Source organism: Manacus candei, unplaced genomic scaffold (genome assembly GCF_025592945.1).
Source record: "Manacus candei isolate 608988 ecotype Guabito, Panama unplaced genomic scaffold, ASM2559294v1 h1tg000148l, whole genome shotgun sequence".
In the NCBI taxonomy this organism is placed as follows: Eukaryota; Metazoa; Chordata; class Aves; order Passeriformes; family Pipridae; genus Manacus; species Manacus candei.
In genome coordinates this window covers 782,767-844,421 of record NW_026138196.1, presented here as the reverse complement: position 1 = coordinate 844,421, position 61,655 = coordinate 782,767, and the positions used below count along the sequence as shown (strand labels likewise).

Genomic DNA, 61,655 nt, shown 5'->3' with positions numbered 1-61,655 from the left:
TTCCCTTCCCTTCCCTTCCCTTCCCTTCCCTTCCCTTCCCTTCCCTTCCCTTCCCTTCCCTTCCCTTCCCTTCCCTTCCCTTCCCTTCCTTTCCCTTCCCAAACCTTCCCTTCCCTTCCCAAACCTTCCCTTCCCTTCCCTTCCCTTCCCTTCCCTTCCCTTCCCTTCCCTTCCCTTCCCTTCCCTTCCCTTCCCTTCCCTTCCCTTCCCTTCCCTTCCCTTCCCTTCCCTTCCCTTCCCTTCCCTTCCCTTCCCTTCCCTTCCCTTCCCTTCCCTTCCCTTCCCTTCCCTTCCCTTCCCAAACCTTCCCTTCCCAAACCTTCCCTTCCCAAACCTTCCCTTCCCAAACCTTCCCTTCCCTTCCCAAACCTTCCCTTCCCAAACCTTCCCTTCCCTTCCCTTCCCAAACCTTCCCTTCCCAAACCTTCCCTTCCCAAACCTTCCCTTCCCAAACCTTCCTGGGAATGCAAGACACTTTCCAGGTGCAAAGGCACTGGTTTTCCTGAGAGAATGATCTCCCAGAAAGCTTGACTGGGAATATTGTTGCAGTTTTTCCACCCCAAAATCAAGGTCTTCCTTGATCAGTCTTCCCTCCCCTCACACCCCAGAGTCATTCCAGAAATGGGTGGCTGGTTGAAGCAGCAGTTGGATTTTATCCCAAAAAAGAGGACACCAGTGGGACTCTCATCTGTGTTTTTCTATTAAATGAGGATTCATGAATTGCCTTTATAAAGGGGTAATATTATAGCTCAGAGATTGAATAAAACATCTCTCAGCTCCTTTGTCCAACTCACCTGTGCCCCAGGAGACTCTGAAACAACAGATCCTCTAAGGACCCTTCTTGTGATGTTCTTCTAACTCATGAGACCTTGGCCACAGCTTGGATTGCTCAAGGGGACAGTCACAATTAATAATAATAATAATAATAAATATTGTGCTTGGAGAGCTGATCTTTCAAGAGCAGCTCAGTATGTCCACGCCCATGGAAATCTCATCCAGGAGCAGGGAGAAGCAAGAACAGCAATTTATTATTTATGGATTTCTGCCCATCACAGTGAAGGTCTGGGACAGCCTCTCACCAGCAGAGCCACAAAGATGCACAGACTTCAGGTGAATTTTTTTTCTTCCAATACGTGATAAGAAGAATTGAGGGTAAGGGTTGAGTTTTCTAAGCTGAGGAGACACTTTGCACATGGTCATTGAGTTTGGTAGTAAAAGCCCCTTGAGATTCCTCAAGTGGCTTCCTGTGCTGGAGGAATCCTGTGGCATCTTTGCAAAAAGAAGCTTTCAGAAAACCCTGCCGTGATCTGTGGCCACCAGCAGCCGAAAGAAATCTTCCAGTTATATTCCCCAAAGGCAGAGATAAAGCAGACCCCATTCCCAAGCTGACCATGACAGCATTTTGTTTAAAAGCCCTTATTTTCTGGGTCAGAACTCAGACATTTTGCTGTCATCCCTCCCCTCATCACCGGGATGATTTTCCTCCTCCGCCGTGAGCTCGTCAGAGTCTGTCACCACCCCCTGGGTGTTTGTTTTTCTTCCAGATTTGGATGTCACCCCCTCAACACAGTGCCAGCTGTCTTTGTGCTATAAACACCTCCTCCCCCGTGGCCTTTCTCCCGGGAGCCAGGAGAGATTAGGAACAAAACCTGGCTTGTTTTCAGCCCGGCTTTGTAAGGCCACGGCTCATCCGATCGCGGGTTTGTGCGTGAACAGGTGACAACAGGGGGATGCTGCTTTGGATTTGTTGCATGGCAGGAGCTTGTGAAAGTCCCTGTGGGCTTCAGGAAATGGATATCCAGGTGGAAAAGGTTCTACTGAAGATTGAAGCCTTTTTTTTCTTAGGCTGAGGGACTGTGGTGAAGAACAGCATCAAAGCACATGAATCAGCTCACGGTGTTCTGGTGCCACCAGGAACCCTCTGTGGGCTGATGTTCCTCACTGGGAGCAGTGTCAGTCCATCTCTCATCTCTTCTGCCTCACAGCCACCCTCTGGAATCCTGCCACTGCCCGGGGCAGAGTTTCGAGTGGTGAAATTCCTCCCACCTCCGGGATTTCCAATGGAAAATCCTTGTGGCCCAGCCTGTGTTTGGGCCTCGTGGGGAAACCAAGGGGTGTGTGGGGCAGAAGGGCTCAAAGAAGGTATAAAACTTCCCCTCGCAAGGCACTGAAGGGCTTCTTGGAGGTGTCCTGTGCAGGGCCATGAGCTGGACTTGATGGTCCTTGTGGGTCCCTTCCAGCTCAGGACATTCCTTGATTCTATTCCATGATTTTAAGTCCGAAGGTACCGAAGAAGCAAATGCACCTTGATGTGACTCAACCTGTTTTTCCAGGAATTTTTTTCTATCTCATTGCCAGATTATTGGGTGAAAGCAATTTCTTTTGCAAGGAGAGGAAGGGATGTACATCCCAGTCCCAACTCCAGCTGGGAACAAGAGAGGAGGAATTCTTTGTTTCCGGACACTGATGAGTCCAGGACAAAACTGGGCATGAAACCAGGGGCTGGACAATTCTCCAGTGCTGGTGGTGCCTCTGCTGATGTGACTGAGGGCACATCAAACTGGCCTTGAAATGGGGAGGAATCACCTGAAGACACAGAAAACATTTCCAGCTCATGTATTCCAAGGGCCTGGAGTGATAGGAAAGGGGGGAATGGCTTTAAATTAGAAGAGAGCAGGTTTAGATTGGATATTAGGGAGAAATTCTTCCCTGTGAGGGTGGTGAGGGCTTGGAATGGAATTCCCAGAGAAGCTGTGGCTGCCCCAGCCCTGGAAGTGTTCCAGGCCAGGTTGGACAGGACTTGGAGCAACCTGGGAATAGTGGGAGGTGCCCATGGCAGGGGGTTGAAAATAGATGATCTTTATGTTCCTTCCAACCCAAACCATTCCATGATTCTATGATTCCATTAAGAGACTTGCTGTCCAAAACAGCCTGGAGTATTTTTGGTCCTCTGATCCCTGGATTTCATATCCTACGGATTTTGGTTGCCTTTAACCTTGTAGGATTTGACCTTCATGGATTTCAAGGATATGCCCCCCAAGGAACCAGAGCAAAATCCTTTCATCCCAAGGCACAACACCCTGACCCCCATTTAGGAAGCACATTCCAAACCTCCAAGCTCAGTCCACACTCAAATGGGTGACTGGACTGTCCCTGGAGCCACCAACGTGTCACAATTTCCGTTTGTTTAACGGGGGCTGAGAGGAAAAAGTGGGATCAGGATCCAGAGCAGCCCCACAAGGCACAGAATGACCAACTGACACACCCTGTGCTTTTCCAAACCTCCAGAAGCTTTGGAGAGAAGCCCCAGGCCTGTGACAGAAGTAAAGCCCAGACAGACCATCTGCCCTCTTTTAGGACGCTCTGAGCATCCCTTTTGTATTCAAATGACCCCAAATGACTTTTCTAAATTAAGAAACCTCGATGCTGTGCTTGCCTCCTGCCCCCCTCAATACATTCGCTCCTGACACCTTCTTTTCACCTCATTTTTAGGGCATTTGCCTCAGTTTTCAGGCGGGAATAAAGAGGTAAAGAGGCTTCAGATCCTTTCCTCTGGAATTAGGGATGTGAGACTCATGCAGGAGAGAAATGAAGATATCTGAGAGAGGATGTGCTGCCGTGGCAGAGCCAGATGCTTCAAATCATCCAAACCCTAATATGGAAAAACACATCTATTTCAAGACCCCAAAAACCATCCCCCCTGCACAAGATAAGTTTGAGATGAGAAATAATATGGGAGTGATATTGAAAATGATATCCCTGCTGCTGCTGCTGCTGCACTTCAGTCCTGCCAAGAGCATTCCATAATTAATAACTCCTTCAGATGGAGCGACTTGCCTTGGATTAAACATTTAAATCCCTGTCTGTGCAGGGGAGACGGGGGCAGATTTCTCCAGAAGCCTCGCAGCTACACACTGATGGATATTTATATTCCAGAATAGGTATTTTTAGCAGGAACTACAAGTCCTCTCTGTGTTTGATGACATCAGAGATCTGTTTTACATTAACTATCAGGACTGCAAAAAATATCCCCATTTTTTCCCCCCTCTTGGAGTTTCACAACAGTTTCTGCCCTTGACTTGTCTCATCTCTGTTTTTTTCGTGTTCATCTGGATTAATGCACATTCCAAGAGGTTTTTGTTTGGTTTTTTTCCCTCTCTTGCTCCAAAAGGAGATAAAATATATAAAGTTTTTTAAAAAATCAAACAGCCAAAGAGCTCCTGGTGTTTCCCACCTCAGAGTTTGAGCCGGGCTGCAATTGGGGCCTGCTGAGATAAACGTGGCTGCACGTGGGGTGTCCGGTGTCCCGCTGTGGAAAACACCTGGAAATGATCCCTGTTGGAAAACCCAGCCCTCTAAATATCAATCCTGCTGTTTGTGTGTCTCTTGCAGCCCCAGGGATGCTCCTGTTGGAATCCTGCCCAAGCCAAACCAGCGGGATTGAACCCGCCCCAGTTCGAGGGAAAACCGGGTGTTCCGCGATTCCAGAGGACGGAATTAACTTTTGGAATTGCTGCTCCACCTTCAAGGCTCGTGGAGCCCTCAAGGAAAGGCCATTCAAAGCAGGCACAGCTCCCTGAGGGTTGGCTGGAGGTGGGATTTCCCACTTGGAATATCCTCACTGGTGTGGGTCTGCAAACACCTCCCTGGAAGTTTAGTCTCTGTTGTTCTTTGCTCTTTGATTTCCAGATGGACAAAAACACTTGGAGATTTGCAACCAAAAGCAAGTGATGAAGATCAGGAAGAAATTCTTCCCTGGGTGGGTAGTGAGAGATTGGAATAGAATTCCCAGAGAAGCTGTGGCTGTTCCATCCCTGGAAGTGTCCAAGGCCAACTTGGAGCAACCTGGGATAATGGAAGCTGTCCCTGTCCATGGAAGGGGGTAGAACTGGATGATTTTTAAGCTCCTTTCCCACCCAAACCATTCCATGATTCCATGATGTGCAAGGCTGCCCCACATCTGCAGAAGGGCTGGAAAAGGCAATTCCTTGGTCAAATAAAGCACAAAACCCCAAGAAATGCCCTGAAATTTGGAGATAAAACCTGTGCATGTGCATAGAAAGGCTCCTGTTTAAACCAAGCCCTCAGAGGGACGAGTAAAATCCTTCAGCAGAGCAACATCTTCTGCTGTGAAGCCTCGTCTTGCAGGGCCAGGAGGCTGCAGGTCTTTCTGTGGCCTTTTGGAGCCACATCTTTCCCTGTCCTATTTAATTCAGCCTAAATTTAAACTTCTCCCTCCGCGTGTCCACTCGACCCAGTGACGTAAAACTCGGTCGAGTCCTTTGATTCCTCTGGTAGTGCCCTGGGTTTGTGGGGCAGTTTAAGTCCTAAGGACCAAACAGGAGGATAAATAACAGGAATAACCCAAAAAAGAAAGCAGCAAAATCATATTTTTCAAGGGCTCCCAGCCTGTGGTTTGTGGCTCCCATGGTGTGAGTAGGTGATTATTAAAAAGGACATTTTGTGCCCCCTGATGCTCCCCCAGAAGGGTTTTTTTCACCTCAGCTAATCAGGGAATGTACTAAGTGGGTTTTGAAGATTAAAAAGAAAAAATCTGATTTTGAGGCTTTTTTGGCTGCAGAAGAAAAAAAGAGGAGGGAAAAAAGGAGAAAACAAAGGGAGGGAAAAAGCAGGAAAGAGGAGGAAAAAGGAGTAGAAAAAGGAGAGAAGGGAGAAGAAAGGGAGAAGGAAGAAAGGGAGAAGAAAGGAGGAAAAAGGGAGGAAAAAAGGGAAGAAAAGGGAGAAAAACAGGGAAAAAGAGGGGGAAAGGGAGAAAGAGGAGAAGAAAAAGGGGGGACAAGGAGGAGAAAAAGGAGGAGGAAAAGGAGAAAAAAAGGAGGGAAGGGGGGAAGGGGGAAAGAGGGAAAAGGAGGAAAAAAGGAAAAAAAAGAAAAAAAAGGAGGAAAAAGGGGAGAAAAAAGAGAAAAGAGGGGCTAAAAAAGGAGAAGGGGAAAAGGGAGGAAAGGAGGGAAAAGGAGAAAAAACGAGAAAAAATGGAGAAAAAAGAGAAAAAGGGAGAGGAAAAGGAGAAAAAGAGAAAAAAGGGAAAAAATGAGAAAAAAGGGAGGAAAAAAAGGAGGAAAAAAGGGGGAAAAGGAAAAAAAATGGAGGAAAAATGAGAAAAAAATGAGAGGGAAAGGAGAAAAAAGGAGAAAAAAGGAGAAAAAAGGAGAAAAAAGGAGAAAAAAGGAGAAAAAAGGAGAAAAAAGGAGAAAAAAGGAGAAAATGGTCTCTTCCAACCTCCTATTGCCTCAATGCCAGTCTCTCTTTGCCTCCTGCAGGAGAAGCTGCTCCATGAAACCCCCCAGTTCCCCCAGTGTTGTCCCAAATGACCCTCCTGTAGCCACTGGGTTGTTCTTCACCCTCTGCCACTCTTCTCCCACTCCTTTTCCAGCAGGAATAGCCTTAAATGTGGCTCTTCCAAAGTGTATTTTTGTGTAGTTTCCCCCCTCTCCGGCGCAGATCTGTCCTTCCTGCCCCGTCCTCCCTCCCTGGGGGAATCTGAGCGCCCAAGGAAGATGTTACAGGCTGAAAAACCAGAGGATCCAACTTTATTTTCCAGATTCTCACCCGGGAGGGAAGTCACGCCCTCCCTGGATGCAGATCCTGCCCCATCCATGAGAGCTGGAGGGAAGCCCAGCCCGGTTTCGCACTGGAATGGCCACTGGGGACACCCTGAACACAACAAAGATGTGATTTAAGGGTGACAGTGACGGTGATTTGCTTCTGGCCTGGCATCAGGCTGGTTTTGGAGCAGGGAAACCGGGAACAGATGAGTAGGAAGCAGAAACTGGTGCTCAGTGTCTGTGAGGGTGGGTGGAATATTGGTGTTGGAGTAACTACCCATTATTCTCCTCTCCATGATGTTTTTCCTCATGGATCTCAGCATTCCAAGGGTGTTTTGGGGAAGCTGTTGGGGTTTTAGGGAGAACAAAGGGGCTCCTCAGCCCCCTGAGTCCCAGGATTGCACAGGGACCCTCTACCAGGGAATGCAAAGGTTGGCAGAGTTTTCTTGCAGATGGTGCTGAGACAGAGCTTGGGAAACGAGTTCTCTGTGCAAGGAGGAAAAACAGTCCCCTCGCTTTGGTTTCCTGCTGGTGTTGTATGGAAACTGTGAAAATGGGGGAAAAGGGAGAGGGAAATGAGGGGGAAGAGAGGGGGAAGCGAGGGGGAAGCAAGGAAGGAGAAAAGGAGGAGAGAAAAAGAGGAGAGAAAAGGGAGGAGAGATAAGGAGAAGAGAAAAGAAGGAGGGAAAAAGAAGAAGGAAAAAGGGAGGAGAGAAAAGAAAGGAGAAAGAAAAAGGGAGGAGAGAAAAGGAAAGAGAGATAAGGAAGGAGAGATAAGGAGAGAAAAGGGAAGGAGAAGGAAAAAAGGAGAAGAGAAAAGGAATGAGAAGGAAAAAAGAAGGAGAGAAAAGGAAGAAGAGAAAGAGAAGGAGAAGGAAAAAAGGAAGGGAGAAAAGGAGGAGACAAAAGGAAGGAGAGAAAAGAAGGGAGAAAAAAAAAGAAAGGAGGAAAAAGAAAGGAGGAGGAAAAAAGAAGGAGGAGAGAAAAGGAAGGGGGAGGGAAAATGGAGGGAAAACAGCTTTTGGCACAGAGGAGGTTGCAGGGGTGCCCTGAGCACACAGGGGTGGTGCCCGGGCTGTGTCCATGGATGGTGCCCAGGCTGTGTCCATGCTCCACTCCACCCTTGCTCTGCCAGGGGGTTCCTGCTGCCCTGGATGAGCCCTGGCTGCACGAACAGAGCAAATGGCAAATTCCCTGGTTCTCCCACCCCGGAGAGGGCTGGGAGCTGGGAACACCTGGCTCATCCTTATCTGCTTCCACTGCAGCTGCTTTTCTAGCAGACAGGGCAGCAGAATCAATTCCACAGGTGCTCCAAGCAAATCCCAGCTGGGATCCAGGAGTGCTGGTAACTGGCTTTTCCCAGAGTTGGGGGTCTGGGATAATAATTCGTTTTCCTTTCCTGCTGTGGAGGGATGAGGGGAGGGCAGACTAAGAGAAGAATTTGCTTGGAATAGTGTGTAAAACATCTGGGAAGGGAACTCTGGGAGCTCTGGCTGCAACCTGAGCTCAGGTAGAGGATCCTGAGGGGTTCATGTGGCCAAATTCCCAGATTTGGTTTTCCAGGTCTAACCTACCCTGGCCTGGTGAGTCTGGGGGATGTTCTGAGCTTTCCAGAAATACATCCCATCCCAACCCACAGAAGCTGAGCCCTTCTGAACTCATTCCATAGCTTATTCCTGACCAAATGAAGTGCCAGCTCTCTGCCATTGCCATCCACACTCTGATGGGCAGCAAAAAACCCAGGACCAGATCCATCTGCTCCTCTGACTCAGGAGGTGGCACCAGAGCTGCCCAGGGAAGTTGAAATTGTGGCTTCCCCATCCCTGGAATTGTTCCAGGCCAGGTTGGAGAGGGCTTGGAGCAACCTGGGATAGTGGAGGGTGCCCCTGCCCGTGGCAGGGGGTTGGAACGAGCTGATCTTGAAGGTCCCTTCCCAACCCATTCCATGATTCTATAGAACCAAGAAGTTCCAAAATGGATCAAAAGCAGCTGAAAGTGAGGAAACATCTGGTTGGCACCCAGAAGCTGGAAATTTGAGGGGTTTAGCTCCAGGTGCCCAAACTCTTGGCTTGAATCCACTTGAGTTCTCAGCGTTGGGAGACGAGTGAAGCCACGCGGCAGCAGAGGAGGTCGTTCCCAAGGGATCGAAGAGTTCCCTTGGCAGAGAGAGGGGAGGGGATATTTTGGCTTGGGACACTACAGGGAGCACTGGAGGAGCTTCCCAAGCAGCAGGACCAGCAGAGGCAGGGCCGAGGAGCTGCTCCTCACCCCGCTGCTGGCCCTGGTGTCGCTGGTGCACAGGTCAGTGTAGCAGCAGGACTTGGGTTTGTTGTCCCCGATGCCGTTGTTGGGCAGACATTCCTCCTCACAGCTCCTGGTCACCGTGATGTTCCCAAAAAAGGGATAACCTGGGAGAGGCAGGTTGGAGGAGAGGAGAAGGTAAGAGAGGGGAAGAAACGGTAAAGGAAGTGCAGGCAGCTGGTGTGGAGAAACACAGGAAAATTAGGTGTGGAACGTCTTTAATCTGTGGATGCCTCTAATCCAGGCTATTTTTTGTGGGAATAGGGCCACAGATTCTTAGTGCTGACTCTCTCTAATCCTCCTGCTCCTTGCTAAATTATTCCAACATGGTAGAGGGACACAAATCCCTGTCCAAGTTTGAATACAGCTATAAATTCAGGGCCTGTAAGGGCACAGGGGAGGGAAAGGCAAAAAAAACCAGAGCAAAGTATACTTTTAAAAATATATGTTAAAAAATCATAAAACATTTTCTATCTTTATATTTATATTTTTATATTTATATTTGTGTTTATAATTTTGTGTTTATAATTTCATATTTATATTTATATTTTATACTTATATTTTATATTAGAATTTTATATTAGAATTTTATATTTATGTTTATGTTTTCTATATTTATATATGATATATTTCTATTGCTATTTTATCAATAAATAAATATTTATTAATAAATAAATACATAAATAAATATTTATTGATAAATAAATACATAAATATATATTTCTATATGCTTATATATAATATATAATATATAATATATATAATAATATATAAATATATAAATATATATTATATATATTATATATATTATATATTTATCTTTATATACATTTAGATAAATTTATTTAATGCCTTGATTAAAATTTAATATATAAAATATATGTAAAATATATAAAAATATGAACATTAAAAAGTTATCTAATATATATAAATAAAAATAATATATATTTCTAAAAATCTCTAATATATACATAACGAGTCTTTTGTACTTCACTACGAGGCTCCAAATCTGATGGATTCCTCTCCTTCCCTCTTTATAGCGGGATAACTTCACTTGGATACTATAGAGGAGTTAAGGGGTAATCCAAGCTGGGACTGGGATGGGGGAGGGAAGCGTGTCCAGCAGGTTGAGGGAGGTGATTTTGCCTCTCTACTCTGCTCTGGTGAGATCCCACCTGGATCACAGCATCCAGATCCAGAGTTCTGAGCAGAAGAATGACCTGGACCTGTTGGAACAGGTCCAGAGGATGCCACGGAGATGCTCCAAGGGCTGGAGCTCCTTTACTCTGGAGCCAGGCTGGGAGAGCTGGGGGGGTTCACCTGGAGAAGAGAAGGCTCCAGGGAGACCTGAGAGCCCCTTCCAGGGCCTAAAGGGGCTCCAAGAGAGCTGGAGAGGGACTTGGGACAACGGATGGAGTGGCAGGACAAGGGGGAATGGTTTTAAACTGACAGGATAGATTTAGATGGAATATTGGGAAGGAATATCCCTGTGAGGGTGGTGTGGGACCAGGATAGAATTCCCAGTGAAGCTGTGGCTGCCCCATCCCTGGAAGTGTTCCAGGCCAAGCTGGGGCAACCTGGTCTAGTGGAAGGTGTCCCGGCCCATGGAATTTGGATGATCCCTTCCATCCCAACCCATGTTGTGAGTCTCTGCTCCCTCCCCAGGAGCATTCCCAGGAATCAGTGGGACTCACCCGTGTCCACGGAGTGCAGGGTCGTGGTGCACACGTTGCTCTTGGGCGGGCACAGGGTGGCTGTTCTGCACTTGGAGATGTCCGTGGGCTCCTTGCACGTGTAGCATCGTAAGGATTGGGCTGCAGAGGGGACACAAAGGCTCTGAGGTGGCACGAGGTGACACAAAAGGTGACACAAAAGGTGACACAAAAGGTGACACAAGGCTTCAGCTGCCTGACCGAGAGCTGGTGGTGTCCAAAACTAAGCAGGTTTGGAGGCAACAGCAAAGCTTGGATATGTCAGGGAGGAAAACACCAAACCCCAGCAGCAAAGACAAGGAGGGTGTGGCAGGAGCTGAGCCCAAATGCTGCCTGGGGGGCTCAGCAGCTCCCCCCAAAAAAGAGCAGGGATTTAGAGTGGTCTCTTGATGTACCTGTGAATTCCCTGCAAAAACAATGTTGGACAAGAGCCAAATATTCCGGTTCAAGAAGAGGGGACTGAGGGGAGAGCTCAGAGTTTGGCTCCCACTTTCTGGTGAGGAGAAGCAGAGGGGTCAGGCACTGATCTCTACTCTGTGGTGACCCGTTACAGGACATCAGGGAAAGGCTGGAGCTGCTCCAGAGGAGGTTTAGGTTGGATCTTGGGAAAAGGTTCTTCCCCCAGAGGGTGGTTGGGCACTGAACAGGCTCCCCAGAGAATTCCAAGGCTGTCAGAACTCAAGGAGCATTGGGACAACGCTCTCAGGGACAGGGTGGGATTGTTGGGGTGTTCTGTGCAGGAGTTGGACTGGCTGGTCCTTGTGGATCCCTTCCAACTCAGGATATTCTCTGATTGTATGGAAATACCTCCTCCTGCTGGGAACAGCCTCCCCCAGCCGGCCAAGTGTGGCAGTTCCCCCATCCCTCCTCCCGCAGCGGCAGCTCCTTCCCGCCTGTTCAGAGGGAATTCTGCAGGAATCGGGAACTGAGAGCAGAGCTGAAATTCCAGAGCTGCCTCAGAGATCCCGAGGGCTGGAAAACCCCACTTCCATCAGGGGCTTCTGCTGCTTTTTAAAGAGGTGACGCCCTAAACTCTTGCTGGCCGATGGAGGGACACCACCAATCCTTGATCCCGGCCAATCCTTGATCCCGGGCAATTCTGGATCCCGGGCAGTCCTGGATCCCGGCAGCTGCTCAAAATCCCTGTGTGAGCCCTTCCCATCCCAAACCGACAGATCCCGAGGGTGCGGATATTCCAAAGTCGTGGTTCTACCATCCCAAACCAACCAGCCAGTGCCATCTACTGGTAACAATGCAAATAAACGATGTTATGTGTTCTAACTCTGCTCCATCTGTTGCCGGAGAGGAAACTTCTGCGGCTTTGGGAGAAGGAGAAATTGTTTGGAGCCCCGATTTTCAATTTTTAATTTAAAAAAAATAAAAATATTAAATTTAAATTTAGGAAATTGGAAGAATTTTTAAGGCACCTGCTTTGGAAAATTCAGGTGTGTAGCAGAACCTGTCTTTGTCCTCTTTTTCAAAATTGGAAATTGAAGTTTTTAAATGTAAGTTAAAATTAAGTACTAAAAAAAAAAAAAAAGTTTAAAAATTAAAGTTAAATTTAAGTTTTAAAATGCAAGTTAAAAATCTAAATTTAAAATTATAATTACATTTAAATTTAAGAAATTTGAGGAATTTTTTAGGCATCTACTTCTCTCAGCACCTCCTTTGGAAAATTCAGGTGTGTGGTACAACCTGTCTTTGTCCACTTTTTCTGAATTTGAAATTGAAGTCTTTAAATGCAAGTTAAAATTAGGTACTAAAGAAAAAAAGTTTAAAAATTAAATATAGATTTAAGTTTAAAAATGTAAGTTAAAAATTTAAATTTTAAATTAAGAAAAATAATTACATTTGAATTTAAGAAATTGGAAGAATTTTTAAGGTGTCTACTTCTCTCAGCACCTCCTTTGGAAAATTTTGTGTAGTAGAACCTACACGATGCAAAATCTGTCTTTATCCTCTTTTTTTTTAAATTTAAACTTGAAGTTTTTAAATGCAAGTTAAATTAAATTAAAAATTAAAAAAGTTTAAAAATTAAAATTGGATTTAAATTTTAAAATGTAAGTTAATTTTTTAATTTAAAATTTAAATTAAATTTAAAATTTAAGACGTCTGAAGAATTTTTGCTTCTCTCAGCACCTCCTTTGGAAAATTCTGTGTAGTAGAACTGACACAATGCAAAAATTCTCTTTGTCCTCTTTTTCTGAAATTTAAAATTGAAGTTTTTAAATGTAAGTTAAAATTAAACATTAAAAAAAAAATTAAAAATGAAACTTAAATTTGTTTAAGATTTCGGTTAAAAATTAAAAATTTAAATTAAATTTAAAAATTAAGACATTTCAAGAATTTTTAAAATTACTTTTTCAGCACCTCTATTGGAAAATTCAAGCATGTAGTAGAATCTACATGATGCAAAAACTGTCTTTGTCCTCTTTTTTGAAATTTAAACTTGAAGTTTTTTAATTCAAGGTAACTAAATTTAAAAAAAGTTAAAAAAATTAAAGTTAAATTTAAGTTTTAATGGTGGGTGGATGGATGGGTGGTGGATGGATGGATGGATGGATGGATGGATGGATGGATGGATGAGTGGATGGATGGATGAGTGGATGGATGGATGGATGGATGAATGGATGGGTAGATGGATGGATGGATGGGTAGATGGATGGATGGATGAATGGATGGATGGAGGGGTGGGTGGATGGATGGATGGGTGGATGGATGGGTGGATGAAGCAGTGGTGGCACAAAGCACCTGAGAAATGGCTCTGCAACCTTTGGGGTTAAGGTGGTTTCCAAACCTCCCCATTTTCATGGAGAGCAGGGAAGTGCCCCAGACTCTGTGGGAATGAATTCCAGTTAAAAGCAGATTTAAGGAAGAAAAATTTCAGCCCCCTCATCTTTCACTGACTCAGAAGACATTGGTTTTGTAGGAAGGTTGCAGGGGAAGAGGAAGGATCCATAAGGATCAGACCAGGAGAACCAAACATGGACATCTCTGTGTCTTGATCTTGGGCTGATAATTCCCGGTTCATCACTATCCAACAGTACCTTTCATCCCTTGATATCACACCTCTGGAAGATGAATGGTCATAGACACATCCCTCACTTGTTCCTAAACCAGCTGCTTCCCACTAGATCATCCCAGAAAATCCATTTCTACCCTGACCTCAGCTCTATAGCAAAGGGTGGTGGTGCCTCTCTGTGCCACCACTGCCGGACCTATGAGTGAAAACCTGCTCTGTCAGATCCTCAGAAATTCCATTAGATCCAAAACAGGGCTCCAGATGGAGACATTTCCCCCCGTCCAGGCTGCCTTTCCTTTGGGATCCTTCAGGGTCCCATGGAAGCAGCCTGAGGGTCTCTGGGGCTGGAATTTAAACCCCACTGGAGTGGTGTCACCCCCAAGATGGAGCTGCAGTAGGTGACAAACAAATGGAGGAAGATACAACAATGACCAAACCCTGCTTGCCCAAAATCCAAACCCACCAGAGACCAAACCCCAACAGCCCCAGGGGATTTCCCACTCCCACCTGTGTCCTCATCTCTAGAAATGAGGGAAAATCCTGGAGCGGGTTTAATGAACCTTTACAAAGCCTTTGGAGTTTTTTCTCCTCCCTTCACTTGTATCTAGATTGAAGTTCATCCCACGGTTTTCAGCGCTTCCAGCAGCCAGCTGGGAGGTTTTAGGGATGGCAGGAGCTCTGGATGAACATATCCCACCCCATTCCTGAAGGGACAGGATGGCAGCTTAGGTTTAAGCTCTTGCCCAAGCTGGTCCTCCTGCCCTGTGCCACGTTGCTGCCATTTAGACCTAAGTCTTATAAAGTAGCCTTGATCCCCTCCATCCCTGGATATGGGATACACATCCCTGTGTATCCAAATGATATGCATCATTCCCAATCAGGAATCACAGCTCTTCCCACCAGGAACGCAAATCCCTTTTCCCCATTCACCCTCTCCAGTAACCTCCTTAAACACATAAAAGTGTTATTTCCCCTCCCTGGGGGTTCCCGGCTCTCTCTGCACTGATTCCTTTCCCCTCCCCTCCCAGGAATTTCCAGGGGATGGTCGTCCCTGCAGAACTGGGAATGAGGAGATCTTACCCAATTCCAGGCATGCCAAGCCAAGCAGGAGCCCAACCAGGAGCGTCTTCATGCTGAGGGCAGATCCGTGGAGCCAGGACAGTCAGGGAGAGCTGCTCCCAGGGAGCTTTATATGTTTTCCCACCCTCCACCACCTGCTGTTGATCCTTGTGGGCGGATTCCCTCGGGGTGATCAGGGGCGAGCTCGGCTCCAGCCTGGATTGGGATTTGCAGAGGAACGAGTTCCCCGGGGAGGTGACATCACCTCACTCCTGCCATACCTCGTCTCTTCCTCGGGTTTGTGTCCTGGGGCTGGTCCCATGGAAAAGCAAAAACACTGCGAGGTGTGCCAGGGCTTGGATGGGGAATGTGACAAGGAATGTTTGTTCCTTGCAGAGCCCGGAGCTGGGCCGTGTCACGTGTGGGCAGCTCCAGCCAAGGTGCAAGCGGCAACAGGCCGGCCTTCCACGTGCCTTGGGAAAATGTTTCCATGGACTGGTATTGCCTAAAGATGGCTGTTTTCCCAAATCCAGGGCAAAAGCAAGCCTGGCTTTTGGATGATAGTTCTTAACTAAGCCCTGGTGCTGAGCTGCTGGGCACAGGTGTCACCGGGAGGCCAGTGGGAGATGGTGCTTCCAAGTCTGGGGTTTGGATATGCCGTGTTGTTTTTCCAGGGCCTGGGTCATGCTGGGAAAGCAGGAAGCTCAACCTTCTTTTGGAAAACTGTCAACTATTTTCCAAATTTCCTTCTGACGCTGGGCAATAGACCCAATGTGGAGAAATGAAGCGATTTTTCCACTTCAGTACCTTCCTGAGAGCGAATATATTGCAAATATATCAAGGTCACCCTTTCAAACGCCCTAATTTACTCTGTATCTTATCCAATACTGGGGGAAACAGCTTAAAACACTTGGAACCGGGGAGAAATGATTTGCTTCTCCCTTTTGCCTGAGCCAGCAGCATTTCATATTTTCCCAGGAGAAGCTGAAAGACTTTTGGTCTTGGTTGGTTGTTGTGATCCACGCTGGAAAACCCCGGCCTTGTTGTGCAACTCCCCATAAAACAGCTGAATAAACCAGAGGAGAAAAGTTTGTGAATCACTGGGAAGTCACTTGGAGACTTCAGGGATGGAGCTGAGGTTGATGAACAAGGAGGTTTTAATGACTTGGTGCTTTGCTCATCACAGACTTGTTACGGCAACACACGTGGGCATTGCTGCCATTCCCGGCAGCCCAGCCTTTATTCCCTGTTTGAGGATGCCATTCCCAGCAGCCCAGCCTTTATTCCCAGTCTGAGGATGGCTCCCAGTAACCTGAGAAGCTTTGCTAAGGAAAATTTCCACAGTCGTGGATGACACAAAGCAGGGGAAGTGGGATCAGTGCTGTGCCTTGGTGAAAGGGAGGGAAAATTTGCACCCAACTATGAGAGTGAAAAATGTCCTTTATCTTTATTTTATCTTTCTGTGCTGTCAGAGACCAGGGACATAAAAAAACCCGGGTCACAATGTGAAGAAAACTGGCTCAAACAGAAAGAAAACCAGCTCAAACCGTCAAGAGAACCAGCTCGAACCATAAAGAAAGCCAGCTCAAAACAGAAAGGAAAGCAGCTCAAACACAGAGAAAACCAGCTCAAAAAATGAAGAAAAGCAAATATAAAGAAAATCAGCTCAAACATAAAGAACAGCGGCTCAAAACATAAAGAAAAGCAGCTCAAACATGAAGAAAAGCAAAAAAAAGAAAACCAGCTCAAGCATGAAGAAAAGAAGCTCAAAACATAGAGAAAAGCAACTCAAAATATAGAGAAAAGCAGCTCAAACATAAAGAAAAGCAGCTCAAATATAGAGAAAAGCAGCTCAAAACATGAAGAAAACCAGCTCAAAACATGAAGAAAAGCAGCTCAAAATATGAAGAAATGAAAACATAAAGAAAAGCAGCTCAAATATAGAGAAAAGCAGCTCAAACATGGAGAAAAGCAGCTCAAACATAAAGAAAAGCAGCTCAAAATATGAAGAAAAGAAAACATAAAGAAAAGCAGCTCAAATATAGAGAAAAGCAGCTCAAACATGGAGAAAAGCAGCTCAAACATAGAGAAAAGCAGCTCAAACATGAAGAAAAGCAAACATGAGGAAAAGCAGCTCAAACAGAACTCTCTGGATGTGCAGGAAAAACTCTGCTCCCTGAAAGCCAACAGACCTGGTTCCATCCAGATCCTTGTTGTAACCGGGCAGCTCGAGGCAAATTTGAGCAATATCCTAATTAACAACCTTGAAACTGGAAAAGATCCAGTGCTTTGAGCATTCCAGGTGGTTCTGCCTCCCTAGGAAAGCATGGTGGAGTTGGCAAACTAAAAGGTGGATGGTGTGTGGCTTGTTGAGTGGAGATGTTCCAGTGGTCCTCTCATACCTGAAAGTCATTCCATAGTGAGAAATCCTTGGAAGAAATCGGTGTGGTCGAAGGAATAGTTGTAAAATAACTTACCTCTGTCTAAAGGCTTGAAAAAGTTGGAGATCTTTCCATAAGATTCATTAAGAACCTCAGTATTAATGGGAAAAATTGGATTCTTTCCACTGGGAAAACAGCAGAGCTCCTGCAGGGTGGCTGAGTGTGCAACAGAGCCAGAATTCAGGGAGAGAGAAGTTGGGAATGTGCCCAGTAAAGTTGTGGAGGGAAGGAAAGGCCTCTAAGGTCTGTTACCTTTGAGGTATTAGTTGATGAAAAGATAAAGAGGTGAGATGGAGCCCTGAAAACCAATCCAAAACCCAACACAAACAACCCCAGGTGATGTGAACTCGTGTGTCAGGGTGGGAGGGAGGCTCTTGGCAGGGGGATTTGGAAAGTGAGAACATGCCACTGGCTTCTCAGCTGGAATTTCACTGCCCCTGTCAAGAAAAAAATGGGGTGTCCTGACGGAAAAAAACCCAACCCAACAGATAGAAACTAATGGGTTTAGTTTAGGATCCACCCCAAAAGATGATCCCAAACGACTGTTTTATCTTGCCAGAGTTAAGACAAGCCAAAGTTAAATGAGACTGGGAATCAGAGGTTGGGTCTTGATGGGGAAAATTGGATTCTTTCTATTGGAAAAGGCAGGGTAGAAACTCTACCTGCTTTGAGCTGAGCTTGATAAATGTGTGGAAGATGTGGTTTGACATAGTTAGGTCAGGCTTAGACAACTTGTAGGGCTCAGGAGGCCTTAAATTCCCATCTGTCTCTGTCAGGAGCAAGGTTTTGAGCCCTGACTGACAAGAGCCATAAGGGACTTGGGTTGAAATGTCACTTCAGGTCTGAAGACGTGAGAATATAAACGAGGTGTGGTGCGTAGGGAGAAAGGTTTGTATGCCAAAAACCTCTTGGAATTCTCAGTGATATCAATCCAAACCCACTCCCAGCCTGTCCCTGGGAGACTGTCTTTATTTATAAGGTGATACAGGGAGATATAATCTCTCTCTGCTTATCACATCCACCAGGAAAGGCAGGTGACATAAATTCGGTGTTTACAGGTTTATAACTCCCTGATTTGACTTCCCTCACAGTTAATTCTTGTTTGAATAAAAAAGAAAGCAGATTTTGTGGCAGGGAGTGAACAGCAAGCTGTGATGAGCTGGTGCAGAGGTTGGATACGAACCAGGTGTAAAATTACTCCTGTGTAAAATACTTGTACTCCGATTTGTAGAGTTCCTACAACCAGTAGCTCCCGTTACCCCTCAACTAAACTTAATTTCCCACTGTTGCAATTTTCCTCTCCCCCGTGGAGATGTATTTTGTTTAGGATATTTCTTTGGTAGAACTTTGGTGGGTTCTTTGACTCCTTCTCCAGGAAGTCTGTTCTCCAGGGCTTTAATTCTCCAAGTGATCCTTCTCTGAACCACCTCTGGTTTATCACCTTCTCCCCTACATTGCCCAGCCAGAACTGGATATTGCCTTGACCCGCTCCATGGAATCATGGAATGGTTTGGGTTGGAAGGGACTTGAAAGATCATCCAGTTCTACCCCCTGCCACAGGCAGGGACACCTTCCACTGGCCCCGGTTGCTCCAAGCCCCATCCAAAGGTGGCTTTGGACACTTCCAGGGATGGGGCAGCCACAGTTTCTCTGGGCAGCCTGTGCCAGGGCTTCACCACCCTCACAGGGAGGAATTTCTTCTCAATGTCCCATCTAACCCTGCCCTCTGGCAGTTTAAAGTCATTCCCCCTTATCTTATCATTCCAGGCCCTTATCCAAAGTCTCTTTCCCCACTTCAGGTACGGAGAGGCTGGAAAAAGGTCACGCCACACTCTTCTCTTTTCCAGTCCCAGGCATGAGCAGAGCAGATCCTTCTGTCACAAGACAAGCACCAAACATCCACATGTGGCACTGTGGTCATGTCATGGTAACCTTGGCATCAGTCCACGTGGTGGCCATGTCTTCCCCGGGAGCTGTTTTGCAGGATGGAGGCTGTTTGGTTTTCCGGGTGTCGGATTCCAGACATCATGGTGACAGCTGGAATAGAGAAAAATAAATATGACTGATCAATGCATTGACTCACCTGCAGTTCAGCTCCTGTGCCTCAGGGAGGGTGGATTTTTCTTGGGGGATTTCTGGGCGATTGTGTCTGCGAGTTCCAGCATCTCCATCTGTGACTCAGCAGCGGGAAACCTCTCTACCCGTATCCATGGATGCAGGGATGTTTGAGGAGGTGGTGAGCCAATGGAAGTTCCACCTCTCACGGGTGTGTGTGTGTGTCAACAACAAGACTTTGGGCTTGTTGGGGTGGGGTTGGTCTCCACCCTCCTGATGAAACTCTGCAGGAAGGAATTCAGGTTTCGAGCAGGGTGAAAGTGTGAGGGTGACTCTTGGGCCACCCACCCTCTGGGAGGTCTTCAGGTCTTTCTTCCAGGGGGCTGCTTGATACAAAACACACATTTTTCCACACTGGGAAGTATCAAAGAGAATTCCAGAATCCCAGCATTGACTCGTTGAATCTGTAAAGAGCTTTTACCTGTGTCGGTGCTTCACTTTGGGGGTTTCCCCACCCTGTCTGAAGAGGTGAGGGGAGGAATTGAACCTCTCCAAGCAGAGAAGGAAATTGTGCTCGCTCGTCCCAAAATCTGGCTTAAGCACACTAATACCTGGGCTAAAAAGCCCTGGGTTTGGGAGGAAACCCTGCAAACCTTCTGTCTTTTTAGAAAAAAGCCCTGAGTTGTGTTCAGTGCTCTGAGAGGAAAAAGGTGAGTCCAGGGATACAGAGATTTTCAGATTGGAATCATAAAGTCATAGAATGATGTGAACTGGAAGGGACCTTAAAAATCATCTCCTAAAGATCCCCTCCCAGCTATGGGTGGGGACACCTTCCACTAGACCAGGTGACTCGGGTTCCTCTTCTTCTAGACACAGGGTTGAGGACAATCCCTTCAGGAATCACCTGTTCACAACTGTGTTTGGTCAGCCCTGGGAATGCAGGTCCCTCAAGCATCTGGATAAAACATAAAAAATGTCCAAGATGTGACTCTGGATTGGACCCCAGAGGGATAAATATCCACAAGTCAGGCATTGCAGGTGTCCTTTAACCTGTATCAGTGCTACCATGGACTTGAGGACTTCCTGGGGGGTGTGACATGGTCCCTTGACCCTCTTATGGCCTGAATCCCCTGGATCTGTCCCAAGCAATGCCCAGGCACTGTAGAATGGGATAAGGATGTTTCCAGTGATGTCATTCTGGCTGCAAGGATGATAAAGCTCAGTTAAGCAGCCACGAGCTGTCATGAGGATCAGGGAATGGATCCTGATGGATCCTTTTAAAAACCTGGATGTGTCCTCAGAAAAAAAACCTCTTGCATTCATCCTTGTGTTGTGATTCCCCTTCCTGTCCCAGAGGGAGCTGCTGCCAATGACATATGAAAGCCCATGTGACCCATAAATTCATGGAGAGAGGATCTCATGGCCGTGGGATATTCCATCTGAAAGTTGGATGATTTGGAACCGTGGAATCATTGAGGTTGGATCACCAAGATCATTGAGTCCAGCCATCAACCCACCACCATTATCCACGTCCTCAAGTGCCACATCCACAGGTTTTTTTTGAACACTTCCAGGGATGATGACTCCACCAGGGATGGTGAGTCCACCACTGCTCTGGGCAGCCTGTTCCAATATTTGGACAAAAAAAAGCCATGGCTGAAGGGTGGTGGGAGTATTTCTGGGGGCTGCTCTTGGTTGGGAGTCTCCAATGCCTTTGCCCACACTTTAATCAGCTGAGGGCACTGTTGGCCTCTCATCAACCTTCTGCAGTAGTGCAGGGGTAGAGAACACCCAAAGCCTATCCAGTGACAGGGCCTGGTACCTCCTTCCCCTTCTCAGGGAGATTTTCCCTCTTTATCAACTAGACTTTGGTTGTGTAAAGGGAATTAACTCATCACTTGTCACAACCAGGGACTGTCACTGAGTGTTGAAGTGCTTGACGTCACTTTGTCAACCTTCAGTACCATCAGCTGTGCCCTTGACTGGCACTTGTGCTTCATGTCTCTCGTTGGCAGCCAAGTCTATCACCAGATGCAGATCTGGATGTCCCACCACGGGCTAATCTAAGGAGGAACCCCTGCTAAGGAATAAAAACAGCCTCTGGTGGATGTTGCCATGGGGATTCAGCATGATAAATGGAATAACATAACGAAAAATCATCCCTGGGATCTGTGTGGCCAGGGAATAAAGTTGTGGGATCACCAATTAAAACGCAGCAGACAACAAGCTTTCAAAATTTGCACAGTCACAAACAGATTGAAGGAGGACACAAACTCTGGAGTGGGAGTCACCTGCCCTAAGTGCAGCCTTTCTTCCATGACAGAGGTGTCTCCTGGGTGACTCAGCCTGGCTGTTGCTTTTTCCACTCAGGCAGACACAGCACATTTCACCAGAACTGCTTTAGACAAAAGGCTCATCAAAACATGGACGGGCCTGTGGATCATCTGCTTCCCTTGACTGGCTTTGAAAGGCACCTCTCGTGGGTGGAGACCAGGTCACCTGGAGGCCTCTTCTGAGGAAAGTGCTTGTCAGAGAGTCAAAGAATCACAGAACAGTTTGGGTTGGAAGGGACCTTAAAGATCATCCTGCTCCAACCCCTTGCTATGGGCAAGGACACCTTCCACTAGACCAGGTTACTTTAACCTGGCCTTGAACCCCCTTCCAGGGATGGGGCAGCCACAGCTTCTCTGGGCAACCTGTGCCAGGGCCTCCCCACCCTCATAGGGAACAATTTCTCCCTGATATCAAATCAAAACTTTCCCTCTGTCAATTTGAAGCCATTCCCCCTCGTCCTGTTCCTCCATTCCTTGTCCCAAGTCCCTCTCCAGCTCTCTTGGAGCCCCTTTAGGCCCTGGAAGGAGCTCTCAGGTCTCCCTGGATCCTTCTCTTCTCCAGGTGGACACCCGCAGCTCTCCCAGCCTGACTCCAGAGCAGAGGGGCTCCAGCCCTTGGAGCATCTCCGTGGCCTCCTCTGGACTCTCTCCAGCAGCTCCATGTCCTTCTGATGTTGTTCCCCAGAGCTGGAGGCAGCTCTGCAGGTGGGGTCTCACCTGAGGGAGCAGAGAGGCAGATTTCCCTCCTCCCCTGCTGCCCACGCCATGGAATGAGCCCAGGGCAGGGGGGGTTTCTGGGCTCCCACATGCTCAGGTCATCTTGAACTTCTTGTCAATTAATATCCCAAGTCGTTCTCCTCAGGGCTGCTCTCAATCCATTCCTACCCAGCCTGGGTTTGGGATTGGAATTGCCCCAACCTACCACAGGGGCAGCAATCTCCCAGTCCTACAAACTGGAGTGTCTTCTATGAGCCAACAACCTCCACCCTCAGCCAGGCCCTCAGAGGTTGAGATGTCCTCAAGATCTCAGAAAGAAAGACCAGAGGTTGAGCTGTTGTGGCAGTTTGGACTTGGTCCCCTGCCAAGTGACGAACACCACAGCAAAACCCTTCCCCCCCCCCTTTTCTTATGAACTCAAGGGAAAGAATTGGAAGGGAAAAGCTACCAAAAAAACAAAATGACAAACCCAAAGCAGTATATATATATATCTCTATATATCTCTCTATATCTCTCTCTATATCTATCTATCTATCTATATATTTACATATATTACATTTATATACAGTCACAATACTATATACATATAAAAAGAGACCCTCAAGCCCCCAAACCCAGAAAAAACCAGATATACCCAACTAATAAAGAACTAACAACCCAAAATTTTAATACTTTCCTTAAGAAAACTAAAGTCACTCCACCAAATCTCTCCTCTTGAATCAGAAGAACAACAGGCCTCACAGGCCTCACTCCCATATGCACGAGACCGGCCTCAGGGAGCCTGCTGTCTCCAACTTCACTGGAAGAGATCTGGCCAACCAACTTCCTCTAATTTCTATTTATATTCCTACTTATGTAAAGAATACCATGGAATATTGGGATATAGGCACTTCCTTGGTTTCGACCTGGTTGCCGGGGAAGGCCTAAATCAAACCACTACAGCTGTCCTTAAGATCTCAGAAAGAAAGGCCAGAGGTTGAGCTGTCCTCAAGATCTCGGAAAGAAAGGCCATCCCCTTATGGGACAACACTTCCAGGCACATGGTGGGATTCTTGGAGTGTTCCTATGCCAGGCCAGGAGCTGGATTGGATGATCCTTGTGGGTCCCTTCCAACTCTGGCCGTTCTAGAACTCTTTGAACACTTCCCAGCAGGATGAAGCTCCTTCCTCATCCATCCATGTGTCCACCTGACCTGACCACAACCGATGCTCTTTCCAGTTTTGTTCCCGAGACGTGTTTCTTCTGGGAATGCCACATATTTCCAGAACTCAGAGTTTATTGTTCAGATTAATTTGGATTTAATCTTTCAGCTCCTTTTAGCTGCCTCCAACACAGATCAACTCTGCCTGCCCTTTCTCTCTCAGATCTCTGCTCCTGGCAGAGGTGTTTTTGGGATGTCTGGGATCAGGAGTCTGACACACTTGGAACAATATTTTCTCCTCACACAGCTGAATTTTTGGTTGGTTCCATTTAAAATAATCAGGTACCAGTGATAAATATTGATATATGGTTGGTATACAGATAAATATATTGATATGTGGTTGGTATATAGTTAAATAAATTGATATATTGAGAAAGGGTGAGTGAACTCCGAGTTCAAGGATTTGGATGCAGGGCTTGATTCTTGTGGTTCACCAAAATCTGGAAGTTGTCTCCCTAACAAAGAGGAAAAGTGGAGCAAAACACCTACAGGAGAATAAGTGTGGCCTGGAATGGGTAAACAACAATTTTGAAGGTGAAATTAGGAATAAGGGGGAAGCTTGAAACAATGGAAGCATGAACTGAGCAGCAGAGAAAATTAGGTGAGGAAATAAGTAAAGTCAAAATTTGCAATAGTCAAAATGACTTAAACTGTGAGAAGGTCATTAAAAGTAAAAATTATTTATATTGAGAGGCAAAATAAAGTAGTGAAGATGTGACAGATGAAAATGGAGTATTAAATTAAACCATTTGCATATTCAATATTTAAAGTGCCTTTGACTTTGGGGGTAAAGACAATGTGGAGAAAAGTGCCCAGGAACAGAAATAACAGAAATAACACCTGAGGTGGAACAAAAAGGTTTAACGTGTTCAAGCTGGGACAAAGCAGGACAGGAGGATTTCCATCCCGGAATACAGAAGGACAGGTCCAGGTCCACTCCCACATATTGGTTATAAATTGGTCAAGACTCTCATGAGCTCAGAATTTACCACCTAAATTAAAAAGAGGAGGGGCAACAGCCATTTGTGTGACCTTGACAACGTGCCAGGATTAAAAGCTGTGTTTGAATGAGAATAATCAAAAACCACGAAAAGACATAAAAACCCCCAAGATTATCTTCCTTGTTTTCACATTAATAAATTCTGATTTTTGCAAATTCAGCAAAGTAATACACATATCAGTAATGTTACATATATAAGTAATATAATATATAAGTAGTTATATATATAAGTAATATTATATATATAAGTAATGTTATATATATAAGTAATATATATAAGTAATATTCAATATAATATAAAAGTAATATTCAATATAATATATAAGTAATATAATATATAAGTAATATATAAATAATATTTAATATAATATATGTTATATATAAGTAATGTTAAAATATATAATTAATATAATATATAAGCAATATAATATATAAGTAATATATATAATTAATATAATATGTAAGTAATATATATAAGTAATATATATAAGTAATATTATATATAAATAATATAATACATAAGTAATATTATATATATAAGTAATATAATATATATAAGTAATATACCATATAAGTAATATAACGTGGGAATATTTATCAAGATGGTACAGATGGAAATTAAATCTACATAAGATGGGTGAGAACTTTTTAAAGGCTTGGAAGTGGAGGGGTTGAAAATATTTGGAGTGTTGGGAGTGGGATGTGAGCCTGGAGGAAAGTCCTTTGAGCTGTTCCTCGCTTTGGGAGCTCTCCTGGTTATTATTTTCCTTTAATATTTTCTGTCGAGACCTCGAAAGGTGCCAAAGAGGAGGGTGCCGATGGAATTTCCTGGCAGCACAAATTCGGGAAGCGTCAGCAATTGCGGGAAGGATTTGGGATATCGTAAACAACCAGGTGCCTTGGATGCAAGTCAGGTCCTAATGGGATCATCCAGCGTGACAAGCAAGTTCTATGGTGGATTAGGAGCTCACCTGGAAAGGGTTGGGAGATGAAAGAAGTGGAATTATTGGTGGATCAGGGGCTGGAATGTCAGTCAGACACCCCAGGAAGCACAAAAAGGGTGTCGTGGTTGGGGCGGGGTCGTTGTGCAAAACACCAACAAGTCCTCACTTGTAACACTTGGGGGTGTTTCTGTGCCCAAGAAAGCTGGAATTCTCATGAAAAGAGTGATGGAAGATGGGAGTGGGTGGTAAATGAGGCTAAAAGAGAACTTTTAAAAAAGAGGGAGAGTGAATTTTTACACAGGAAAAAGGAGGAATGGTTTTAAACTAATAGAGGAGAGACTGAAGTGGGATATTGGGACGAAATTCTTCCCTGGGAGGGTAGGGAGGCACTGGGATAAGTTGCCCGGAGAAGCTGTGGCTGCCCCATCCCTGGAAGTGTCCAAGGCCAGGTTGGAGCAACCTGGGATAGTGGAAGGTGTCCCTGTCCATGGCAGGGGTGGAACTGGATGAGCTTTCAGGTCCTTTCCAACACAAACCTTTCCATGATTCTTAAAGAGATGGGATTTCTCAGCAGAAGGAGAAAGGATTCCCAAGTATGGATATACTCAACAACAGGAAATTTGGAAAGAAAGAACTCTCTGAGATAAGAAAAACGATGAAAAAAAACATACAGGTGGGGTTTGGCCAGGACACAGATCGACAGGAAAATATAGAAAAAAAGAAAATTAGAAAATAGAAATAGAAAAATAGAAAGAAATAAAAATAGAAAAAAAGAAAGTTAGAAAATAGAAACAGAAAAATAGAAAGAAATAAAAGTAGAAAAAAGAAAATTAGAAAATAGAAATAGAAAAATAGAAAGAAATAAAAATAGAAAAAAGAAAATTAGAAAATAGTAATAGAAAAATAGAAAGAAAAAAATAGAAAAATAGAAAATTAGAAAATAGAAGTAGCAAAATAGAAGAAATAAAAATAGAAAAAAGAAAATTAGAAAATAGAAAAATAGAAAGAAATAAAAAAATTAGAAAAATAGAAAATTAGAAAATAGAAGTAGAAAAATAGAAAGAAATAAAAATAGAAAAAAGAAAATTAGAAAATAGAAATAGAAAAATAGAAAGAAATAAAAAGATAGAAAAATAGAAAATAGGAAAATAGAAATAGAAAAATAGAAATAAAAATAGAAAAAAGGAAATTAGAAAATAGAAACAAAAAAAATAGAAATAAAGGAAAAAATAAGAAAAGAAAATTAGAAATATGAGCCCAAACAATGAATTATTTTTCTACTTACAGATGGAGCAAAGAACAAAGAGCTGGATTTTCAGGTGGAGCCTGATCCAAGTATGATCGACTGATCAAAGCAATGTCAGCATGATGTTTTGGTAGGACCTAAAAATAAGTTCAGTAACTCAGGAGTATCCCCTTCCTTTCTAAGTCCCAGAGTTGTGTTGCTTTGTGCTCTCAGGGGATGTGGCCACTGCTCAGGGCAGAGATGGGTGGCCCAGCCAGCACCAACTGGCTCTAAACCAGAGAAAAGCTGATCTGGGCGGGTCTTCCTGTTGTCCATAAAAATATTCCAAGTTTAGTCCCAGCCTGGGAGCTGCCCAAGGCCAGAGCAGCACTCCATGCCCACGTGACTGGCAAACTGGGATGGAGACATGGATGTAAAGGCTGATTTGGACTAAATGTAAGCGGTGGTTTTCCAGACATTTGAGTGGGAGGGCTCTATGTCCTTCCCAGCAGTTCCACTTCCAGGACAAGCCTTAACCTCCTCAGCCCCAATATTCTACCCTGTGAGCCTGTTGGCAGTGCCCTGTCATCCAAGGATGTTGGATAAGGCATCATTTGGGATTCTGGGTTTGCAAAGAGCCCTCAGAGTTTGTGGTTAGTGCTCAGCTCTGGGTACAGATGGAACAAGGTTTTCCACACTCCAAGGCCTACTTTGTCTCTTCCAGTGTCCTGGGAATCTGTGTTTGGGTAACTCCAAGGGTTTGGGGGTTGTGGAGCGGTAGAAGTGGGTGATGAAGGAAGAAGTGACCTGGTAAAACCTCTTCTGGATTGTAGGAGAGCCAGTCAAGTTTGAATGTTGTTCTACACGTGGGCAAGGTGAGAGTTCTCTGCACTTTGTTTCTGTTGAAAGAGCTCCTGAGTCCAATGCCAGGTCTGGGTGGAGGGTGTGGAAGAGAGGAGACAAGGAAAATAAGGATGGCATAAGTGAAATGTTCCCTTGTTTGTGATGTGTAGGGTCTGTTTGCCTCACTATCTTATTAAACATCTTGAAAGGATGAGAGGGTTGGGATTGTTCAGTCTGAAGAAGAGAAGGCCCTTCCAGGGCTTGAAGGGGCTCCAAGAGAGCTGGAGAGGGACTTTGGACAAGGGATGGAGGGATAGCACACAGGGAATGGCTTCCCACTGCCAGAGGGCAGGGTTAGATGAGATACTAGGAAGGAATTCTTCCCCGTGAGGGTGGTGAGGGTCTGGAATGGATTTCCCAGAGAAGCTGTGGCTGCTCCATCCCTGAAAGTGTTCCAGGATAGGTTGGACGGGGCTTGGAGCAACCTGGGCTAGTGGAAGGTGTCCCTGCCCATGGCAGGGGGTGGAACTGGATGATCTTTCAGATCCCTTCCAACCCAAACCATCTTATAATTCTGTGATATTGATGATGGAGATGAGACCTTTCTCCTCTTGGGCTCCTCTTGGACAGACAACCCCATTATTTGAGGGAGATCAACACATCCACCCTTCAGAACATGTCCAACCACCTGCAGAAAGTGTCTATTCTGTCACTGCCTCCTACATCCCTGATTTTCTTCAGGATGGTGCCTGCCCCTTATCCCACTGTTCCATAGGAAAGAAGCATTTGGATGTTCCTCTTTAGCCTGAGGACTTTGGGCTTGTTCATGTCAACATCTTAATCCCAGAGCCAGAACCACGGAAGCAAAAAGTTTCAATGGAATTTCTGTCATGCAAAGGTGTCCCCTGGTTTTGATTTCGTGGTGAATCACCGGGGTGGTGATGGAAGGGAATTTGTCTTGATGTGGCCACCCAGAGTTGTAGTTTTGCTTCCTTGCCTGTTTTTATGGAAAGGATGGTGAAATACGTGCAGGGAAGGAGCCAGATGTTCTACGCAGGAGAGATTAGGGTAGAATAAATTCAATTGCATTAAAAATAATAGAATAGAATGGAAATTTCAGTTGGAAGGGTCCTACAAGGACCATTTAGTCCAAGTGTCTGAACAGCTCAGGGCTGACCAAAATTTAAAGCTAGTTCTGAAATCCAAATTCTGACAGACCTGGAGCATCGACCACCTTCTCTACGAAGGCTGTTCCAGAGTTTGTTGACCCTCTTGGCAAAGAAATGCTTCCTAATGTCCAATCTAAACCTGTCCTGGTGCAACTTTGAACCTTTCCACCATATCCTGTCCCTGGATCCCGGGGAGGAGAGCTCAGCACGTCCCTCAGGGAGCTGTGGTGATGTTCCCTTTGTCTCCTTTTCTCCAAACTACATAAACCCAGAATTCTCAGCTGTTTCTCGCAGGATTTGCATTCCAACCCTTCCACCAGCTTCGTTGCCCTCACATGGACACCTTCAAGGACATTCCCACCCTTCTTAATTGGTGGGGCCCAGAATTGCACACAGTATTTTAGGTGGAATGCTGAACACAGTGGGATAATCTCTCTGGTAATCCCCCAGGATGTGGTTTGTCCTCTTGGCTGCCACAGACACGCTGCTAAGCTGCTTTCAGATCCCTTTCTGCTCTCCAGTCGATCTTTTCCCAGTTTATCCTCCCTTGTAGGTGCAGAATTTGGCATTTGCACCTGTTAAATTCCGTCTCATTAATCATTAATTCCATTCTGCTCCGATTCTGGGGAATAAACCTCCATCCCAGACTCTGGTTCCTCTATTTCTGCTCTTTCCCTCTTTTCCTCTTTACTAAAAGATCTCTGGGAATGAGACATTTCTCCAGAATGTGATTGTTGGAAAAGAAGGGGATCCAGTGTCACCAGCCTTTCTCTTCCCAATTAACACAATTTGGGAAGTCTGACTTTGCAGGTAAATGAGCTGTTCCAACCTGGATATCAAGTATTCCTGCTGAACATGGGGAATACAGATGTGCAGCTCTGGAGCTGAGGATGGACAAAACCCAGCTTGACCATGTTGCAGCTCTTGATTGGGATTGAAGTGGTGACTGGCTGAAGGCACTTTACCAAGGGTTTGGATGGATTAAAAAAGGGAATTATTCAGCCTGAGAACTCCTGGGTCTATTTGGAAAAGGGGTTTTCTTCACCAGACTACTCAGATTTCTCCCATCCCAGCAATCCCACAGCTCAAGGAGAGCATCATTCCACCTCTTCCTCCTCTTCCACCTCCACAAACCTTCTCTTCTTCAGTCTTTTGCTGCAGATTTCAACGACAGTTGGTGTTTGTTATTTAAAACTGATACTGCAGAGTATCTAAAAAAACTGAAAGATCATGGAATCACAGAATGATTTGGGATGAAAAAGACCTTCAAGACCATCTTATTCCAACCTCCTACCGTGAGCAGGGACACTGATGCTGATGACCAGAGTCTGACACTGAAGTGGACTAAGGAGAAATGGTCTAATATTCTTTTTCCTGTCCAAATAGACTATTTCCTTCCAAACTACCTCCTGGGAATGCTCTTGTGTCATCTTCTCTGTCATCCCCAGGAATGGTTTGGGAGCTCCTTGAACCTAAACCATGCTGGTGACAGTAAGGATGACGAACCCCCAGTGCTCAGAAGTGTCTACTGGCCTGGAACTGTCACCTCGGGGCCTGGAACTTGCTACTCCCATCCCTAGAAGGTGAGAAAAGCAATAAGATTTTTGTATTTTAAAGCAAATATTTTTCTCATCCTTCACACCCACCCTGCATTTCTGAAGGGGGTGGGGGGACTTCCCACCTCCAGCGACTGCTAAGCAGGATCCTACCAGGTATTATCATGTGTTGCCTGATCACTTGGGCTTGATTTATCCCAAAATGGGTCTCAGAACACACAAAATAATGTTAAAAGAGTACCACGAGGGGACAATATATTTTGGTAGAGGTGCAGGAAACGACCACATTTGAATTTTTTCTGACAATCCGAATGTCAGTGAATTCTTGACTCTTTTGGATACAGATGCCACTGATAAAATCCCTTCAAGAATTTCTATGTTGGTTTTGGGTTTTTAGCAGAGGCTCAACATTTTATTAAGCTTTATGTAGAAATGAGACTGAGGAGGTTTTTACAGTAGCCAAGCAAGATTTCCTGGGGCAGCTGTTCTTCCATCAGGGAACCATCCAGCAGCAGCTCCTCGCGTGCTCTCCAGCCCTCAGTAAATAAATATCGATGTGAATAAAATTGGTTTGATTCATAATTTCTTCTCCTTTCGTTGTCTCACTGCAAACATACCTCAGCCTCTCCAAAAACCCGAACCAGAACCATTCTGCCTGTCCCAAAAAGCCACGTGGTGACTTTGGCTCTCCCCGATGTCCAGGGGAGTGACAGACAGGACTGAGCTCTGGCCACAAACCTGCAGGAAAGCAGGTCATGGAAGCAGCTGTTGAAATGGTGTGACTGGAACAAGGATTAAAAGAGAGGGAGGAGCAGGGCACAGTCTGGGGGAGGGAAGATGGTTGGATTTGTTGCTTGTGACGGATGTGGGCATTGGGTGGACCAGGAAGGAGGAGAAGATGTGAGGACTACAGAGGATTTTTGTGGTTGTCCCCAGAGGTCATTTGGAGTATTGGGAGGGACTGTCAGTGAGATGCAGTAAAATATCTCTCTTTTTCTTGCCTTTAAAGCCAATCCTTGTCTGGGTATTTCTCCATGTCTGGATTGTTCTCTCTCAATGTTTTTGTGTCAGTGGCAGCTCTTCAAGACGTCCCTTCCTGAAGAGATTCAAGGTTGAGGAGCAGCTCCTGGAATCCACGGCCATGATGGAAACAAGGCTCATATTCCTTATTTCCCATGGACACTGGAAGACACCACATCACCAGATCTCCGTGGCAAAGGCCAGTGGTTCCTCTCTCCATCCTCCTGGGAGAAGGAGGAGGAGAAGCAGGGAAGAGCTGCTGCACTCGAGCACCTGATAACAGAACATTTACTGCAAAAACGTCAAAGGCAACAAATGAATTGGATGGGATTAGGGAGGGCAGGCAAACAGCTGTCTTTGGTAGTCCATGGGTGTGAGAACTGCTGTTAAATGCTCTGTCATTTCACCACGAGCCAACTGGAGCCAGGCCAAAAGCAGTGACTGCACAGGTCTCTTGACAAAGAATTCCCATTCCCTGCCTCTACGACCTGCAAGAGAAAGAGTGGAGGGGGTTGTTTTCTTAATAGTTTTCCTTTAAATATTCCTATTTTATAAAATAATCAAGTTCTGAGGGCAAATCTTTATTTTTCTGAAGCTCCTTTCAAATATAGAGGAACAGAACAGCTCAGGTGTGTTCAAATTATCACGTCTCAACAGTCTTTTGGAAACTTTGGCCACACCTTCCTCTCCTTTTAATTATGACAGTTGAAGAGATGTCAAGTAGACTCTGCCTGAGCATCAGTGTTTTAAGCAGGATGAACACCCTACTTTTCACTGCAGAAATATTGGATGTTACAGACAGAAATTACATTGTTTTATCTTGAATTTGTCTGACAAATATGTTATTTTTGCTCTATGGCAGAAAATAAGTTTAAAAGATGCTGCTGAACGTAAATCTGAAGCAGAAGACAAAACTAGTTTGACACCTGACTGTGGCACCACCCAGGTGTGTCCTTGCAAATAATTCCATGTGTGTGGTGACCCCTGATGAGAAAACCAGTCCATCCCTCCACTTTCCCTCACCTGCCCTGGATGAAGTCCTCATTCCACAAATTGCCTCGAGGCCAGGCTGAATCTTGAATGAAAATGAGAAGAGAGGAAGGAGCAAAATGGTTTCTTTTCCTGACTCAGCCCCATCCCTGTCAGCTCTGCTGCAGGGGAGGTGGGAAAACCACCCCAGGCATGGAGGGCCACCAGCAAAGCTGGGAAAGGGTCCAGGGCTGGGTCTTTAAGTCTCTTTAAGTGATTCCTGTGTGGAAACACTGGTAGAGGTGAACTCATACCCATGGAACTGTTTCAGTATTCCAGGCACAGAGGTCATTCCAGTGTTGGTGGTGAACACGTCCTGTGTGTGCAAATCCTGGCACAGGCACATTGCAAGAACTTTTTTAATGATCTGGTGACTTCATCAGATGATGTCCCCCCATAAAATGGACTTGGGGGTGAGAAATCAGAGAAGTCACACGGGGAGGAGCCGGGGGCTGATGGAATCTGTGCATCAAGAGCAGCAGCAGAGCAGGCAAGGGTGCAGCTCCTGGTTTGCAAGTCCTGTGGTTGAGCTTAAAAAAGGCCTCAAGAGAGCTCAAGGTAAGGTCAGGAACGAGTTTTCAAGGGATCTTGACACAGATCTGTCAAGTGACAATGGGAGTGGGATTAGTCAAGACATCAGGGGATGAACTTGGCTCCATCAGCCTCCTCCCCGGGTGAGTGGCAGCTCCAATTAATTAAGGGATGTTCTGCAGAGGGCAGGTATTTTAATTGTTTCTGGTGGCTTAGCAGCCAGCAGAGCAGAGCAAACAACGATCTCTCTTTCTGCTCCATTTGGCCCCCAAAAATATCCTTGTTGCACAACAATGTGTGCACAAAGGAGAGCAGGAATGTGACTGTGCAGGGTGGGTTGGGAGCAGATAATCCTTCCCGGGCTCTTGTGCCAGGTGACTCTCTGCAACCTTATTTTTAGCCTCATTCTCTCCCCTGGCCCCATTAAAGTCACTATCTGAGCATCTCTCAATGGACTGGGCCCGATAACATCTGGACAAGGCAGAGGAATGGAAACACTGTGTGACTTGCCCCAGGCCACAGAGGAAATGTGGAGCACAGAGAGGAATTGCTGCTCCTTAAATGTAGGCTCACGTGGCCTCTCCATCCCCCAGACTCTTTTAGAGCCAGTTTTTAATCAGCTGCTGCAAATTGGGTGGATTTCAGAGGAACCTGGTGATGTTTTTCAGGTACTGGATGTAACTTCTAGTGTGCTGTGGGAAATACTGTGAGGCCTCTCCTTCATTATCTCCACAGAGATAATGAACACTAATTAATGATAACAGTGAAATCTTAGAATCCTGGAATGGTTTTGGTTGGAAGGGACTTTCAAGTCCGTCTCATTCCAACCCCCTGCCATGGGCAGAGACACTTTCCCCTATCCCAGGTTGCTCCAAGCCCTGTCCAACCTGGCCTTGGACACTTCCAGGGATGGGGCAACCACAGCTTCTCCAGAAATTCCATTCCAGCTCCTCACCACCCTCACAGGGAAGGATTTATTCCCAATAACTAATCAAAATCTCTCCTTTTGCATGTTCAGGAATTGTATATCCACATTCAGTCCATAATGAAACATCAGCCTTTGGAAAAGTGCAGCTGCTGCCCTTGGGAAAATAAGAAGAATCATTTTGTTGTCCAGCTGTTTATTATTTTAATAAATGCACTGTGGTTTGATCCTGGAGGAATAGAAGTCTCTTACATACATAATAAACTGAGTTGTTTCAAGACCCTGTCCTCAATTTTAGGCCTTTTAGAAGTGTGGAGAAGACAGAAAAACTTATGAAGCTACTCAAGAAGGGAATTTCTTGGGCAAAAAAACACCCAGACTTCTTTGTCAGAGAAATGTTGTGCTTGTGTGTCATGCAAAGAACAGTTCTTAGGACTGGTTTTTCAGCATCCAGAAAGTAAATTGTCCTTCAACCAGGGCTTGCACTGCTGCGTGGTGCCAGAGGTCTGACAGAGGGTGCAGGTCAGAGCAGGAGCCACCGAGTCCTGCTGATGTTTGTCAGGGGTTTACAAGGCAGGAGGGGACACTGTGCAGTCATAGCCCTTGGGAAAACATCCCAACCTCTTCCTGGTCCTGCCCTGACCCAGCCCAGGTTCTGATCCATGGCTGAGTCATTGATCCACCCCAGTTCAGCACCTCCTAACCCTTCTCAGTTGTTTTGGAGGCTGTTCTGTCACTGACCTGGATGGATAGCGAGGGTTTGTGCTCCTTCCAGAGCTGTGCCAGGGGTTCCACCAGTCAGGGGGGTTTCCTGTCCTGTTCTTGGCTATGTCTGTCCCTGTCAGGGCCTCTCCCAGTTGCACCTTCTCTGAGCTGTTTAAGGACAGAATATGAGGAGTTGGAAAGGACTCACAATCATAGAACCACAGAATGGTTTGGGTTGGAAGGGACCTTAAAGACCACCCAGTTCTCACCCGCTGACATGGGCAGGGACACCTTCCACTAGCCCAGGTTGCTCCAAGCCCCATCCAACCTGACCTTGGACACTTCCAGGGATGGGGCAGCCACAGCTTCTCTGGACAACCTGTGCCAGGGCCTCCCACTCACAGGGAAAAATTTCTTCCCAATATCCAATTGAAACCTGTCTTCTGTCAGTGTGAAGCCATTCCCCCTTGTCCTGTCAGTCCAGGCCCTTGTCCAAAGTCCCTCTTCAGCTTTCTTGGAGCCCCTTAAGATACTGAAAGGCCACAATAAGGTCTCCCCAGAGCCTTCTCTTCTCCAGGCTGACCATCTCCAACTCTCCCAGCCTTTCCTCATAGGAGAGGTGTTCCATCCCATCCTACTTGTCTCCAGCACATGAAAACATCCACAGAGACGGTGAATCTCCAGATAATCCCAAAGGAGAATCACTCAGTGGTCAATCCTGGGCTCCTTCCAGAGCATGTTCAGAGAAGCAATTGGGAGGAGGAATCATCCCTTCAGCCTCTAAGGGTGTAGACATCAAGTGTCAACATCAGGTGTCAACCACCAGCCTCTTGGTTCCTGCAAAAAGCTGCCAAATTCTGCACTCAAGCAAAGGGTGTCATTGTCATGTGGGACCAACGTGCTAAACCAGAGCTGAGCAGCCCCCATTCCTGCTCATCTATCTTATATTTGGGGATGAATCCCCAAAATTCCCATCCCTGGAAGTGTTCAAGGCCAGGTTGGATGGGGCTCTGAGCAACCTGGAAGGGGAAGGTGTCCCTGCCCATGGCATGGGGTTGGAACTGGATGACCTTTAAGGTCCTTTCCAACCCAAACCATTTTATGATTCCATGGATGTTTGACCCCTCCAGAAGTTGGGAGAAGCTCATCCAACATCCCTGGGGACTCCAGTGGCTCTGGCTCTGGCTAACATGCTTTGGCATTTAATTCCCAGTCTCCAGAAAGGATCATTGTGGCCAAATTTCTTGTTGGGAAAGGTACACTGGATGTGGACAGGCCTGCCTGGGAATTGTTTCAATAGTGTGTCAGGGACATTCTTACAGTGCAAGGAGGTGATTCTCTGGAATGGTGAGTTCATGGAGCTGGTCATCCATGCCGATAAGAACCTGACTGGGAGGTGTGCAGCTGGATGAGCCCCTTTTCAATGCTCTGACTCAGGAGGTTTGGAAAAGCTGGAATAAATCTCCCAGCTCATCCCGTGTCCTCCCACCACCAATAACCAGATATGACTCCTATAAACAAGGTGGTTCATCCTGGATTTTCCTTCAGGGGAAACCCCTTCCCTGCTTCCTACAATTAGCAGCTTGTTAATGCCTTGCATCCCAAGGATTTACCTCTTTCACAACAACAGGCAGTGTCATTATCTTCTGCCATCCCACTGCCTTCATCCCAAATGGGATGCTGGCCCTCGTCCCATGGTTTTGGGTCCCCCAGGTGACTCATCTCCACCAGGGAGATGTTTCTTTTTATTGAAAGATGGCTCTGCACATCCTTTGAAGTTCCAACAGTTCTTAAGGTGTGAGAAAGGAAAATGGGCCTCTTGGCCCATCTCCCTCCCCTCTTAATCCTCCTCCCAGTGCTGCCCCAACTTCCCAGCTCCTTGACTTCATGGGTCTTGTTGCTCCCACCCAGGTCCATCCCCACACTCTTCCTCGCCTTCTTTTGTGGAATTTTATAAGAAAGCCCTTTTGATGCACTGGCCTTGACCAGAATGTTTTCTACCTTGTTTCTCAAATCTTGTCACATTTGTTTTGCTCAAAAAATCTACTTGAGAGTTTCTTTCAGGTCTCTTTGTACTTTCCCTGCTGCTTTTGTCAAAGGACCTCCCCGTGCAAGGTGGGAAAATAGAGGTTTATATCCATAAAATAAACCACCTGGAGAAGGCAAACCATAATTTAGACTTTATAACTATGTAGAGAATCTGTAAGAGTATATGAGAGTTTGCCTTGCTCTCAGACACCTCATTGGTACCAGGATCCAAGAGTGCTTGAAGTGGTTTTCCACATATTTGAAGCTGGAGTGTTGGCACATTCCTTGCACCAGGAAAAGTGGGCAAAACATGGTGTTTGTATCAGTGCCAGAGGTTCTTCTAAGCCACTTCATCAGATGTGAACTGAATCTACATGTGACAGGTAGAGACAGACAAACAAGAGGTCCCACGAATGGGGAAATATCATGGAATTTTGGAATTACAGGATGATTTGGGTTGGAAGGGAACTTAAAATCATCTTGTTCCAACTCCCTGCTGTGGGCAGGGATGCCTTCCACTATTCCAGGTTGCTCCAAGTCCCATCCAACCTGGCCTTGGACACTTCTAGGGATGGGGCAGCCACAGTTTCTCTGGGCAACCTGTGCCAAGGCCTCACCACTTTCCCAGGGAAGAATTCCATCCTAATATCCAATCTAAATCCACCCTCTTTCAGCTAAAGCCATTATCATGGGTGAACGTGGAAAATACCTATTATAGGGAAGGGAATAAAGGCTGTGTGGGAATCTCATGCCCTCAACAAATCTTCTGGAAACACCAGTCTCACCTTCCTGTTCAGCACTCCTAATCCTGTCTTGAGGGCACCTCAGGAAGAGAGGTATCAGCTCCCTGTTTTTCCCTACATCCCCCACTCTTGTTTTCCTCTGTGTTTTCCCCAAACTTGCCTCCTCCCCATCCCTCACTGACTGTGTCTCACCCGGGGTAGAACTGGGGGTGTCCCACCAGGTGGGTGCTCCATCAAGGAGGGGGAAAATGGATCAAGGAGGAACCTGTCCATGGGGAACAAGGTCTTTCAGAGGATGCCACTAGGGCCAGGAAGGAGACTGGCAATCCCAGAATTGATTTGCTTGACCAGGATACCGTGGATACCAGGATACCAGGACATCTTTCCACTTCACTCCAGTGGTCGTTGCCCACCATGGTGCTCCAGGCACCTGAATGTGCAGTCCTGCCCACCATCCCAAGCGTGCTACAGCTTTGGGAAGGAGTGGGAATGGCTGTGGGAACATGTAGCAGGGAAGGTGAGCTCTGCTGTTGCCTCACATGGTGTAGGGTCCCAGGGTCTGTAGGTCACCAGCAAGTCCCCCTTCAGGTGTGATGGCTCTTCACAGGTTTGCTTGGGGGATGTGCCCTCCAGAGTTTGTCATAAGCCAGAACCCCTCAAGCTTTGGAGGCACAGCGGCCACCTCTGTTGTGCTGTGCCATGGAATCTCTCAGAACCTACAGAATCCCAGAATCATCGAGGTTGGAAAAGAGGTCCAAGACCATGGAGTCCACCCTGTACCCAATCCCCACCTTGTCTCCCAGCCCAGGGAACTGAGTGCCACATCCAGTCCTTCCCTGGACACCTTCAGGGATGGGGCCTCCAAACCTCCCTGGGCAGCCCCTTCCAATGCCTGACTACCCTTTCCATGAAGAAATTCCTCCTGATGTCCAACCTGAACCTCCCCTGGTGCAACTTGACATTTCCTCTCATCCTGTCCCTTGTTCCCCGGGAGCAGAGCTCAACCCCCACCTGGCTACAAACTCCTGTCAGGGAGTTGTAGAGACCAAAAAGGTCCATCTCGAGTCTCCTTTTCTCCAGGTTGATCCCCCCCCGCTCCCTCAGCTGGACTTACTCTCTAGACCTTCCCCAGCCCCGTTCCCTTCCCTGCACATGCTCCAGCCCCTCAATGTCTGTCTTGTCACGAGGGGCCCAAAACTGGATGCTGGACTTGAAGTGTGGCCTCACCAGTGAAGTTACTGGGGATGCCTTTGATCCCCTCACCCAGATCATCAATAAACTCATTATTGAACAGGACTGGCCCCAAGAGTGATCCCTTGGGGACACCACCAGTGACCAGCCACCAGCTGGACGTGGCACCATTCCCTCCCCACCACTCTCTGGGCCTCCAGCCAGCCAGTCCTTAACCCAGCCAAGAGTTCACCTTGTCCAAGCCATTTCCAGGAGAATGCCATGGAAACAGTAACAAAGGCTTTCCTGAAACCCAGGCAGATGCATCCACAGCCTTTCCCTCATCCTCTAGGTGGGATTCCTGGTCACACAAGGAGATCAGCTCACATAACCCAGCGAGGACCAAGGTTGAACCAGACACACAACACCCCCCTGCAGTGGCTGCTGGGGCAGAAACAGGGGGCTGAGTGATTAACAGGCCACACTCTGATGCTTGATTTGGACATAAGTTTATTTTAGGTGTTTTGCAGGCAGCGTGAACATGTATTTTCTGATCTGGTAGCATTACAGCTTTGCAATAAAAGGTGAAGAAGAAGCTGTCATCTGGCAAAGAGAGCCATCAGCTCCAAGCGTGCTGGGTGCCCAACACACCTCATCACTCCTGGTTACAATTCCTGTTGTTAGATGGGTGCTCTGACACTTTTTGTGGTCATGGGAGGCCTCTTGGCTCCTCACAACTTGTTGAGGAAGATCCAGATCACACCAGCTGCTACCCCTCCTGCCATGCCATAGCTGGACCTCACGGAGCCCACGGCATTGGTGTTGCAGAGGTCGCTGCTGCAGCAGGAGACGTTCCTGTTGCCCACGTTGAAGTCCTGGTAGGAGACTTCACAGGACGACTCACAGCCCTTGTTGATGATGCTGAAGAGCCCTACAACCCCTGGGAAGAAAGCAGGACCATCACTACAAGGACTCAGTGCAAGCCAAGCCTCTCAGAACTGAGTAATAATTCTTATCTGAGCTCATTTCTCGAGAAAAAAGTCAGAGAGTCACAGCATGGTTTGGATTGGAAGGGACCTGAAAGGTCATCTCATTCCAAACCCCTGCCATGGGCAGGGACACCTTCCACTAGCCCAGGTTGCTCCAAACCCCATCCAACTTGGCCTTGAACACTTTCAGGGATGGGGTAGCCACAGCTTCCTGGGAATTCTATTCCAGCACTTTGCCACCCTCCCAGGTTGGAATTTCTTCCCAATGTCCCATCCAACCCTGCCCTCTGTCAATGTTAATCCCTATCCCACACATGCCCATTTCAGATGGAAGTATTGGTTTTTGATTTGTTCCTGAGAGGCACAGCCCAATTTTTTGGCAAATTTCTGCTGTTTTCCAGCAGATTTTGATCTCCATGATATCTCCTGATCCTGTGCAATCTATTCCAGGCACTGAGTTTTTGCCATAGGCTATAAATGGGCCCAAGTGTGTTATGCAGCATGTTGGCTCTCCTGCCTGGGAGTATCATGGGTTTGCACATTTCCAAACAGGATAATTCCTAGTGGAGGTGTTACATCTACTGCCTGACAGAGAGGAGTTTGAACATCTCATTGATGTCCCTGGGTCTAAGAGCAGCTGAGCTGTCGGCACAGATCTGAAGAGGGCAAACCAGATTGAGAATGGGAGAATAAAATCATAAAGATACATGGATGGCTCCATTCACAGCTGGATGGAGGAGGAATTCTCTCAATTTCCTTGAAATCACTGAAAATCAGCTCTCAAGTGAAGCTCCTCCTGACTTCACAACAAGGTTTCACCAGACTCAGCCCCTCACATTTTAATTCGTGTTTGCAAGTATTTCAAAGCCATAAACTTGATTATTGCCCTCGTAAGCAAATGATTTTGGATGTTATGAAAGAGAATTAAACCTGAATTTGTAACAGGTGAGAGATATTTGCACTCTGAGCTTTCATCCTTGATCACCCCTGGTGTATCTGGACTAGATGAGGCTGGACTGGACACCTGAGGTTGGGAACAAGTTTAGCTGCAAAATTCCAGCTAGGACATTTCCCTCGCCCCCGCTTTTCCTTACGGATGACATCTGTCTTGCATGTGTTCTTGTCAGCAGTGCATGTTGTCTCGGTCAGACACTTGGAGTTGCTGAGCTGGTTCTTGCAGCTGTAACACCGCAGAGATAAACCTGCAAGAGACCAAGAGGGGTCAGAAGTTAAATAACGGAATCATAAAATTGTAGAATTACAGGAAAAGTTTGGGTCGGAAGGGACCTTCAAGGTCATCCAGTTCCAGCCGTGCTGTGGGCAGGGACACCTTTCACTAGACCAGCTTGCTCAGAGCCTCATCCTTGAATATCTCAAGGGATGGGGGATCTGGTCATCTCTGGGCAACCTGACCCAGTGTTTTACCACCCTCATGGTCAAAAATGTCTTCATGACAGGAGACCTAAATCTTTAAGTTTTAAACAATTACTCCTTGTCCTACTGCGTCAGACCCTCCTAAAAACTTTGTCTCCAGCTCTCCTGGAGTCCCTTTAGGCATTGGAAGGGGCTCTCAGGTCTCCCTGGAGCCTTCTCTTCTCCAGAGGAACCCCCCCAGCTCTCCCAGCCTGGCTCCAGAGCAGAGGAGCTCCAGCCCTTGGAGCATCTCCGTGGCCTCCTCTGGACTTGCTCCAACAGGTCCTGTGAGGACACCAGAACAGGACACAGAACTGGAGGTGAGGAAATTATTCTACACCACTCATGACTCATCTGAGGCTTTCCAGGGAACCCACTTGCTTGCACTGGGAAACAGGACCATTCCTATGGATCCTCAAAGGATGATGGCACTTTTAGGGAAAAAAAATGGCTTTTTCCATTTGTTTTGGTGGGGAATAAAGTGCCTGCTTGAGTTGAGAGTCACGTTTTGCAGGTGCTGAAGATATTTCAGATTTCAAATTGAAAGATCCCTTTCAACCCGTTTCTCAGTTTGACCGATTTGTGACGCGTATTTTCCAGCACCTCCCCTTAGAAACCAAAGTGCAAACTCAGCCTTCTCCTCCCTCCAAATCCCATTTTCCCACCCCCTCACGGACACATCCATGGGGGATGAAAATCCATGTAAACACCCGCTGTGCTGTTGTGCATGCCAAGCAAAGGCAGGAGAAGCTCTGAGGAAAAATAGTCCCCAGAGGAGTGAAATCAATTTTTATGGAGTGAAATCTTAATTTTTATTCATTTCTTAATTTTTATTAATTTTTAAAATTCTGTCAATTTTATGAAATTTTATTATTTTTTATTGATTTTTATTAATGTTATTAATTTTGTTCTTATTATCTCCTCATATATATATTTATGGACTTCATATATATGGACTTTCTATATATGGAGTTTTTTATATATATATATGGGCTTTATATATATATATAAGGACTTTATATATATAGACTTGTATATATATAGAATTTATATATATATATGGACTTCGTATATATGGACTTTTTATATATATATATATATATATATATATATGGACTTTAGCCCCATGACTACCAAGCTTGTATTGTGAATCCCCCAAATCATTACCCTAATGCCTAAAATCCTAATTTAGGAAGAGGATTTCCAGTATTTACAGAAAAGCCTCAATTGGAAATCAGGGTTTTTCAGAGCAGAGTGGTTCGAGGCACTTGATCCCCCTCTGTCCAAGCTGTTCTGGTGTAGAAATAAGGAGCCAAACCCCAATTTATGGGAGTGCTGCACTTTGCTCTCACATTGACGTGACTTTTAATGCATTGAAAGTCAAATTTCGAGCACTCTGATGGAAGCTGGAAGAAGGGAAGTTCTGCAAGACCCTTCTCAGCTTATTCCTTCAGCATCCTCTGCTGACTGAGGAACATTTCTGTTCAAATCTGCTTCTCCTCTTCTCTGATAATAAGAAAACTCTGCTTTAAACCCTTTTTTTTTGCCTGACAGTGTCCAAATCCCACCCATCCAGTCTATTAAATAACACCCCAGGAATCCTCCTTTTTCCTGTCCTCCTAAAATCCTGACCAGCAGCATCAGGGGCTGCTTTTGAAATGAAGAGGCAGAAACAAAGTTGGAAGGAAACTCACCTTTGCAGAGATGTTGCAATTTAGAAAGCCTAGGAAGCACAAAAATAATCCTCCCATCCCCTCCTAACCCCTCCCTTCCTTTCATAATAATATAATTTGGTTTAAATAACTTGGATTTCAATGAATTCAGGTTTATAGAGGATTTATCCCTCCTGGATGGCAGCATCACCAAGGTGGGACTGTGCATTTTTTCCCCATCAAAAAGCAAATTTCCTCGGGATGACGAGGTGCCAACACTCCCTCCCTCTGTTCCAAACCCCACGACAAGCTTTTCCTGCTGGCTGGAGATCCTCTGGCAGGGGATGCAGGGCAGGTGCCTTACCTGAGTCCACGCACAGGAGGGCTCCCAGCAGGAGCACGAGGAAAACCTTCATCTTGGAATGACCTCGGCGGGGCTGGGCAGGGGCTGGGCCCTCGTGGGGCAGCTTAAATACCTTGGCAGGCACAGGTTGGGCATGCCCAGAAGGGCATCTTTTGTGGGCACAGGAGCTCTGCGCTCCCTGGACCAAGGGAGGGGCGGCTTTGCGGGGCTGAGATTTGTGTCAAGGTGCCTCTCCTACCTCCTCCCTGCCCCTCTCCCGGCTCCCAGCGGTTCCTCTCCGCCCTTCCACCCCCTCCTCCCCTCCTCCCCTCGGGCAAAGTGGTCACACAAGTGGAAAAAAGCCCCAAATTCTTGGGAACAAGGACGGCCTTCTGAGTTTCTCCCGAGCCAGTGAGGCTGCAGTGGCAGCCCGCGAACAAGGCTCTCCACCCCCACGGCCACCCTGAGTGGAGCTATTGTGTTTAAATCAAGGACAAAACGTTCTTTTAATAAACAACTCCAGCTATTTATCTCCGTGTGTGAGTGATACTCATGTGATAACAAGGTATGTGCTGGCAAGGTATGTGGAGAAATGGAAGTTCATTGGCTTTTTCCAGGTCGTTCCAGGATCTTTTCAAGGTTCCTATGTATTGTCCATATTCCTGTAAAAAGCATTAGACGGTTCTAAATTTTTATTAATTTTAAAAATTTTATTAATTTTTATTAATTTTAATATTTTTCTTAATTTTCTTAATTTTTAATTTTTATTAATTTTATTAATTTTCTTATTTTTAATTAATTTATTAATTTTTCTTCATATTATTAATTTTGTTGATTTTTAATTTTTATCAGTTTTATTAACTTTTGTTAATTTTTATTAATCTATTAATTCATATTAATTTTATTAATGTTGTTGATTTTTCATTTTTGTTAATGTTATTGCTTTTGTTAATTTTTATTTATTTTATTACTTTTGTTAATGTTTATTAATTTTAGCAATTTTTATTAATTTTATTGATTTTTATGAATTTATTAAATTTGTTGATTTTAAATTTTATAAATTTTATTGATTGCATTAATTTTCATTAATTTATTAATTTTTTTATTTTTGTCGACTTTCTATTTTTATTAATTCTATTAATGTTGTTATTTTTATTAATTTTTATTAGTTTTATTATTTTTAATAATTTTATTATTTTTAATAATTTTATTAAATTTTATTAATTTTTATGGGTGTTGAAACCAGAGGGACTTTCTGGTGGTTTCGGTCACATTTTTAGCTGTGACACAGATCTCTTTGTGTGCCAGTCCCTCTGCCTGGCACAGGTTGGGCATGTTTTTGACACTTGACTCACATCACATGTAATATCAACAACCCAGGCTTGTCACAAAAATGCCACTTCTCTTCACAGAGAGAGTGAGTTGAGCCACATTCCAACCTTGAGGGAATGTTTGCTCTGGTGGGTTGTCCGGAGTCCTCTCCCATTCCTCCCATCCTGTGACCACTTCTCAGGACGTGCCAGGGCCAAAGAAAACGGGCTCTTTTTTTCAAAATTCCATCCTTAATTTTGTTATTTTTTTCCCCCTGAAATCTCAGGAATTAGTACTTTGTAGGAATTTCCTTCAGGGAGTTGCTCTTGTGCAGTTCAGCTCTCGGGAAACTTCCCAAATTTCAGGTTGTCCTTGATCAGCAGCTGTGGGATGAGTGAGGGAGGGTCAGCTGGACTAAAACCTCTGCCCTGATTTACAGCAGTGGAGAATCCAGTGCTGGACATGATTTTACAATTCCCACTTCTCCTATGGAGATCTTAAATACTTCCACTTGGACTCTTCTGTGTAAAAAATACCTGAAAAACCAGCCCAAAACCTTCTTTCTGTGTCTGTTGACTTCTACTCCATCAGATTTTTGCAGAGCACCTCATTTATAGCCAATTTTATGGATAAAAAAATAAGGCAACACGTTCTCAGGCTGGTGTCCCTTATTCAGAGATATTTAAGGCTATTTTTCTCTTTTTAATCCCTTATGATTGTCCCTGTAGGGTTTGATTCTTTATTAGGGAAGAAGAACAGGGCAAGGGGGAAAACAAAACCTCCCCATCAAATCCATTAATTCATTAAATATTTTTTTCCTTCAAAATACCCTCATGGATAAGGAAGTTGGAGAGCTCTTCACATCTTCAGCAGCTTGATTTTCTGCCCCTCAAACTCTCCCAGAACTATTATTTTTGTTCTTTTTTTTCAACATTAAAAGGGTTTCCAGCAAAGACCACAACTTGTGGCGCTGTGAAAGAGAAACTCTGAGCCAAGAGCTTGTCCATCCTCCAGTCCTGCTGTGGGACATCCCAGGAATTCCTGCATCCTTATAGAAATTGCTGATTCTCCCTGTTTTTTGGAACGTTCAAGTGCAGTTCCTGCCCGACTCCTGAAGATGGCAAACGTGTCCCGTTATAATTCCACAGGCATTAACAGACAGTTATCCATAGGATTGTGTGTGTATATCCTGTTGTTTGATTTTCCGAGGTTATAAAACCCCCAATTCCTCTACTTTCATGGAATAGATCATCCATTTCCCGTGGGAACCCAATGATGTCAACAAATCATTCAGGTTTGAGTTTTTTTTTTAAAGCTATTTTATGTTGTCACTGCGGATTCCTGATGGATCCAGGTCTGTAGCTCCCTGTTTGGGAAGGAGGGAAACAGGACTGGATTATTTGCTCTATCCCTGGTGTCAGGCTGGGAAGATGATGATGGATCGTGGTACAGAGCACAGTGTCATGGATTGAGCTGGAAATTTGGGGATAAGAAGGACAGTAAGTGCTTGGGAAATCTGGACAGAGAAACTGGGGATCTCCAAAGGCAAAAGGAAGTTGCTCCAAATTCCTGGGCTGTGGCAACCACTTGGTTAAGTTATTTCCAGAGGCTGTAGGGAAGCCTGGAAGATGACAGAGATCTTAGAAACATGGAATGGTTTGGATTGAGAAGGACCTTAAAGATCATCTCATTCCAACCCCCTGCCATGGGCAGGGACACCTTCCACTAGCCCAGGTTGCTCCAAGCCCCATCCAACCTGGCCTTGGACACTTCCAGGGATGGGGCAGCCACAGCTTCTCTGGGCAACCTGTGCCAGGGTCTTCCTCACCCTCTCAGGGAAGAATTTCTTCCTGATATCCCACCTAAACTTAACCTCTTTGAGTTTGAAGCCATTCCCTGTGTCCTGCCATTCCATGCCCTTGCTAAAAGTCTCTCTCCAGCTTCCTTTGGCCACATGGAGAACAAAACCTGCCTGTGATTGGGTGCAAAATAAAAAAAGGGAGTACTGGACCGGTTACTCTGGCTCCTCCTGACTCCTACACATCCATCCACCTATCCACCCACCCATCCATCCATCCATCCATCCATCCATCAATCCATCAATCCATCCATCCATCCATCTGTCCATCCATCCACCCACCTCTGTGAACATCTCTATATATCTACTCATTTTAAAGTCTTTCTTTCCCCTTATCTCTCCATCCATGTTTCCCTCTCATCTCTCTGTGTTCCCGCCCATCCAATCCCATGCCTCATTTAGGATCCACACTTCCCTCCTTCCACACATCCTGATGGGATTTGTTTTACTCCCATTGAGTGACTCGGCCTTGTTTATTCCCCACCCATCCTGATTTGGGACAGCTGGATGTTCCTGAGGCAGTGTTCCCAGGAATGTGGCTGTGCAGCCATCAGGAATTCCCATTTCCAGGCCTAAAATTGGTCACTAAAATCCCTTATCTGCCATCTCACATTCCCTCAGCCTGAGGAGGTTTACAGGCACCATCAGCTCACTGGACATGCACCAAACACCAGCCAGGAGTGGAAAAACTGGGAAGATTCCACTGTAACTCCACACAGGTGCTTGAGAACATCCTGAAAAGGCAAAACCCCCATGGCAGGGGATGATCTTTGAGGTCCCTTCCCACCCAAACCGTTCTGTGATTCCATGAAAAGGCCATGGCATGTCCCCTATCTCAGCCTAAAATCTTTCTCATCCAGCTTCCAGCTGTTTTCTACTCTCCCATGCACATGGATGAGGCTGGTCTAGCAGCTGGAAACACGATTCCTGCAGCTCCAGGGCTTCCTTGGGAGCAAAGAGAAGCTCCAGCTGCTACATCTGGAGATGCTTAAAACCGTTCCATGTCCCGGTCCAGTTTGGACTACAAGGATTTGTGTCCAGGTTTGCTGTTCAGAGAAGCTGCAGAGCACATGGAGACAAGGCAGGAATTCCTGAGTCCAGAATAGAACATTGGGAAGATAGAGAGAGGTGTTTGGAGCTCTGCCATGGGCTGCTGAGGGACTTTCACCTCGTGCCTTCCTTTCTTTGTGCCTCTTCTTCCTCTGATGGCTCGGGATTCCTGCATCACCAGGGAAGTTTTGGGGAATCTATGGGTGCTCACAGGTGCAACCAGGGGTTATAGAAAAGTTAAACAAGCAAAAAGCACTGTTTGACCTTGAGTATTTCCATAAGGATCCAAGCACAGACTCAGACATCCAGCTATTCCCATTCCGGATTTCTGATGGTGGGAACCAGCCTCGCCAGCCCCGGAGCAAACAAATTCACCTTCACATCACCCCCATTCCTGCTGACAACCGTGAAATCAATGCATTGCTGCGAAATGAATCCCACCACGGCGCTAATCTTGCCTGCAGAGCAAAGATTCCACGGAGAGGATCCCGAGGCTGCAGAGGTTGGAGATCTCCATAGGATGGTGCTGTTGCCACATTGCACGAAGCCCTCCCGGAGTGTGGGAGCAGCCCAGACCGTTTGTTTAAAAAATCCCGGCGACTTCAGAGCATCAAAAATGCATTTGACATTTTTTTTTTTTTTTGTTATTTTGCTAATTGCTGAGCTCTTCTGCTTGTAAGAGACTCGAGGGGTGGGATCCCTGCCAGCCCCGGCTGCCGACGCCGAGCGCATCCCGGAGTTGTTTGCTGGGGAAAAGGAGGGCATTTTCCTTCACCTACGCTTTGGAATGGTGTGGGGAGCGGGGAGAGCAGCCTGGGATTGACCACAAAAGAGGTTTTGTGCTTGCTGTGCCCTCACAAAACCCTTCCTGACCCCCTCACATTCCAGGAGTTGCAGCTTCCCCTGTGCAGATGTTGCAAAAGGGGGTTTGAAATACAGGCAGAAAACACGACTTTCCAGAGATCCCAGAACTCTGGAATCCCAGAATCCCAGATTCAACAGGGCTGGAAAAGACCCCTGAGAGCATCGAGTCCAGCCTGTGTCCCAACCCCACCTTGGCACCCAGCCCATGGCACCGAGTGCCACGTCCAGGCTCTGCTTCAACACCCCTAGGGATGGGGACTCCACCCCCTCCCTGGGCAGCCCATTCCAAGGGCTGATCCCTCTCTCTGGAAAGAATTTCTTCCCAATGTTCAACCTAAACCTCCCCTGGCACAGCTCAGGGCTGTGCCCTCATGTCCTACTGCTGGTTCCTGGGAGCAGAGCCCGACCCCCCTCCTGGCTCCCTCCTCCTGTCAGGGAGTTGCAGAGAGTGAGGAGGTCTCCCCTGAGCCTCCTCCTGTCCAGGCTGAGCCCCCCCCAACTCCCTCAGCCTCTCCTCATGGGAATTGTGCTCCAGACCCTTCACACAACAGGGCAACATCACATCTCAAAACAGGCCCCTCAAACCCCCTTGTCGCTTCCTATTCCGTGACCTTTTCCTTCCATCAGGAAAATTATTTCATTTTTCTGGGCCTTATAGGAACCCACAGGACGCTGGTGGGGAAGAACTTCAGATTTCCAGTCCAGCTGCTGCAGGTGGAACCACGGGATCAAAGAATCATGGAATGGTTTGGGTTGGAAAGGACCTTCAAGGTCATCCAGTTCCACCCCCCTGGTGTGGGTAGGGACACTCCACACTATCCCAGGTTGCTCCAAGCCCCATCCAGCCTGGCCTTGGACACTTCCAGAGGTAGAAAAGGGTGGATCTGGCCCCTGGACATACTAAGCCTTGTGTAGGACCAGCAGGGACCACTGCTCCTCATGTGGCCATGGCTGCATCAGCTCATGGCCACGGATGGTCCCTCCTTTCCCAGAGAATCATGGAATCATTAAAGTTGGAAAAGCCTTCTAAGATCATTCAGTCCAGCACTGCCAAGGCCACAATTAAACATGTCCCCAAGTGCCACATCCACATGATTTTTAAATCCCTTCACTGCCCTGGACAGACTTGTCCCAAAGCTTAACAACCCTTTTTGTGATGAAATTTTCTCTAATATCCAAACTAAACCTCCCTTGGTGCGACTTGAGGCTGTTTCCTCTTGTCCTATCACTTGTTATCCGGGAGAAGAGAATGATTCCCACCTTAGGAGGGCTTTGGACCTTCTTATTTTCTCCTTGCATGACCTCATGACATCCTTGTGGTCCTCCTGAGTTGTCTGCCCTTCATCCAAAGCTCATAAACTCTCCTTTATTTGTCCTTTTTGCCCTTAGTTTGAGGTCAATACCCAGGGGTGGTCATGCTTCTCCCGTTTTAACAAAATTTAGGGAAGAAACTTTGGCCTAGGAGCTCAGCTCCTGATCTTACCTAAGGGGAAAGCATTTTCTTGAGGGTTAAAAAACCACTTGACAGGGCTCTTCTGTGACTGGCTTCTGAATTTGTTGACAAAGTATTGGCAAATAGGATTTTGTGCACAAAGACACGCTCTGCAGAAATAATAAAGCCATTTGAAGTCCAGGATGGATTTTGGGAATCAAACCCAGGTAGAGAGAACAAAATCAATCTGGACTGGTGAGTCTCCACCAACCAGGACACAAAATTAAGATGCAGGAGATACAGGATCAGTCTTTTTTAAGTCGTGTTTCCTTTTGCTTGAGCAGCTGCTCTATTCCCAGGGACTGGAATTCAGACCTCACTTGTCTTTGTGCCTCTGCTTAGAACTGTTCCACTCTGCGTTAACTAATTAGAAACTAATTGGGCCGGAGAGATGAGGTGTCGTGAAGCAATTTGGTTTTGATGAATTGGCAAAAATCTTACAAAAACCGTTTAATTAAAAAAGTTTTTGTTGGTTTTCTTTTTTCCCCTCCCTGGCTGCTTTATCAAATGCTCCAATGCTTAGGACAGCAGAAGATGAGTGGGACAAACCAGGAGAGATAATGGGAATTCTGATTAATATCTGTCGTTTCCTCCTGTTTTAACTGCTTAGCTGGAAAATCAGTTTGAAAAATCAAGTTTCTTGAAGTCGTTATGAACTTGCTAATTTGACAGGGCAAGGGAGAATGGCTTTAAGCAAAAAGAGGGGAGATTTAGACTGGATTTAAGGAAGGAATCCTTCCCTGGGAGGGTGGGGAGGCCCTGGCACAGGTTGCTCAGAGAAGATGTGGATGCTCCATCCCTGGAAGTGTCCAAGACCAGGTTGGACTGGGCTTGGAGCAACCTGGGATAATAGAAGGTGGAATAAATGATCTTTCAGGTCCCTTCCAACCCAAATCATTCCATGATTCTATGATAAATATTGTGTATATAATGTCTCTTAAGAGAGGACTTTGTTCTGCCTTTACGTCTTATTTTAAGTCCTGCCTAGGAGGCCCTTTGGGGAGCAGCACCAAAGGGAACGAAATTATTTCTAACTCCAGGTGTTACCCTCCTGTCCTGGCAGCATTAAAATAAAAAAATTAATCAATATAGATTAAAGAATAATTATCATTACACTCTAACTCATTGACTCTGAAGTTCTTCCCATGTCAAGCACTAAAAAAAGCTCACCTGATGCAACTGGGGTGTTGTATCTGGCCAGACCACCCTGTGCCCAGGGGACATCTGTTCAGGAGAGCTTGGGGTGTTGTCTGACTTATCCCAGAATCCCAGAAAAGACCTCTGAGATCCCTGAGTCCAATCTTTGTCCCAACCCCACCTTGGCATCCAGCCCATGGCACTGATGCCACATGCAGGCTCTGCTTCAGCACCCCCAGGGACGGGGACACCCCCCCTGGGCAGCCCATTCCAAGGGCTGATCCCTCTCTCTGTGAAGAATTTCTTCCTAAATTTTAACCTAAAGCCACCTGAGTTTGGTTAAACAAATTGTCTTCCCCACAGTTCCATTTGTTGGCTCAATCTTTATTGGTTACGACAGGAACTTGGACACCCACCCCTAAATCTGCCTTGTCAGATTCTAATCAACAAATGGCCACATAAAAGGGAAAAAAAAAGGTTGCTGTGGTGGGATTTAAAGCTGTTCCCACTGTTGGTTTTGTCACTAGAGTGAAATCATCCTTCTCCCCTCCCCAGGCAGGAGTCAGAGATCCCTTTCCCTGCCTGACCTTTCCAGACTGTTCCTCCTGCTTGGCCATGACCTTTCCAGAGGTGGCCCAGAACCCAAGCACAGATTGTGTGGAATGGATCCCACAGCCCTGCCCTGAGCACAGCACTGGACAGCTGCCTCCTCCTGCTCTCCAGTGAAAACTGGGATGCCAAAGGAGAGGCAGGAATGTGCCTGGGATTCAACGGAGACCTGACAGGATGTGAATGGAGGAGATGGATTTGCAGAGTCTGAGCCTGGGCACGGCCAGAGGGGGCCTTTCATGGACTCATTGGATGGTTTGGGTTGGAAGGGACCTGAAAGATCATCCAGTTCCACCCCCTGCCATGGGAAGGGACACCTTCCACTAGCCTAGGTTGCTCCAAGCCCCGTCCAACCTAGCCTGCAACACTTCCAGGGATGGGGCAGCCACAGCTTCTCTGGAAATTCCATTCTAACCCCTCACCACCCTCCCAGGGAAGAATTCCTTTCCAATATCCCATCTATCCCTGCCCTCTGGCAGTGGGAAGCCATTCCCTTTGTCTGTCCGTCCATCCCTTGTCCCCAGTCCCTCTCCAGCTCTCCTGGAAGCCCTTTAGGCCCTGGAAGGGGCTCTCAGGTCTCCCTGGAGCCTTCCCTTCTCCAGGTGAACCCCCCCAGCTCTCCCAGCCTGGCTCCAGAGCAGAGGGGCTCCAGCCCTTGGAGCATCTCCGTGGCCTCCTCTGGACTCACTCCAACATCTCCACATCCTTCTGATGTTGTGGAACTTAGAGGTGGACACAGAGCTCCAGGTGGGATCTCACAAGATCGGAGCAGAAGGGGAGAATCACCTCCCTCAACTCGAAATCCTGAAATTTTCTGAACTAATAAATCTTAATTTCCCTTTCCTCTGTACCCTCAGTCCTCTGAACTCCCAGCTCCCTGTTCCTGCATCATCACCTGCCTTTGGGCTCCCTCCCATGATTCCTTCCTCTTTGGCTGAGCAAAAGGCATCAGTAGGGAATGGATTTTCCTGCTCTCCAGCTGGATGTTGCCTCCAAGAGTAGCTGAGGAGCTGACATCCTTTGGTGGGACCACTCATTTTGGTGTTTCTCCTCAGTTTGACCAATATTCAGAAACCTGAGAGTATGTCCAGACCTTTGAGAAGTTTCTCTTTGTTGGACCTGGGCAGGGTGATGACCAATCAGATCCATGGGCAGATGGATAGAGGGATGGACAGGAATGGAACTGCACAGGTCACACTTCCACAGACCAGGTGGAGACTTATAGAACTGCAGGAAAAACATCTAGAGATGAACAACAGCAATGTAAAGATAAAACCATTGAAGAAAATGTCAAGAATTCCCAGAAAATATGGAGGATGATATAATTGCTGGCCAGGGAATAGATAAAGAGGGAATAGGAAATGTGTTCTTCCCTTGTGGCCACAAACCTGTGTGGATAAATAAAAGCAGGGGTTCAGGGACAGCCTGTTCCTCCTGTTTTGATGGATCACATTGGATGGACCTTGGCTAATTTGTCTTCCCTGCACAAAGCAAGGTCGTTTGTTCTCAGGGGCATCACAGCCTGCCTTGAATTAATTTTCTATTAATTACTGGAATGATTTGAGCAGGGATAAGCAGAAGTTATTTTTAGCAGTAGGACTGATTAGAGAGAAGTACCTGGGGAAGCCGTGGGGCTCCTGCTGCTTGGGAAGGGGAGAACAGTCATTCCCAGTCGGACCCAAGTGTCCATCTGGTTCATGTGACCCTTCTGACATTGGCCCTTGGTGGCTGCACAGGGAAAGGGAAACTTTTCATCCAAATTCCAACCCAGAAAGTATCCAAGGCCAGGTTGGATGGGGTTTGGAGCAAGCTGGGATAGTGGGAGGTGTCCCTGCCCATGGCAGGCGTTGGAACGAGATGATCTTTAAGGTCCCTTCCAGCCCAAACCATTCTAAGATTCTATGATGATAAGCCAGAAAAAGGCTGTTTTCTTCCACAACATCTCCCTAATTTTGGCTACCTGTGGCTTTGTGGCATCCAGACTACCCTGCTTTTCCAGGAAAGACTGGTCTTTATGGATTTCTCCCACTGTTTCTCAGCCTTTTGTGGTTTTTGGTGTTAAATTATCACCTGCCAAACCTTGGCCCATTTTCAGCCTCACGTCGGTGTTTTCCAAGACTAAACAGCCTCAGTGTTTTGCTCTTTCCTCCATGGCCACATTTTCTAGTCCTGCTGGGTTTTACTTCTCCCTGGATCATCTCCAACAGGTCCATCTCCTCTCTGAGGTCTTCACCTCAAAGCTGGAAGCCTTTTTGGCAGAGAGGTTGTTGCTAAAGGTGAGGAATTGCTGTCAGCACAGGGCCAGAGGGGTGAACATAAATCCTGCAGGAATTCAGGCAGTTCTGCTCTTTCCCTCTGGCTATTTATTTCTGAAGCCATGGCAACCTTTTTAAAACTTCCAAAGTGTCAAACATGTGCTTGGAAAAGCTCCTCTTAATCAATTAAATATCTTTGAATGTGTTTTTTTCTTTGTTTGATTGGGTTTGGGTCTATTTTTTAATTACTGTTTTTACCACTGAGACAAAGGGCAGGGACACCTTCCATAGACCAGGTTGCTCCAAGCCCTGTCCAACCTGGCCTGGAACACTTCCCAGGATGGGACATCCTCTGGGAAATCAATTCCAGGGTCTCACCACCCTCACAGGGAAGAATTTCTTCCCAATATCCAACCTAAACCTACTCTCCTCCAGTTTGAAGCCATTAAATAACGAGTTATAAAATGATGCTGATGGGGATGAAGCAGGAGAGACGAAGTTTCGTCGAGTTATCCAAGTGAAAGTTTTTAACTGAAGATAATCAGCCAAGAGAGATCAAGGGAAGAAGGATCAAAAGAAATGGGAAGAAGGGTCAAAAGAAATGGGCAGAAAGAATCTGAACAGCCCTGTCAGAGACGGCACAAAATCAGGCTGGTTTAGACAACCTCTGAACCTACAAATCAGATGAACTTTTTGATAGAGTTTGCCTGGAAATAAGATTATAAATGGAGCATATTTGTAATAATAGAACTTTATTTTTTGGATTACAGAAGAAAAGATGCTCAAACCTCCATGTTTGGGGACACACAGACTCCCATTTCCTTCTAAATCAACACCAGCAACTTTAACGTGATTTAACTCAAAATATCTGCCCCCTGTTAGTGTTTCTTGTAAAACCCACGACAATTTCAACACTTCATCCTTTTATAATGTTGACAAAATTAAACTAATTAATATCTAATAACCAATAATAAAAATTAAGCTATTCATTAATAGTTAATAACTAATAACTAACTTTAAGTATAAAATTAAAGCATTCAAACAATGCTACGAGGAAGTCTGGAGTATTTAGAGTATTTTTCCACCCAGCTTTGCGTGGCCTTGTTTTGATCTGTTTGCAATTCGTGTTTTCTGTAAGAAATTTCAAAAATGGGTGCCTGCAATTCTTAATTTGCTTTTTAATGACTTTAAGCTGCACAGGTGGACCCCCAGTTGCAAAGAGAAACCCATGGCAAGACGTTCCTGGTTCATTTGTGCAGCACAACTGCGTTGGTTGAATGATTGAGCATATCAGGAATATAATCCCTGTTGTTCCCTGCCAGCTCTGCCCCTCAGCCAGGGGGAAAAATAGACAGAAAAAGGAGAATTTTCCCCTCTGTGCTGAAATTTCACCCTTCAAGGGGTGAAATGGGAGGGTTTGCAGCTCAAAATGTGCCATATCCGTGATGACCATGATGGGATTTAGGGTTGGAGGAGCTTTAGGGTCTGCCCTTGAGTTTGGTCAAATCTCATGTTGAGTTTATGCTCCTCATTAAATGTACATCAAATGTGTCCTACTATTGATAGGACAAGGAGGGAGTGGCTTTGAGCTGAAGGAGGGTGGATTTAGATGGGATATAAGGAAGGAATTCTTCCCTAGGAGGGTGGTGAGGGGTTGGGATGGAATTCCCAGAGAAGCTGTGGCTGTCCCATCCCTGGAAGTGTCCAAGGCCACATTGTATGAGGCTTGGAACAACCTGGGATAGTGGAAGGGGTCCCTGCCCATGGCAGGAGGGTTGGACTGGGTGGGCTTTAAGGTCCTTTCCAACCCAAACTGAAGGTACCTCAGGAATCAGTGAGCATCTGATTTAAGGCTCCTGATTTACACCCAGGGTTGTTCCCTTTTGCCTTCCTTCAGGAGAGGAATATTTCTTTACACCTATATGGATTATATATAAACATAAACCACCTCAGACAGGGAGGTCATGAAGCTGCTGAGCTGCTGTTGAAGACCAATCAAGGCTGGAGGGACACACTGAGAGCAGGTTTAGATGGGATATTGGGAAGAAATTCTTCCCTGGGGTGGTGGTGAGGGGCTGGAATGGATTTCCCAGAGAAGCTGTGGCTGCCCCATCCCAAGAAGTGTCCAAGGCCACCTTGGACGAGGCTTGGAACAACCTGGGCTAGTGGAAGGTGTCCCTGCCCATGGCAGGGGGTTGGAATGAGATGATTTTCAAGGTCTTTTCCAACCCAAACCATTCATGATTCCATGATCACCTGCAGCTGATCTCTCTGATAAAACAGCCCCCAGAACTGCTCTGTTACCCCAATTTTTAAAATTTTAATTACCAACTGGCAAAAAATGGAAGGACAAGACTTCACCTTAAATGTGTGCAAGTCCCATTTGTCTTGGCTGAGGATGCAACTCATATTTCTTAATAAATACCCCCTCAAACACTGGACAGGGACCCCCTTCCACCCCTCCTGACCTTTTATAGCTGTTATTTATTCCCACTAATACAGATATTTCTTGCTTTCCTATCCTGTCATAATACACTTATTGCTCCTTGTAAAGAGAGCTGAGACACCACTTTGGTTTGAAAGCCACTTGTTTTTACACATCCCCCTAAATTCGTCTTTTATTTCCTCCTCTGGCTTTTTCCTCCATGTCATTTTTTTAACAACAACTCTGTTTCCAGGCACCCAAACTGTCTGGTAATTACACTGCCTTTGATAAACCTTTCTATTAAGCCCAACTTGTAAATACCTTTCCTGCTCTAACTGCATTCAATTCATCATAAAGGCTTGTGAAGCCTCTGCTTTCCCTCTTTTGTGAAAGAAAAAAATGGAAACAAGAAGGAAACTCACTGTTATTTTAAGTAAGGAATTCAGAAAGGGGTTTGGATTCCTAGATTCTCCCCCTCCTTTTTTTTTTTTTAATGAATATGAGTGGTTAAACTTCCTTTAGCAGGGTTCTGTATCTTGTCTCCTGGCTCTATCTATTGCTTTATATATCGTGTCCTGGCAATAGATTTTGTCTCTAGTGGGGTTTATTTTGCTTGGGGTTTGTTTTTCTTTAAATCATGGAATGGTTTGGGTGGGAAAAGATCTTTTAAAGGATGGTGAAGCCCTGGCACAGATTGCACAGAGAAGTTGTGGCTGCCTGCATCCCTGGAAGTGCTCAAGGATGGGGCTTGGAGCAACCTGGGCTAGTGGAAGGTGTCCCTGCCCATGGCAGGGGGATGGAACTGGATCATCTTTAAGGTCTCTTCCAACCCAAACCATCCTGTGATGAATCTGGGAAAAAGGGTAAATACATGACAACAGAAAGATTTTCAAATAGGAATATTTGGGAATAATTCAGGTGGATTATTCACCATTGTTAAAAGTTCATTTCTCTTGGAATACCCCTGGAATTTGAACAAAATACATGATGGGGACCATCCCAGACTCATCCAAATCCACCAGAGAAAGGTGGAGAGAACAAATAAAAAGTGGAAACCCCCCCCCCCCATACTTCCAGGAAGCATTCTGGAATATCTTTCCCACAGCCAGGATATAGAATATCCAGAGAAGAAGAGGAAGGATTGAGAAGGGACAAGTGGTTTTAGACCCTCTCTCATTCTCTGTCACCTCAGTGATCCCTCTGAAAACTGTGCTACTGGGAATATTAATTACGGGGTCATGTCATCAGAGCTGGTCTTATTTAACATTCCTCAGCAGCTCATCCCAAAGGATTTCAGTGCTCCCAAGGAAGGAATACTGTTTATGAGATGCAGCTGGAGAAGTGTGGAGCTCTCGGGTCTGAAATGGAAGCAGGAGCCTTGAACAGAAGAACAGCTGAGAGCAAAATGGCTTCAAGTCGTCTTTGAGGTGTTAATTGGGGAGATAATTTGGGAGGAAAGAGGGATAATTGGAGAGGAAAGACATCTTGCACTTGGGGAGGGAGCAGGTGTGTGGGAAGGGCTGGAAGTGATAAAGTCATTGCCCTGTGGGGCAGAGAGACAGAAGAGAAGCAAATTCAGTGGGAATATTCTCCTGGATAAAAACCAGGAAATTGAGGAGCAGAGCAGCAAAAAATTTGCCTGAGGTTGCCCCACTGGCAAAACTGAGAGTAAAACTGGGAGTCTTGGAGCTCAATCCATGGATCCTGGGGTTTCCCTGTGATAATTGTAGCACAGTCACGCAAGGGAAGGGAAAAGGAGCTGTTGGCAGGGGATGGAGGAGAGAATTTCAGGAATGTTGTTCCCTAGCACAGCTCCTTCAGTCTGGGGATTCTGGAGTGGGACCAGTTTCCCAGCTCACATTGATATGGAATGGTTGAACATTCCCTCAGCTGCGGATGAGGGTCCAAACCTGAGGCTCCTTTTTATATTTTTTTATTCTTTCCCATTCTTCCCAGTGGGATTCTGGAATTCTGCCCAGTGCTCTCATCTCCTTGTGGGACCAACAATCCCTGCACAACAGATCCTGCTGTCCCTTCCTTGCTGGGTGATGATGACACAGAACCACGGAATGGTTTGGGCTGGAAGGATCTTTTTGTTCCACCCCCCGACTGGAAATGGGTCAGGGAGCATTTCCAGGCAGCCCAGGGGGAGAAACCACCATTATTTGGAGGTGAGAAACCAAGGAGATAATAAAGAGGGAAAAAGGGCTTTCTTCTTGTCCTCTGCTCATGGAGCTCGGGGTGGAGATGGGGATGTCCCCAGTTAGGGTGGAGATGTGAATGCATTCCCTTAGGGTAGAGATGTGGATGTGCCCATTTATAGGGTGGAGATGTGGATGTACCTCCTTAGGATGGAGATGTGGATGTGCCCATTTAGGGTGGAGATGTGGATGTGCTCCCTTGGGGTGGAGACTTGGATGTGCCTCCTTAGGGTGGAGATGTGGATGTGCCCATTTAGGATGGAGAAGTGGATATCCTCAGTTAGGCTGGTGATGTGAATGTGCTCCCTTTAGGATGGAGATGTGGATGTGCTCCCTTAGGGTGGAGATGTGGATGTGCTCCCTTAGGATGGAGAAGTGGATATCCTCAGTTAGGCTGGTGATGTGGATGTGCCCATTTAGAGTGGAGATGTGGATGTGCCCACCTGGGGCTTTGCAGCCCTCCTTTCATCCCACTTTCCTGAGCCTCCAACACGAGTCAGTCTGGATTTAGCTGTTCCAGAGAAATCTGCTGCCACTTAATTGCACCAGAGGCCTCCAACACCCTGGACATTACTGAGCCAGGAGTCAGATATTCAGGATTTAACGACAAACCCAGTCCAAGGGCTGCCCATGGGCTCCAGGAGACCTTGCAGCACATGGGGTAAGCTCTTGGATAGGTCATCAATAAAGGCAGGAGAGAGGAGATGGCTCATCACCATCTGCCAGCTGAACCTGGAGCCCAGCCAGGAGAGCCAGCAGTTAATTAGGAGTAAGAGCTGCTTCCTTTCCCAGGCACATCTCTGTGTTTATATATAGGCTGTGTGTGCACTGCCCTGAGTGGAATAGCTCTTTCCTTTCTAATTAGATGAGCTAGCCCTAAATTGGTTGGATGATGTTAGTTCTGGAGGAGCTGCTCAGCCACATCAACCTACCTTTCCTCTTCCTGAGCTCCAGGACTAACTCAGGAAAGCACAGCCCCACAGCAGGGGATCAGGCAACACCCAGGAATCTGCTCTTTTTAAATGAGAATGACAGGCCAAGAGGGGAAATCTGTCATCTGAGTTCCAGGATTCCTCCTTCTTGCTGGAACCATCAGCAGATGATCTTCTTGAAAGCTGGAGGGGGAGTTTGGACAAAGACATGGAGTGACAGGACGTGGGGAATGACTTTAAACTCAAAGATAGTAGGTTTAGATTAAATATTAGGAAAAAACTCTTCCCTGTGAGGGCTGGAATAGAATTCCCAGAGAAGCTGTGGCTGCCCCATCCCTGGAAGGGGGTTCAACGTCAAGTTGGACAGGGCTTGGAGCAACCTGGGCTAGTGGAAGGTGTCCCTGGGTTGGTGTCCCTGGGTTGGAACAAGATGATCTTTCAGTTCCCCTCCAACCCAACCCATTCCATGATGGTTCCATCCCAATGGTCACATGTCCCAAGGTTCGTGATCCTCCTCCCAGGTCCTCATTGCTACTTTTTCTTTCTCCTCTGCAATAACTCCCTTTCTGCTCAGAGAACTTTCCAGAGCACCTCTCCCAGCAGCTTTCCAGGTGCATCCTTGTCAGGAAAACCCCACACCTTTGTGGTTTTTTGGGTTTTTTTTTTTTGGTAAATGACTCCCAGAAGAAACACAACACAGAGAAGGGATTATATAGGGAAGGAGGAAAGAGTATGGATGGAACTGGTTTATAGGGACAGTCTGTGAGGCCTCTTTGGCAGCTGTGAAGTCTAAAAAGTCTGGTTTTTTTCTCCTAGCAAGCCCCAGACAGATGTTTAACATTCACAGGAAGGAAGTCTCCATCCCCCTGCTTCCAGCAGCCCCCGATGTGTGCATGCAGATAAGAGATGAGCTGAGGTTCACAGCTCACTGTTGGAATGACTCATCCCTTTAATTACATCCCTTTAATTACAAATTAGCCTCCTTGACCTTTTCTTCTTTCGTTTTCCTGAGTGTCACAGCACAGTTTGATCTTGGAGCTGCCAAGGAGTAGAAATCAGGGAGGTCTCTCGGTGGAAGCACACTCACCTCCCTTAATCCCAACAGTTATTCCAAGAAAAAGCCCTTTTCTGCTTGAAAAGGTCTTGGTGACTTCGAGAGGGCTGAAAAACACAGAAAAAGTCACCACTTAAACCTGCAGAAGGAACTAAAAAGAGTCTAAAAAATGAAGATATTTAACATAAAACCTCAAAGATTGGGAAGATCGAAGACCTAAAATTGTCATTCCTGGATTGACTTGCTGTGTTTTCTCTCTTTTGAGGTCCTTGAAACTCTGTTGAAAGCAGTGATGTTATTCTGACATGGAGCTGAAATCATTTAAGGCTTATTCAGCAGGAATATTCCAGCAAAAATTCTGCTTGGCAAGAGCAGACGTGGAATCCAACCAGAAAAAGATGGGTAAACCATCCCTAAAAATGGCAGTTCCTTGGCAAAAAAACGAATCCGGGAAGTTGAGGCTACCTGTGAAGATCAAAGTCTTCAGGAGGAGAAGTTTCTAAAAAGAAAAAACATTATTTGAAGCCATTTGCCTTTTATTCATCAGTGAATTCTTGAAATTTTCTCCCCTGCAAGAATGTTTGGATTAACACCAAACTCGCCCACTCTGTGCTGACATTTAACTCATCCCGTCCTATGTATTACGCCACCACCACTCCCAGCTTTATCCAGGATATAATGGAAGGAACATACACACGGATTTAGAAAAATCCAGATCCTTATAGATTTATTTATAACAGCCCAGATCTTTATAATTAACTTCATTGTGGAGAAAGTTGAGGAAGGACAACAATGGCCCCCTTCGGTTATGTAAAAATGCTGTGAAAAGCTCTTTCCTCCTGGGGGGGAAAAGTTTCCTTAATTGCTCAGGGAAAGTTGAATTCTTAAAACAAACAAACAAACAAACAAACAGAAAAAACCCCAGGCTGAGAATGGAAATGTTTTTTTATGTCAATTGGTTTCAGTTCAAAGCTACTTTTTAGTTCACTTTAAAAAGTGTCCTTCTGAAGGAGGTGGGAGGGTTTCTGTGGTGTGGGAAGAGACATCTGGAACAGGACAGGGATCGAGGGCACCCTCAGCAAGTTTAAGATGCCACCAAGCTGAGGGTGCTGTGACACACCTGAAGGATGGGGACATCCACAGGGACCTGGACAAGCTCAAGGAGTGGGAATCTTGTGAGGTTTAACAAGACCAAGTGCTGGAGCTACACCTGGGTTGGGGCAACCCCTGGGATCAATCCAGGCTGGGGATGAACAGATGGAGCAGCCCTGGGGAGAAGGATTTGGGAATGAGAAGCCGGACATGAGCTGGACTTGCAGCCAAGAAAGCCAAATATGTCCTGGGCTCCATTCAAAACAACATGAGCAGCAGGGCAAGGGAGGGGATTCTGCCCCTCTGTCCCCTCAGGTGAGACTCCCCCCTGCAGAGCTGCCTCCAGCCCTGGGTTCTCAGCACAGGAAGGACATGGAGCTGTTGGAGCAATTCCAGAGGAGGCCCCAAGGTGATCAGAGGGATGGAGCAGCTCTGCTGGGAGGAAAGGCTGGGAGAGTTGGGATTGTTCAGACTGGAGAAGAGAAGGCTTTGAGGTGGCCTAACTGTGTCCTCCTCAGAAGGAAGCTACAAGAAAGATGGAGAGAGACTATTTCCCAGTGCCTGGAATGACAGGAAAAGGGAGAATGACTTCAAACTGAAAGTTTAGGTGGGATATCAGAAAGAAATTTTTGGCTGTGAGGGTGGGGAGGCCCTGGCCCAGGTTGCCCAGAGAAGCTGTGGCT

The 61,655-nt window shown here is 46.1% G+C and overlaps 2 protein-coding genes across 2 annotated transcripts; both read right to left on the bottom strand.

Annotated features, from left to right (window-relative positions):
- Positions 1 to 6,534: 6,534 nt before the first annotated feature.
- Positions 6,535 to 14,800, bottom strand: LOC127462999 (ly6/PLAUR domain-containing protein 2-like). The gene is made up of 3 exons (XM_051771967.1): positions 14,682 to 14,800; positions 10,562 to 10,681; positions 6,535 to 8,974 (listed from the first exon to the last, which is right to left on the bottom strand). The coding sequence occupies exons 1-3, from the start codon at positions 14,731 to 14,733 to the stop codon at positions 8,763 to 8,765; spliced, it is 384 nt and encodes a 127-aa protein (XP_051627927.1). The 5' UTR covers positions 14,734 to 14,800; the 3' UTR covers positions 6,535 to 8,762.
- Positions 14,801 to 38,788: 23,988 nt separating this feature from the next.
- On the bottom strand, positions 38,789 to 42,926 carry LOC127463003 (prostate stem cell antigen-like). The gene is made up of 3 exons (XM_051771970.1): positions 42,714 to 42,926; positions 40,379 to 40,486; positions 38,789 to 39,235 (listed from the first exon to the last, which is right to left on the bottom strand). Exons 1-3 carry the CDS (start codon positions 42,763 to 42,765, stop codon positions 39,027 to 39,029), a joined length of 369 nt encoding a protein of 122 aa, XP_051627930.1. The 5' UTR covers positions 42,766 to 42,926; the 3' UTR covers positions 38,789 to 39,026.
- Between the last annotated feature and the right edge of the window lie 18,729 nt (positions 42,927 to 61,655).

Coding starts and splice junctions, on each gene's coding strand:
- LOC127462999 (XM_051771967.1), bottom strand. CDS start 14,733: ATGAAGACGCTCCTGGTTGGGCTCCTGCTTGGCTTGGCATGCCTGGAA. Junction 10,682..14,681: donor CTTGGCATGCCTGGAATTGG/GTAAGATCTCCT, acceptor TCCCCTCTGCAG/CCCAATCCTTACGATGCTAC. Junction 8,975..10,561: donor CCTGCACTCCGTGGACACGG/GTGAGTCCCACT, acceptor TGCCTCTCCCAG/GTTATCCCTTTTTTGGGAAC.
- LOC127463003 (XM_051771970.1), bottom strand. CDS start 42,765: ATGAAGGTTTTCCTCGTGCTCCTGCTGGGAGCCCTCCTGTGCGTGGAC. Junction 40,487..42,713: donor CCTCCTGTGCGTGGACTCAG/GTAAGGCACCTG, acceptor GGTCTCTTGCAG/GTTTATCTCTGCGGTGTTAC. Junction 39,236..40,378: donor ATGCAAGACAGATGTCATCC/GTAAGGAAAAGC, acceptor CTTTCTTCCCAG/GGGTTGTAGGGCTCTTCAGC.